This window comes from Heloderma suspectum, chromosome 3 (genome assembly GCF_057233095.1).
Source record: "Heloderma suspectum isolate Gila_16-S chromosome 3, 16-S_ref, whole genome shotgun sequence".
NCBI lineage: Eukaryota > Metazoa > Chordata > Lepidosauria > Squamata > Helodermatidae > Heloderma > Heloderma suspectum.
This window is the reverse complement of record NC_139460.1, coordinates 119,576,608-119,648,696: the sequence shown is the minus strand read 5'-3', so window position 1 is coordinate 119,648,696 and position 72,089 is coordinate 119,576,608. Positions and strand designations below refer to the sequence as shown.

General features: G+C 43.5%; 1 protein-coding gene across 1 annotated transcript; it reads right to left on the bottom strand.

Annotated features, from left to right (window-relative positions):
- Positions 1-26,392: 26,392 nt before the first annotated feature.
- CRLF2 (cytokine receptor like factor 2) lies at positions 26,393-52,740 on the bottom strand. Its single transcript, XM_084845520.1, has 11 exons — positions 52,530-52,740; positions 47,071-47,197; positions 42,781-42,947; positions 40,984-41,120; positions 38,429-38,579; positions 35,777-35,894; positions 34,003-34,087; positions 32,849-32,940; positions 29,394-29,439; positions 27,634-27,698; positions 26,393-26,492 (listed from the first exon to the last, which is right to left on the bottom strand). The coding sequence occupies exons 1-11, from the start codon at positions 52,738-52,740 to the stop codon at positions 26,393-26,395; spliced, it is 1,299 nt and encodes a 432-aa protein (XP_084701646.1).
- Between the last annotated feature and the right edge of the window lie 19,349 nt (positions 52,741-72,089).

The window sequence follows — 72,089 nt, the reverse complement described above, 5'->3', positions numbered from 1 at the left end:
GCTGCAGGGCGGCCGCCATTCACAAGTCAGTGCGGATGGCAGCAGGTAAGTGCTCCATTTCATGCGCCTTTCATGGGTTGGGGGGGCAGGGGCTTCGTTCTGCCATGAATTTCGGGGAGCGGAATGCACTGGCATTCGGCCTCACTGAGATTCGTGGCAGAATTCTCTGACATCCCTTACATAGACTGAATTTAAATTAAATAGAAACAATAAAAAAGGATGAAGGTGTGATGGTCTGAATCGTACACATCAGCCTCTGCTTGGAGTCATTTCTGACGATACGCTAGTGTTGACTTACATACTCCATGTTATATGTGAGTGGTCTACTCATGTGAACAGTTTAGAGACAAAGAAGCTAGATCATGTGAGATTGCCCTTCTCTTGCTTTTCTCTCCAAATTTTCTCTGCAGCTTGTAGGAATAAGAAAGGTAAAACTCTCTCTTTTTTTCCTGCAGGGACCAATCAAGAGGATTGCCGAATGCAGGGGTGGGGAACGTGTTTCAGCCCGAGGAATGAATTCAATTTCAAGAAGCTCTCAGTGGCCCAATTCCAGTTGGGGAGGAGCCAACAACAAAAAGGTGGGGCCAAAATATGTATTTATTCATTACATTCCTCTCCCACCTTATCCCCTCCTTAAGGACCCCTAGGTGACATACATAATTCTCCTCATCTCCATTTTAGTCTCACAATAACAACCTTGTGAGGTAGGTTGGGCTGAGAGTCTGTGACTGGCCCAAAGTCACCCAGTGACCTTCTGTGGCCGAGTGGGGACTAGAACCTGGATCTCCCGACACTCTAATCACTATACCACACTGGCTCAAATACAAAATACTAAACACAAATACAAAAACATCAGCTTATTTTAGCTTAAAGCTCTTAACTGCCAGTAACTAAGCCAGTAATTTAGGAGAGATATTTCAACCTTTTAGAACTGGGGTGGGGGGACAACTGTGCAAAAGCTGGAAACCACTTGGTGGTGAGGGAAAGCGGGTTGGGCAGAAAAGGGGGTGTGGCCCTCTGTGGAACCCTGGAGGTCCAGATTTGGCCCAGGGACATGAGGTTCCCCACCCTTGGCCACATAGAACCTTTAGCCAGTGAAGTCCTCTCTAATATGAATGAGACTTTCCAAAAGCAAGTAAAAGCATCACAGCAAGAAGCTCACTTCTATTATATGAATGTTTTCCTTTGGCCCTAGTCCCTCTTTTCATTAAAGTTTTAAAACGATTCTCTCTTGTCTATTGCTCGCACAGCAATTGCTTCTTACTTATGGTTCCTCTCAATTTCCACATGTGCTTGACTGAAGGTTCTGTCGATAGCTTTCCTTCCCTTTGCATGGTCCTAATTTTTAGGAGTGGAATTCTTGTTCCTTTCTCCATTTAAACTGAGATAATACTTTATAAGGGTTTTTTGGGGGGGGGTGCTGAGGGATATTCTTACACACAGGAATGCATGCATGTGCACACAAAACTGGGGGATAATTTATGCTGGGGGAAATCTGTTTTTTAAACAATAGTTTCTAGACATGAAGGGAGTAATCCAAAGTTCCCAGGGAGGGTGGCTGAGAGGTTGCTGGATGTTGCAAACTTCACTCTGCACAGTAGCGGAGAGGGAGGCCCACTGCGGGAGGCCTCCTCATTGTGGTAGAGGAAAGTTTTTTTTTCCTAGTGTACCATTCATTGGATTCCCATCTAGGCATGTTGGCCACTACCCCATGTTCTCTCCAGTGCTTAAACATCTAGCACATGGAGAAGGCAGAGCCTGCTGTTATGATCATGATCTCCCTCTCTATGTATACATCACACGACACAAGGCTGTATTCTTGTGTGACGTGTACATGCCGGTAACCTGGGAGGAGAATCCAGTTTAAAGAGAAATGAGCTACTAATTCCCCTCTCAGAAGGAGAGGATAAGATCATCACTGTGTACCATGGCTAATGTACTGCTGTCATTTTCTTAGGCCAAACAATTCATTAGAAAAGAGTAACAAAGTCCTTAAGAAGTTCCCAACTGGATCCAAGCAAAGGCCCAGCTAGTCCAGCATCCTGTTTCCCACAGTGGCCAGCCACACAATAGCCCCCTCCAACTGTTGATCCTGAGTGACTGGTACTCAGGGGCCCTGCTGCCTCTAATCCTAGAGGTAGTATAAGGGAAGTAGCTGAACTCCTTCAAAGATGAACCCAATGGGAGTTAGATGGACAGGCTACCTGGCTAGTGCTGTTTAGATGCTTCTATACCTAGAGTGTGGAGGAAGAAACGGGGCTGGACCCCCTGTTCCTGCCCCTGATCTCCATGCATTTTGCAGAACCGCTAAAAGGCTGTATGTCTGTAGGCTTTACATGCCAGTGGAAATTACAATGGGTTCTTGCTGTTGTGGAAAGCCTATGCACATAGAGCTGTACACACGTAGGCAACCTCTTCTAATTCTCCATTGAATGTGCAATGGTTGGAAACAGGGTGTGTGCCAACATCCCACTTGTCCTTGCATGCCTTAGGTTAGGGGTCCCCAACTCTTTTGGGCTGGTGAGTGCATTTGTAACTTTGAAGGTGTGTCATGGGTACTCTCACAAAATGGCTACTGTGGTTTGCCTATTCATAAAATGGCTGCCATGGTGAGCACAGCCAGTCACAAAACACTCATGTCCCAGAAGACAAACTGGAAAGTAACTTGCCCATGAACCCAAGTACAAAACAGAGGTGAGGTCTGAGCTCCCCAACACAAAACCATTCTTTTGAATCTAAATGAAGTGTCACTGAAGAGCAGCACTTCACTTTGCAGCATTCCAGCCTCCCCCTCATTTTTTTTAACTTACAAATTATCTTAATAAAATAAAAATCAGGAGAGGCACAGAGCCTGGCAACACCAAGGGAGGTGTCTGTGGGCACATTGGTCCCCATGGGCTCCATGTTGAAGACACAGCTTAGGTGTATACATTAAGGAGGAGGATTTGAACAGCCCTCCTATGTGGACCTTATTATTAGCTCTCTTTTGAGGAAACTCACTGCATTGTCATGGGGCAGAATATGCTGACTGTTATCCTATGATTCATGTGTGACACCTATTTAGAGCTCTGTCTTAATGTTTAGAATAGACGTTGTATTTGTACTATGACTGTTAATATGTTACCTATTGCCTTCTCCTTAAGAAACAAGCTGTAGAAAACAGGTAGAACTCTGGGAAAGGGAAGGGGAAAGCAGATTCCATTTTGAATGAGTTCATTTGGGTGATTGTGACTAGAAGCCTGTATCGATCTTTGTAGGCTCCATAAGGTCTTGACCAATAAATGTTTACTTATTTGTCTATCAAATCGCTCTGATGAAACCCATGCATTAGACTTGTTAAAGACGGTGAGACTTACCTATGCAGAACCACTGGAGGTATGCACCCCTAATTGGTAACTGAGAGAGATTTTTCCTTTATTAGATCCTGGACCGCTGAATAGTGTCTTGACCAAGAAGCAATGGCATTCATTAGCTGTTGCCACAAGGCTAAATGTTTCCCAATACAACTGCCCTTTCCCAAATGAGTTAGAAGGATTCAAATAGAAATGAGGCACCAACTGGGTTTGGGGTGAAAGTTTTGCATTTTTGTTCCCAGTAGTATGATTTAAATTTGTGTCTGGAGTTGGAACATTGATTACTGTATTGTGTGTGTGTGTGTGTGTGTGTGTTTGTGTGTGTGTGTGAGAGAGAGAGAGAGAGAGAGAGAGTTTTTTACACTGGGATTACTATATCTTTCCCCTGGATCAAGTGCAAAATTTAAAGACTAAAATGTTGGAGGTAGTGTGAGTACAGGGCCAGTTTAAGGGCAATGCATGTCCTGTGTAGGAATATGGGCTGGGCATCCCATAATCCTTCTTCCATTGAGACACATCCACAATATGCAGCCTGCTCCTTAGGGATGTCAGAGAATTTCGCAACGAACGGAAACTGGATCAAATTATGACAAATCCGTCCTGCGAAATCCTCCTCAGAACAGGGCGGCCCAGTCTACCCTGACCGGAGCTCCCCCAGACCAGATTTTCTTTTTGTCTCCCAAACGGCGGATTTTATGAAAAAAAACCACGAAAAGAAATCCACGAATCAGAAATCAAAGACGAACGCGAACAGCTTACCTGATAATATAAATAGGCATTTTCCCTGGGACCACGAGGCTTTCTTTCACTGGAGCTGAGTCACGAAGTGCGCGGAAGTCAGGTGAGGTGAGGTGAGGTGACCTGAAGTTACGTGGGGAATCCCCGCGAGCCACGACAGGTTTTACCCTTTTTAAATAGGCATTTCCCTGAGACCTCAAGGCTTTTTTCTCTGCTGGGCAAAGTGCATGGAGGTCAGGTGACGTCAGGTGAGGTGAGGTGAGGTGAGGTGACTGAAAATTATATGGGGGATTCCTGCCATCTGAAAAACTGGAAGCCTTTATGGAAATTTTTCATAAACCGGGAACTTCTCCGTAAAACGGAGCCATCGGACCCTGAATTACGGACTCAGGCAGCATGCATGCGGAATAGGATTTTCCGCTGGTATTTACAGAATTATTAATGGAAGTTCCAGGGAGCCAAAAAAATGGAGGGTTCTGGGGGGTGGAACAGACTGCTTACCCCCCCCCACGAACACCCCAAAACAGACCCAGGTAGGGAATTCGTACACCCCTACTACTCCTATCACAAAAATAAGGGCCCCTGCTGGATAGATAATTGATATTTTCAGGCTGCAGTCTTATCTAGGGATGGGGGAGCAATTCATTCTTCCTAATTTCATACTTTTGAACCATTATGAACCATTATGTAAAACCAAAGCTCAGTTATCCTTTGAAATTCGCACTAGTACGAATTTTGCAATGGAGTTCTCCAATTAAAAAAAATGTGTACAGACATGTGTGTCAGGGGAAATAACATTAAAAATACATTATGTTGGGGAAATTGCTTGCAAAAGATATGTATGTATGAGGAGTGTATGAGGAGAAATGCACATATACATTTTTTTTAATGCTAACTTTTTAAAAAATTCTCTAAGTTAGAGATGAACTCACCTCCATCCAGGTTCTCTGGATGCCTGCCCAGCCCCTGCCCCTGCTCACCAGTCCCCGGACCATGCTCAAGCCCCTGCCATGCTCAGTGAGCAGCTCACACTCACCCCAGTGGCCTGATCAAGCTCTGCGGTCACAATTTAAAAAATAAAATAAAATGGCAATAGCAAAAATGAGCATGTTTCTGTATGCGCAAATATTATAGTCACATATTCTCATGTGTGAAATGCACATTTTTGTGAAGGATTACATTTGTGTGCGTGCAAAAATGCACATTTGAAAAAATGTGCATTTACGTGCATATGCGAATATACGCATTCACAAAAATGTGCATTTTTGTGTGTGCACAAGTATGCACATTTATGTGATCACCATTTTATTTCTCAAAAAATGGTGATGACGAAGCTCAACAAGGCCACTGGAGTGAGTGCAGGCCATTCACCAAGCGTGGGCAGGGGGCAAGCAGAGGCAGGGGCTCAGTAAGCGGGGCTTGGGGGTGTGGGCAGGGGCCGTTCTGCCAGATTCCTGGACTGAATTGGGCGCCCACACCATCCCTAGTTAGAGATGAACCAAACTTAAGTCTGGAGAATTCTCAAAGTTCAAGACAAACCAAATTTAAGACTGGAAAAATGAGAAACTATGAGGAACCAAAATTGACAGGTTTGTCCATCCTTAGTCTTAACCTGTACTTCGAAGGGTGTCAGATGTGGTACCCGTGGGCATCAAAGTGTCCACAGAAACATCTTTTGGCACCCACCAGGCTCCCTGCTTCTTTTCAGTTTTATTTGATTCTTAAGATTTTTAATTAATTATTTTTAACTGGGAGGTTGGCGTGCTGCACACCAAAGGGCTGCCCTCCAGCACCATCTTTTGGGGGGACCAAAAGAGGGGTTTTGTGTGTTAGAGCTCAGACCACACCTCTGCTTTGTACCTAGATTCTTGGGCACACCATTTTATGAATGGGCAAACCTCCCATGGCAGCAATTTTATGAAACAGCCCATGACACCCTCTCAAATTCCTAAATTTGGCCACCAAAGTTTGGGGACCCCGGCCAGACCTAGACACAAGTCTCCTTGAAATCCATGGGACTTACCTCCAAATAAACATACTTAGAATTGGGGTGGTAATATACTCAAGGACATGGTAATTTCTTTGTGTGAAGTGATGTGGGAAGAGAGACGATTTGTTCATGACGTTGCTTTGTTTTTACATTGTGCACAGATCTTCCCAAAGAGTGGGTCTGCATTTGCAAATACTCATTCCACTTTCTTAATCCCTTGGACAGCCTCTCTTGACATTACCAGGAAATAGGGATGTCAGAGAATTTCGCCACGAATCTCGGGGAGGCCGAATGCCAGCGCATTCGGCCCCCCGAAATCGGTGGCAAAACGGTCTGCCCCCCCCCGCCCCCCCGGGACAGGACTTACCTTGGGCGAATCTCCCTGGCGGCTGCAGCTCTGGCGGTGGTTCAGCGGCCGTTCGGCGGCGGCGGTGACCGGTCTTCCGACCGGCTGCCACCACGGCCATTTCCAAGTTTAAAACAAACAAAAAAAACATGATAGGCTACGTAGGGGTGGACGAAAGTCACATACCTGTCCTTGAAGGACGTTCGCGGTGGGGGGGAGGTGCTCCGCTGGTCCCCCCGCGAAGTTCAGGCCAGGGGGGGAGGCTTCCCGCCTCGTCCCGGCCGAAATTCAGGCTGGGGGGGAGGCTTCCCGCCTCGCCCGGCCGAAATTCAGGCCGGGGAGGAGGCTTCCTGCCTCGCCCAGCCGCGAACGCGAAAGTTTTTTTGTTTTTTTTTTAATGCCCCCTGATAGGCTACATGACGATTCACGTAGCCTATCACGGCTAGATCTGCAAAGTCAGCCATGATAGGCTACGTCAATCATCACGTAGCCTATCACGGGTGACTTTAAAAAAAAAAAGCGTGTACGCTAATGGCGGCCCCCATAGGGAGCCGCCATTCGCGTTCCTTATTTAGTCGCTGTAGTCTACTTAAATGTTTATGTAGACTACGGCGAAAATAAGGGCAACGCAAATAAGGGCAACGTAAATGTTAATGTGGCCTATCACGGCTGAGTTAAAACAAAAAAACAAAAACGCGCATACGCAAATGGCAGCGCCATTTGCGTATGCCATTTGCGTATGCCATGGGTGCCGCCATTTGCGTTCCTTATTTTGGCACGTCTAGTCTATGTAAACATTTACGTAGACTACGGCAAAAATAAGGGGAACGCAAATAGCGTAGCGTCTACACTATTTGCGTTCCCCTTATTTTCGCTGTAGTCTACATAAATGTTTACGTAGACTAGACATGCCAAAATAAGGAATGCAAATGGCGGCGCCCATGGGCGCCGCCATTTGCGTACGCGCAGTTTGTTTTTTTTTAACTCAGCCGTGATAGGCTACGTAAACATTTACGTAGCCTATCACGGCTGACTGTAGGGACACAAACGGCGGCAGCTACGGCCGCCGCCATTTGCAGTCCCAGCCAGCCAGGATTCGCGGTGGGAGGGATGGGGCGCCTCCCCCTGGCCAGAATTTTGGGGGGGAGGGACGGGGCGCCTCCCTCCCGGCCAGAATTTGGGGGGGAGGGACGGGATGCCTCCCCCCGGCCAGAATTTTGGGGGGAGGGACGGAGCGCCTCCCCCCCACTGCGAATCAAATTTCATAAAAGGTAAGTGACTTTCGTACATCCCTACCAGGAAAGAGCTATTTCACCACCATCACCGCCACTACACCACTACTATTTCACCAGTAGCTCCACCACCTCTTACTAGAGTGACAAAGGTCGTGCTCCTCCTGTTAGGTACTAAACCAATATTTAAGTGTTCAGAATGAGACAGGGCAACTACTCCACCAACTTCCAACCAAGGACATTGCGCTTATGTTTTGAGCCGATCCAAGGCAAAGTAGCATGGGCTGATCACACAGTATCGGTGCACAGCTGCTATCACATGGCCTGGCAGAAGCATACAGAACTGCTACGTGTCAAAGACAGGGATGAGTGAGAATTTGGTTTCAGTTTGGTTTTAATAAAAATTTACCAAAATCCACAAAGTTCTCCATATTTGGCACAAATACAAATATACAAACGGGGCATAGGTGGAGAAAGACATCATAGCATTTCAATGAACAGCAAATCGATGGTCCCACATCAGTTCCCCAGGAGAACAGGCCCAAAAGGTGCTTTCCAGAGCTCAAAGCTAGTTCTTTCTTTCCCAGTGTGTCTCTGACTTACCATCCCACAATCCGCTATTGCTAAGCCTCCAGCATCACTTCCACCTTCTAATTCCCCACCCCTCTCAGCTTTTCTAAGAGTACACCTTCCATGCTTTTGCATGCAGACAGTCACAGGTTCGATCCCTGATACCTCCAGTTGGAGTAGCCATAGCACGCACAGATCAAAAGGATAGGGGGGAAACTCGGAAGGGACAATATGGAGAAATAGGGAATGGAAGGAGTAAGATGAACAAGCTTGCTGTTCCTTCTTTTTCTCTTCCACTATTAATTGCACTAGTTATAAGGCTGTAGATAAAGATATCTACATGTAGCTCAATGGGGATTAATCATATAAACTCTTTTTTGTGTAAGGGTTTGATCTTACCAGCTGCATAGCACTCTAGCCCATATCCTGCAAAAAAAGTTAAAATATGTGTTTAATTTTAATTGATGAGTCACATGAAAGCTGCCACATCTGATGTGCTTGGTAGAGCTGATGTGCTTAGACTGTTCATTGCTTTGTAGATGGTACAACTGCCAATCAGTTCATAGCCAGGACAGTAGGGCATGAATTGGGTCCAAATGGACACAAATCAAACATTACATAGGTACATTCAGAAATCAGTGGCTAATCCTCTGATTAGAGGTCAAAGAGTTGGCTCCAGACAATGGGTTGGAGCCACATTTAGGTCCATGCAACTGGGCTGGCAGAAGTGGACTTCGCTGCCCCCCTCCTTCCCTCAAACGTCCTGAAAATGCTACACAGAAATTTGGGGGACCTTCCTGACTGGGGTGAGGTGTTGTGCAGCAGAGAGGGGATTCCTAAAAATCAGGCAGTGGCACTCAAAGAGGTTTTCTACACAAGGATATTAATCAGCTGTTGATCGGCTGTATCTACCTTTGATTTTGTTGCAGAATTGAGATCCAAGCACTACACAAAAAGCATTCCCTTTCCTGCTTTTCCACTATATAACATCTAGGAAGTGCTGTGGTACAGCAGAATAGCATGAATACACAAGTGAGAAAAGCTTTCACTTGCACACAAAAAATGACGCATTTTCTCTGCTCTAAAAAATCTCACTGAAAGTGCTCATTAGACACAGAAGTGAAACTAGAGGGTCACGGTGTTGTCTAAAGAACCCATAAACAACCATGAGTAGGGAATGATGAGCTCACAACAAATGGCTCATGTAGAAAAGCTCAAAGGTAGTTGCACTCAGTTCTCACTGAAATCAATGGGCTGTAACTAATGATGGTTAACTTGCCCCATTGATTTCAGTGTGGGAGCTATGTGCAGCTAGCTTAGTCTGAATATTACCCAGTGCATTTAAAACAGAAAATATTCAAATTGCAAAGGGAGCAGGTGGATTCAGAACTGGAATCCACTAATTTAACTGTGTTTCCCTAGGGATGTACGAAAGTCACTTACATTTTCACAGGTGTGATTCGCAGTGGGGGGAAGGCGTTCCGTCCCTCCCCCCGGAATCCTCCCTGGCTGGCTCTGCTCCGTGGCGGCTCTGCGGAGCCGCAGGCAAGGGCTGTCCACAGCCAGAGTTCTGGCCGCAGCCAGGTTGCTGTGGCCGCCATTTGCATCCTGCCAGGCTGCCGTGATAGGCTACGTAAGTACTTACGTAGCCTATCACGGCAAAGAGCAGGAATGCAAACGGCGGCCACTACACCGTTTGCGCTGCTACTCTTTTCATGATAGGCTACGTAAGTATTTACATAGCCTATCATGGTAAAGGCAGCCAGGCAAATGGCGTAGTGGCCGCCATACTTACATAAATACTTACATAGCCTATCACGGAAAGAGCAGCAGCGCAAACGGCGTAGCGGCTTATGGTGTAGCCGTAAGATAGGATACTTACGTAACCTATCATGGCAGCCTGGCAGGACGCAAATGGCGGCCGCTACGGTGGCCGCCATTTGCGGCCACAGCAGCCAGCCAAAATACCAGCCGCCACCGCCGCCACCCCAGGTAAGTTTCATTCCGGGGGGATTCTGTGGGGTGGCGGAGGGTGGGAGGCCATTCTGCCACTGGCATTCGGCCTCACTGAAATCCGTGGCAGAATTCTCTGCCATCCCTATGTTTCCCAAGGTCTGAACAAAGGCAAGTGATTCTTTCCTAACAAGTAACTGCCTTCTGTTTGGTTATATGTACTGTGGTCACTGTTTTGTATTTGCATTCAATGCTTTGGCGATCAAAATCTTATTTGTAGTCCTCACTTTAGTTTGCTTCTTATTAACTTAGTTTATCATCGTGTGTGTGTGTGTGTCTATAGTGTATTGTTGTTGTTCAGTCGTTAAGTCTTGTCCGACTCTTCGTGACCGCATGGACCATAGCATGCCAGGCCTTCCTGTCCTCCGCTCTCTCCCAGAGTGTGCTCAAGTCCATATTCATTGCATCGGTGATGCTATCTAGCCATCTCATCCTCTGCCGTCCCCTTCTCCTTTTGCCTTCAGTCTTTCCCAGCACCAGGGTCTTTTCCAGAGAGTTTTCTCTTCGCATTAGGTGGCCAAAATATTGGAGCTTCAGCTTCAGTATCTGTCCTTCTAATGAGCACTCAGGGTTGATTTTCTTTAGGATTGACTGATTTGACCTCCTTGCAGTCCAGGGGACTCGTAAGAGTCTTCTCCAGCATCACAGTTCGAAGGCATCAATTCTTCGGTGCTCAGCCTTCCTTATAGTCCAGCTCTCACAGCCATACGTTGCTACTGGGAAAACCACAGCTTTGATTATACAAACCTTTGTCGGCAAGGTGATGTCTCTGCTTCTTACGATGCTGTCTAGGTTTGCCATAGCTTTCCTCCCAAGGAGCAAGTGTCTTTTAATTTCATGGCTACAGTCACCGTCTGCTGTGATCTTGGAGCCCAAGAAAATAAATGTGTCACTGCTTCCATTTCTTCCCCTTCTATATGCCAGGAAGTGATGGGGCCAGATGCCATGATCTTACTTTTTGTAATGTTGAGTTTCAAACCAGCTTTTGCACTCTCCACTTTCACCCTCAACAAGAGGCTCTTTAGATCCTCTTCGCTTTCTGCCATTAGGGTGGTATCGTCTGCATATCTGAGGTTGTTGATAATTCTCCCGGCAATCTTAATTCTGACCTGTGATTCATCCAACCCGGCGTTTCTCATGATGTGCTCTGCATATAAGTTAAATAAGCAGGGTGACAATATGCAGCCTTGTCGTACTCCTTTCCCAATGTTGAACCAATCGGTTGTTCCATGTCCGGTTCTTACTGTTGCTTCTTGACCCTCGTACAGGTTTCTCAGGAGACAGGTAAAGTGGTCTGGTACTCCCATCTCTTTAAGAATTTGCCACAGTTTGTTGTGATCCACACAATCAAAGGCTTTAGCATAGTCAATGAAGCAGAAATAGATGTTGTTCTAGAATTCTCTTGCTTTCTCCATGATCCAGCGAATGTTGGCGATTTGATCTCTAGTTCCTCTGCCTCTTCGAAACCCAGCTTGTACTTCCGGTAGTTCTCGGTTCACATGCTGCTGAAGCCTAGCTTGTAGGATTTTGAGCATAACTTTGCTGGCATGTGAAATGAGCGCAATTGTACAGTAGTTTGAACACTCTTTGGCATTGCCCTTCTTTGGAATTGGAATGTAAACTGACCTTTTCTAGTCTTGTGGCCACTGTTGAGTGTTCCAAATGTGTTGGCATATTGAGTGCAGCACTTTAACAGCATCATCTTTAACAGCATCATCTCCGCTAGCTTTGTTGTTAGTATAGGGATGTACGAAACTCACTTACCTTTGCTCCGTCCCTCCCTGCAGAATCCTCAATGTGGGGGGAGGTGATCCGGTCCTCCCCCCCGGAATCCTCGACAGCTGGCTCCGCTCCACGGCCAGGCTGTGGAGCAGCCGGCCAGGGCTGTCCGCAGCCGGATTTCTGGCCACGGACGGCCTGGTGCGGACACAAATGGCGGCTGCTGTAGTGTCCAGCTAGACAGCCGTGATAGGCTACATAAGAATTTATGTAGCCTATCACGGCTAACGTAAAATAAAAAAAAACACGCAGCGTACGCAAATGGCGGCGGCTACGGAGGCTGCCAATTTCATTCCTTATTTTTCTCCGTTTTAGTCTACGTAAATATTTACATAGACTATTACAGCGAAAATAAAGGGGAATGCAAATAGCGTAGTGGGCGCTATTTGTGTTCCTTTTTGATTCACCATTTTAGCCTATGTAAATATTTTTGCCATTTTGCTTTCTTGCATTTCTTTTTCTTTGGAATGGGTTTAGTTCCTGCCTCCTGAACTATGTTATGGACCTCCGTCCATAGTTCCTCAGGCACTCTGTCTATCAGGTCTAATCCCTTAAATCTATTCCTCACCTCCACTGTATATTCATAAGGGATATGATTTAGGTCATACCTGAATGGTTTAGTGGTTTTCCCTACGTTCTTCAATTTAAGCCAAAATGTTGCAAGAAGCAGTTCATGATCTGAGCCACAGTCAGCTCCAGGTCTTGTTTTTACTGACTGTATAGAGCTTCTCCATCTTTGGCTGCAAAGGACATAATCAATCTGATTTCGATATTGACCATCTGGTGATGTCCATGTGTAGAGTTGCCTCTTGTGCTGTTGGAAAAGCATGTTTGCTATGATCAGCGTGTTCTCTTGGCAGAACTCTCTTAGCCTTTGTCCTGCTTCGTTTTGTACACCAAGGCCATGTTTGCCTGATATCCTGGTGATTTCTTGACTTCCTACTTTAGCATTCCAATCCCCTATGATGAAGAGGACATCTTTTTTTGGTGTTAGTTCAAGAAGGTGGTGTTGGTCTTCATAGAATCGATCAACCTCAGCTTCTTCGGCCTCAGTGGTTGGGGCATAGACTTGAATTACTGTGATGTTGAATGGTTTGCCTTGGATTCGTACTGAGATCATTCTGTCATTTTTGAGATTGTACCCCAGTACTGCTTTTCCCACCCTTTTATTGACTATGAGTGCTACTCCATTTCTTCTAAGGGATTCTTGCTCACAGTAGTAGATATGATAGTCACCTGAATTAAATTCACCCATGCTTGTCCATTTTAGTTCGCTGATTCCCAAGATGTCGATGTTCAATCTTGCCATCTCATGCTTGACCATCTCCAGCTTACCTTGATTAATTGATCTTACATTCCAGGTTCCTAAACAATATTGTTCTTTACAGCATCAGACTTTCTTTTCACCACCAGACACATCCACAGCTGAATGTCCTTTTGGCTTTGGCCCAGCCACTTCACTCTTTCTGGCTCTACTTGGAAATTCTCTCTGCTCTTCCCCAGTAGTATATTGGACACCTTCCGACCTGAGGGGCTCATCTTCTGGTGTCATATCTTTTTGCCTTGTGATATGTTCCATGGGGTTTTCTTGGCAAGAATACTGGAGTAGGTTGCCATTTCCTTCTCCAGTGACCACATTTTGTCAGAACTCTCCACCATGACCTGTCCATCTTGGGTGGCCCTGCATGGCATAGCTTATGGCTTCACTGAGTTAGGCAAGCCCCTTCACCACAAAAAGGCAGTGATTCATGAAGGGGATATAGTGTATATCCCCTCCTAATATGTGTTGGGCATAGACCTACCACCTTGAAGTCTGCTTCACACTTCCATTGAAGTAAGTGAGTGATGGCCAATTTCTCAAATATTGGGGGACTGTGTGCATTAGCAGTAAACTGTTGGGGGGGTTCACTCTTAGAGGTGAGGTCCGTTTTTCAGCTCAGCAAGGCTGGAGTCAATCCATTTAAGGTCCCGGGGCTTGGGTGGCCAACAGGGTTGGAGACTAACCATCCAGGTTCAAGAAGATTATTTCTATAGGAGGAACAAGTGAAGAGGGCAAAGTGTTGCCTGGAGGAGCAGCCCAGAACTTCCTCTCAGTGACTGGGGAAAAAAATAATCTTTGGGGCCAAATGTGCCCCAGGGGCCATTAGTTGTCCAACTGTGGAGGAATTGCCTCTAATGGCATATGCCATAATAAAACAAAAACCATCTAGAGTGCAACGGCTATTTTTTAAGGATGTACGAAACACTTACCTGGCTCCATTCCGGGGCATCCGCAGTGGGGGGGGAGGTGCTCCGTCCCTCCCCCTGGAATCCTCCCTGGCCGGCTCTGCTCCACAGCGACTCTGCGGAGCCACCGGCCAGGGCCAGCCACAGCCAGCCCCCCGCCACCGCCACCGCCACCGCCACATCCACCGCCACTGGAGCCTCCGGAGCCACTGAAGCCGCCGCATCCGCCGCCAGGTACGATCCGTCCCGGGGGGATTACGCGGGGTGGCGGGGGGGAGGCCATTCTGCCACAGATTCTGGGGGGCAGATTCTTAAGATTCTTAAGAATCTATCACAGATTCTTAAGAATCCAGCCTCATTGGAGTCCATGGCGGAATTATCTGACATCCCTACTATTTTTGTTCTCTTTCTAGTGGGAACTAAAATCAGATGGGTGTTTCAATCACTGCTTTCTTTCTTTTCTTTTTCCCCTTGTTTGTGTGAAGAAACTGATGCAAAAAGAAAAGAGGAAGAGCTTTGCTGCCATCTTCTGGCTATTTGCAAGAAGTGCAGCCTGCATATTGTGGGCTGGGGGAGTGAATTCATGAATGAATCTGTCTAGCATTCTTTAAAGGTTTCAACATCTACAAAGTTGTGGGTAGCCAGAGCCAAAACTAGTTAGGCTGCAGCTCAAGATTATATGGACTCAGGGGCCAGGACACTTGTTATTGGGTGCTTTCTAGGGATGACAAATTTCAGAAGGGTAGGTAGCCATGTTAAGGGGATCACAACTCAGTGACAGAGCATCTGTTTTGCATGCAGACAATCGCAGGTTCGATCCCTGCTACTTCCAGTTATAAAAGGATCAGTGAGCAGGAGATATGAAAGACCTCTATTGGAGAGTTACAGCCAGTCAGGGTAGGCTAGCCTTCACTAACCAGGCACCCTCCAACAGTTTTGGACTACAAGTCCCATCAGCCCTAGCCAGTATGGCCAATTGTCAGGGATGATAGCTGTTATAGTCCAAAGCATCTGAACTATGCCAGGTTGGGGAAGGCTGCAGTAGACAGTACTGAGCCAGCTGGAGAAATAGTCTGACCTGGCAGCTTTCTATGCTCCACTGGAGTTCCTATGTTAGTCTGTTGCAGTAAAACCATAAAAAGTCATGCAGCATCTAGAAGGCTAATTAGGGATGTGCAAACTCACCCCTGTCCGGGTTCTCCGGACTCCTGCCCAGCCCCTGCCCCCACTCACCAGTCCCCAGATTATGCTCGAGCCCCTCCCACTCTCAGCGAGCAGCCTGCACTCACCCCAGTGGCCTCATAGAGCTCCGCAGTCACCATGTCTAAAAAAAAAAAATGGCGATCACAAAAATGTGCATTTTTTTTGTATGCATGAAGATGCACATTTTTGTGAATGCACATATTCTCATGTGTGGAATGCACATTTTTGTGAAGGCACACATTAGTGTGTGTATGTAAATGTGTATTTTTTGTAAAATACACACTTCATGCATATGCAAATATGCACATTTGCAAAATGCGCATTTTTGCATATGCAGATATGTGCATTCACAAAAATGCACATTTTCATGTGTGTGCAAATTTGCACATTTTTGCGATCACCATCTTATTTCTCTGAAAATGGTGACCACGAATCTTGACAAGGCTGCTGGGGTGAGTGCAGGCCATTCACCGAGCGCAGACAGGGGGCGAGCAGGGGCAGGGGCTCAGTGAGCGGGGCTCGGGGTGTGGGCAGGACCAGGTCTGCTGGATTCCCAGACTGAATCAGGCACCCACACCATCCCTAAGGCTAATCCATAATCTTTTTTAGTTTAGAGGTCACGTTGCCAAATCCATAAAATGGTAACATCTGTGTCGTTAGGTCTATCTGTAGGTATCATGAGTACAGAGGGAGGAGGGGGGAGGAGGACCAATTTTACAAAGTGATACCAAAACGCCAAGCAAGGCCTGAGATCATGCTGAGCACAAATGAAAAAATATTTTTTGATGGAAAAATCCCATCAAATGAGTAAAAGAGCCAACGCACAAGGACTGCTGCAAGGGTTTGTTCCTGGATATGCATCTCTGCTGGGTGGTCCGCTGTTGCTGGTTAGTAGTCGCCTCGGGTTGGGGGAGGTCTCTGTAAGCAAGGACAGCTTGCAATCAGCTTGCAAACAATCATTTCAGACCTCGGGAAAGAGTGATCTGTCCCTTCTCCAGCAGCACACTGCGTGGGGCGGAAGAGGGATGCATACAGGAGGTGTGTCAGAACAAGAGGAAAGGAGTGGCCCCACCCACTTTTGGCTATGGCCCCACCCTCCACTGGCTTTAGCCCCACCCCCTGTCAGCATATGTCCCCCAACAGATTACCCCGGAGGGAATGCTGCTCTTGACAGAAAGGAGTCTACCGATTTCCTTTGGACATCCTTGTGTCACTTCAATCAACCTAGAGCCAGAACTGTGGCTGGCAACTGTTAGAAAGAAATGTGTGGATTCTGTGTGTGTGGATAGGGGTGTGGATTAATAGTTTGACATCTGTTTCACATTCCATGACATAATGAGGATTTGAGCAAAGATACATTGAGAAGCACTGGAGATCTGAATAAGGCTTTTTACTTTTTTGTGATAAAAAAGAAAGGGGGTTGTCCTTAATTCAGCCGCATTTGGAAGAACAATCCCGAGCTAAAAAGCCTGATCTAAAAGCCATGTCTGTACACATACAGCCCCACAGCAGATTACACTAATAGCTGTCTCATTGTGGGGAGGGAGATAGAGCCACTTTTCTGGAGTGACACACTTAGATTGCAATCCTATGCAGGTTTCGACAGAAAAAGGTCCTATAATTCTCAGCATTTTGGAAGCTGTAGGACTTTTGTCTGTCTAAATATGCATAGGATTGCACCTTTATTTAATTTTTGAGGTATTTCATCAGTGTATTTTGTGAAAGATATCTTGTGGTGTTGCTTTAAGAAATACACAGACTATTCTCTAGTTTTTCTTCTGTCATCAGTATATATTGTTTATTGTGATAATTGTAAAAATTCAATTAAAATTAAAAATTAAAAAAACCCAAATCAGACTCATTTAAGTTGATTCCAATGAAAAGCATGAAAGCCACACCCCAGTTCTCCCTCTCTCTCTCTCTCTGTCTCTCTCTCTCACACACACACACACACACGCACGAATATTGTATATTTTTAAAAAATGATTTTTTTAACTTCCTCAAACTATCTTTATTTAAAGCAATGATTATGTGTCTCATTTATTCAGAAGAATCACATTGCAGGTAATTTCAGTTTCCACTTTTTCATTAGTGCTATTGTAAACAAAGATTTGTCCTCTGTGTGCTATTGTGCAAAAAAATTAGAAGCCAGTGGCATTTCCTTTAAAAGCAAATGAAAACCCAGAAATGATGTTAAGTCCAATTCAGCAACCTGGCCTCAAAAGCGATCTAGGACAGCAGGAGATGGACAATTCTGGAAAAAATGTACAGGAAGCATTAGAACATTCCCCGATTCTTACTCATTAAACTGTACACTGACTCTGGTTACATTGGGTTGTATCCAATGCCAGTCTAACTGAAGTCCCATTCATTTCAATGGGTTTACTTTAAGTAGGACTAACATTGGATACAACCTACTGTGTCTCACAGCTCCAGTTCATACTGTTCTGATTTCTAAACTGGTTTTAATTAAACTATTTACTATTGAGATGTGTTTAATTACACCTCCCCCCCCCACCAAAAAAATCTGGAAAATTCTTGAGAAGATGATGGATAGAATTCTAATAGCCTATCTCTTCAGAGGAAACTTGGAAGACTTACCTTGTCAAAGAAGGAGAATAGGAGCAGTTCCGGCCTGTCAGGTAAGGCCACATTGTATCATAGCTTAGTAAACAGAAACCATTGCCAATCTCCTTCACATGGCCCAAAACAGGAAATAGAACTGTGCCAGAATCTATCCTCCAATTTCCTGGAAATTTCATCCCTGACCTAGTTAATTACTTAATTAATTTCCTGCCTTTCCACTAAAACTAGTGCTCAAAGAGGCATCCACTGTTCTGCCTTATACTCAGGGTGCTTTAGAATTTATTTTGAATGTCTTTTGATGGTGTTTTCAAGCTTACCTGATTGTTGCAATTTGGCCAAGGGTACCGTGTGTGTTTTTCTTTCTATTACACATCTCTCCAACACTCTGCAGCCTCCCCAGCTGCCCACCCTATCTGATCTGAAAAAGCCTCATGGGAGGAGTTGCCTCATATTGTCTTCCACTGGTCTTTAATTGGAATGTGGGTGGCGGGGGAGACTGCAGACTGTCACAGAGAGAATTGTACGGTGAAAGGCAGGACAATCACCTTCACTACTTGGCCATCCTTTAACGAAGATAAGTGCAAGAACCCTGTATTCCACCCACAAGGATTTTGAATTATTTCCCTGAAAGCAGTTTCTTTTCTAGCAGGCTGATGGAGAATAGTCAAAGAAAACATGGAAGAAATTTTCAGCACAGTACTAGCAGGAAAAGGAATTGCTAGTGGAGACCTGGCATCAGCCGGAGGTTATTGACTGACAAGTAGGGCATATGCAGGCAATGTGCAATGACTAAAGGCCCATCTTTGTCTCAGTGGTCCGCAGCCCCTCACAGAATATGTCTGAAAATGGCCTGTCATAAATTTACATCCTGAGTGACTGTTAAATAATTTGCAGGCCTCCTGCTAGGAAGTACTGTTTTTCTTTAAAAGTGTGAAGGCTATTATATCCACCACTGGGAATTTAACACATTGTTTTTCTTCTCTCATAGACTGTTAAACATGAAGCTCTTTCATTTCCCCCTTTCTTCTGAAGGCAGCAGATCCATCTGATACTGCCTGACAGATCAGCATTTCTGCAGAAGAGTGCGGTTTGATTTGTGGTTTCGTCGAAGGCAATTCAAAAGAAACCCATGAAACTTTGTTTCAGTGTCAGAAGGAAAGGCTGATCCTTTTCTTTTTTTGCAGAAATAACTAAGATAAAGGCTGGGAAAGTCAAACAGTTTGATTCTAAATAACGGTCTAATTCCAGGAGACACTGCGTAAGCACAATAGCTGAGGTGCATCAGTCCCACTGTTGGCATCATGGCAGAAGCCATGATTGTTCTTGTGTGAATGGCTGCTATGCCATGAGAGGGCATTTATATGGCTCTGCCACTAAAAGGTGGACACAAAGAAGCTTCTGAATTCCTTGTGAGGCATCCTACAGACAATGGATTTCACAGATTTCCATAGAATTTAAGCTTCACTTACTCTGCATTATGCTCACTGCATAGCCCATTCTTTTTTATGTTTACTTAGTGGAAAGTTCAAGTCAGAAGAAAGTTCCACTCATTTCTAACTGTGGAACCAAGTAGATGTTCTAGTTATCCTCATCTAATTACAGTGTGTGAGTGTGTGAGAGCTTTACAGGGAATGCAGTGTGTAAGGAGGGGAGGCTTATCTCTTCCCTCGCAAGTGTGACGGGAGCCAAAATTCTCTCTCTCTCTCTCTCAAACAGACACACACACACACACACACCCAGAATGCTTAGGAAAAAGGTCCCCATTGACATTTCAGATTGCAATCCTATGCACACTTGTTTGTAATAAAGTCGAAGTGGGTAAAGATCGGGCTTTTACAGTGCAATCCTATGCACATTTAAAAGAGAAAAAAGCCCTACAACTCCCAGCATTCCCCAGGCAGGGCACTGTAGCACTTTTTCTATCTAAATATGCATAGGATTGTGCCCTAAGTTAATTTAAATCGAATCATAAAATCAGACAGTGCTAAGGAAGGTCCAAAGTGAGGCTGTAACTGACCACTGAGAACACTAGACCAGGGGGCCCCAACCTTTTGGACCTGTGGGGACATTTGGGGATTTGATAAACTGCTGTGGGCACCACCATAAAATGGCTCCCATGGAAGATGTGGCTAGACACACAATGCCATAGGGGCCTGGCTAATCAAAAGGGAGCTAAAGAGGGGCAGAGGAAAGAAATAGTGAGGCTAGGAGGAAGGGGGAAATGCCAAGGTAGTGGGGTAGAGGGGAAAGAAAGAGCAAGGCTAGAAGCTAGAAAGAGAGAGAAAGAAGAGTGCCCTAACATTTTCCAATGTTTTTCATTTTTTGTGAAGGGGGTAGGGAGGGGAGAGGTTTGTGGGTGCCACTGGAGGTCCCATGGGCACCATGGCACCCACAGGTGCTGCACTGGGGGGCCCTGCACTAGACATTTGCAAATAATTATTTTATGAGATTTCTAGCCTATTCTTTTTAGTCAAAGGTGGAGAGAAGTTACCATCACAGAAATCTCATAATTATTTTAAAATGTCTAGTGTTCTCAGCGGTCAGTTACAGCCTCACTTTGGACCTTCCTTAGCACTATCTGACTTTATGATTTGATCTAAATGAACTTAGGGCACAATCCTATGCATAGTTAGACAGAAAGAAATCCATGGCTGGCTGGGGAGTGCTGGGAGTTGTAGTGTTTTTTTCTGCTTACACATGCATAGGATTGCACCTTTAGGCTCCTAAGCAAACATGACAAATAGAGTAGTCCGGTCTAGCCATGCTACTTACCAGTTGCAAATCTGTTGAAACACATTACTGCTGCATTTCAGGCAGGCCCACTGCCCTGACATGGCCGCTGTTGGCCTCGTGGAGACATAGCACGTGGAGGCCAAAATCCCTTTAAAATACCAGGTGTCAATTACTATATGCATATGGACATTAGCCCAGATGTGTGCCTTATAGGGTGAAGTAGATAATTGGTTCCACCCTCTCAGCCATCATTTTGCATCTGGTTCCAGTTAGTGAACCTCAGGGCTCTAGCAAAAAAATAACACCCCAAAGTAGATCTAACAGGCCTGAAGTCTGCCCACCCTTGCTCTACTATATTGTTCATTTAAATTCTATGCCACCTTCCAGGGTAAAAACAAACAAACAAAAATCCTCTCAAGGCAGCTAAAAATAATAGTAAAACATCAGTGGCACAAAACTATAAACAGCATTTGCAACTAAAGCAAAGTGAGGCATTTTGGATTTGGGTTTGGGCTTGGGCTTGTTCTCGCTAAAAGTCCTTTTAACAAGAAGATGAAGAAGAAGACAAAGAAGAAAGCAACTCCTCTCTCAGCAGGCAGCCACAGTGGAAAGCCCCGTGGGAGGACGTCCTGGTAAAGTCCTCTAGGGGGCTTTCCAGAAAGTTCAAGCAGCCGGGGAGGCCGCAAGGACAGAATGAAATACAAATGTGTCACAAGAAGAGCTTCACCACCACCGCCACCACCTGCAGCCACCTCCTTACAGGAAGATAAGCACTAAAGCCTGAACACTGAGAAATTCCTTCAAAATTCTCATTCCTCCCCACAATTTCCCAGTGCAATTTCGTTTCGTTCCTCCCTGCAATGAATGGTTGAAAATTAATAGGTCAAAAAATTCTGCACAGTGCTGGCTTCAGCGGTGCAGGACAGGCTGTGTGGCACATATCGCTGTCCTCCAGCAGAGGAGAATGGCCTGGAGGCTTGGGAGAAATGGCCGCAGGGATCACCACTGCGGCCCCACACCAAATCACCCACAAACACACCAGCATCCGCCTGCACTGGGCGCCTCGCTCTGCCTAATGGTAGGGCTGACCCACCCTGCCACTTGGGGAGGTGAGCAGCGAAGCATCCTCTGCTGGCTGCCCTCCATCTCCGGCCTTGCCTGCCTACTCACCTACTCACTGACACTGCTCAGGGGACAGTGTCAGTGGGCTCCCCACAGAGGCTGGGGTCTCAGCAGCTGCCCAAGGATGCCAGAGCTGCCCTGGTGGGAGGGGCTGTAGGTCAGTGACAAGTGTGATTTGCAGAAAGTCCCAGTGTCCAACCCCAGTATCTTCAGTTAAATGGACCTCAAGTAGTTGTGCTTGAGGCCTCGGAGAGTAGAAACGATTGGATGAGATTGAGCAGTGGTTTGACTCAGGCTGGCAGTTTGATATATCCAGCCATCATTCCAGCAGGCTGTACAGAGGGGGATGAGAGGGGGATGGGGCCATTCCACCAGCCCTGCTGAAAGACGATGTGTGTTTTCCCTCCTCCCTACCCAGCCCTTTTTCCTTGAGTGCCATGTCTTTGAGGATTGTAAGTCAGGGACTGTCTTGTTTCAGTGAGTGCATTTAAGCCACTCCGGGAGCTTTTGTTGGCTATTGGCTGAGGAGCAGGATCAAAGTACTTTAAACAAAGAAATAGGTTGCAGTGAAGAAACAGTATTTAGGTGCCCATAGCCCGTTTTCATATTATGGTGATTTATAGCAACAAAATGTCACATGGAACTGTGTAACCATACATTTGTGGATCTAAAGCTATATGACTAGTGCAATGACAAAAATTGTGTTAGGGAAGAGTTCAATGTAGTACATGGAGAGCACCCTAACAGTGAAATCTGCTAATGATGTTCTCATTTCCAGTGTGCTAGTGCATTGTACTCAAATGCCAATTTGTAACCTGCTCCACGCAAGTGTGTCCCCAGACATATTTTGCTGGTGACACAGTGATGTGCAAGAGCTGCTTGGACAAAACAGACACACAGAGACGCAGCACGTGGAGCAATTTACAACCCTCTGAACTGTCCATCAGTGCTACAGTTTCTAGCTATTTTCCTTATCTCCTTAGTCACGTGGAATAATATAATGATTCCATCTAGGAATAATTAGGTTGGTGCTATTTACAGCAACCAATCCTTCCTTGGAATATCTGAGTTCTTAAGAGAGACACTGAGCTGCGCTTAATAAACATGAATAGCCCTGGAGCCCTATTTCTACAAAACAGACCTCTCATTTAGCTTGTATTTTTAAAAAAAAAAAATTACATCATTCATCATAGATATTCATTGCCGCTTGTTGCTGTGATTTTCAGTTGCATTTACTGTGCTGCTTTACTTCATTATGCAGTTTCATGTGTTGCACAAAACCAGTTTTGTTGTGTTTATTGTTTGTTAAGTAGACGTTTTTCAGTCCAGCGCAATTGGCAGTCCTTCTATGCTAGTCTCTCAGGTAAGCGGGGAGGAATCACTCAGCCTCCAGATTGTGGAAGCACCACAGACACAGCTTGTTACAGCACTGTTAAGCAGGCCTTGTTTATTTCTTTCTGGGTGAAACGTCATGTAAAACAGAAGTCCCTGTACTGCAAAAACAACCCCTGACATACTAACATGCAGCATGACCTGGACCTAACTTGCTTCATCTAGAAGCTCAGTAAATATTATGCGGTCCACGTAAAAGAAGAAAGAAAAGTCCTATTTGCATACTAGCATGCCCATATTGCATTTCAGCCAGTGCTGGTCTTCATCAAGACGTATAGCCTTGAATCCATTTTGACAAATGCTGGAGCTGGCTGGAATGCTTACAGACCTCATTATGTGGCTGCTAATGCCTAGAACAAAGATATTGCTTTTGAGCTTTAACCAGGAGACTGTAAGCTCAATAGTTAAGCAAGTAAACTACCAAGTGTGATATTTATTAAAGAGGCACAGGAATGCCTCCTTAGTTAAGGTAAGTCCCCCCTCCACAAGAAAGGTTCTGCCATTATACATTTTCAAATAAATTCTCAAAATTCTACTGCTTATAAAAATGACGCCTGTTGAGCTCACCTTGAACCTTGGTATCCATGATCTACTTGATGAAGTCTACCATTGTATAAAGTTTCAAAACAATCCAGTACAAATTGCCACAGGTACAAGTTAAAAATTTGACACATTTAAAAAGATTTGACACATTTACCCTTTTTTTCTCCAGTCTGCAGCACAGCATATCATATATTTCCTTCAAATTTTGGTGGAAAGTACTGATGCACTTGATTCAGGCTTGTCGAGGAGGTGTGCCTTTCATTGCTTTGGTAAAGTTCTGAGCAAAGCTTCAAAGGTTATTATGTTTTTTCTGCCCCATTGAAGCCTATAGCAGTGACTGCTGGCAAAGTTGTCAGGCATGCCCAGTTTCATTCTGAAGCTAGAATGCTGCCAGTAATCCAGTGCTTTCAAAGGAATTCTGTGTTATAGAGAGAATCTAGTGGATTCTATGTGCAATGCCTATTCCTCTAGTTATGAAATGTGACCTCACCAGAGATGGGTGAACTTGTGACCCACCAGATGTTTTGGCCTACAGTTCCCATCATCTCTCACCATTGAGTATGCTGACTAGGGCTGATGAGAATTGTAGACCAAAACATTTGAAGTTACCCACCCCTGAGCTACATCTTACTACACAGATCATGATCCGGGGGTAGGGGGTGGGGGACTTTCACATGAATGGGACTTTTATTTCCTAAGCCTAACTATGTCTGGGAGGGTGTGGTTTGGGGGTTCGGCAGTGCCAAGGGAAGGGAAAGTTAACCACAGCCAGTTAGAAGCAGTACTTTGAGCTTCAGATGGTCCTTCAAATCCTTGATTGAAAGCAGGGGTGGGGAATCTTGTGGTCATAGAATCATAGAATAGTAGGGTTGGAATAAGACTATTGAATATCATGTTGTGTGCTGCAGCTGCCATTGTGCCTCTCCAAACTACTAATTTTTTGGATTAGATTGAGTATTCATCACACGGGGGCAGAAATCACATGGGGATGGGGGCAGAAATCTGCAACAACCCTGGTGCTTCCCACATCCGGTTTCATTGCAGGATTGCGTCATGTTCCTTTATATGGATGTCCCCATCTTGCCATGTTATGTGTTTTACCTTTTCATGGCGGTGGGAAGCCGATCAGAAAGACTGCTCCTTTTCCGCTATGATTCGTTACACATGCTGGGGCCATAGCTAAAATTCGTCCCTGCTTCCTGCCCCACTCCCTCCCATCAGACATTACTGGTGGTTGGCTCATGAGTGACATGCGGAGAGTCCCCTCCTTCCCCTCCCCCACTGGTTTTCCAGCGAGTTGCTGGATTCCTTTCATGGGCTCAGGATCTCTGCCATTTACTCCCCACCCCACCCCACCCCCACCCCACACACACACTCATGCCTTCACAGCCTCCTTGCAAGCAAGGAGCCCATGAAGGCTTGAGTGGAGGCAGGAGTCACCCTCCAACCATGCACCCTCCCCTCCTTGCAAGGAAGGGAGAGAGTGCAGTTGGCAGATGATTCCTGCCCTCATGCCTGTCAAAACTGCTCAGAGGTCTCCTTCTGTGCAAGGAAGGAGACCATGCGGGTTTGACAGCTGGTGCCTCCTGCCTGTTCTTCCCTCCTTGCCAAGAGGATCCACTCTCAGGATCTCCCCAGTGCGACACACCCTGCAACCCAGCCTCAATGCCTTCGTCATCCTCACCGTGCCCCCAACAACCGAAAACAAATGCCCACAGCCACCCAGACACACCAGTTTCTTCACACTATCTCAGAAGCTAAGTAGGGTCAGCCCTGGTTAGTACTTGGATGGGAGACTGCCTGGGAATCAGGCTTCCTGCATTGAGCAGGGGGTTGGACTCGATGGTCTTGTAGACCCCTTCCAACCCTATGATTCTATGATTCTACTGGAGAATTCCACAGGGAGGTCATGGCACTCCTGTTCCATGGGCTGGAAAAAATACCACTTTTTTTTTTTGCTTTTGGGGAAAACATGGGATAGGCAGGGGTAAATGGCAGGAGATGCCCTGGAAGTTAGCAACATCATCAAAAAGGCCTGCGAACTTCCACAAGTGAGCAGTCTCAATAGAATGATAAAAGCTCCGTGTGGAGAATCCCTATGTATTTCTAGATTTTTCGGTGTAACCTGTGGTCCTAAACACAATTACATGGGAGTAACTCCCAGTGTGTTAAGTGAAATTGCTTCTAAATAATAGGCTTAGAACCACAACCCGAGTCTGAAATTTTGAATAGTGCTGTAAAAGTTGCATAGAAAAAACCCAATCAAATAAAATAATAAGCATCCGCATATCTCATTGCCTACCAGAATTGGGCATTGGTGTGGGGGGAGAATGGGCCTCACATAACACAAGCAAATAACAACAACACATATTACCTAACAGTTTTTAAGAGATTGTATGTTTCCATTACTTTTATTTCTATAATCTTTTTAAAAACGTAGTAAGCAACTATTACATTGCCTTATATTGCAAGATCAAAAGGGTCTGCATTTAATATTTTGTAGGGGCAATTGTTCATGTGGTTTGAGATTATGTCTTTGGAACATCAAAGTCTGTTTCCTCCAGTGTCACCCTTGGGCAGATCCTGTGATCACATGGAAACTATTGCTAAGATTTAGGCTGGCTTTTATGTGTAGGAAATATCTCCTTGCTAGAATGGGCTGCTGCCTGGGGAAAAGAAGGAAGTGAGGGAAGAGGTTAACATACACCTCGATATGAACAGAAATTTAAGGATGGATCTTACTTTGAATTTATATTATGGGCAACTAAAGCTGAAATGAATTTGCTCCTTTAAATTTTCTTCAAATCTCCTCTGTAAATTTTGATGTTGAACATTCACCAGCTACTTAATATTTGGCAAACATTCACTAAAGATTTTTTATTAGCAAAATTTGGTGTCAAATGATATTGGGCTGGATCCAGATTTAGTCATACTTGTTAGTCTCAACCAACCATGAGTCACTTAAGTCTCACTGATACAACAAAACACATATACACCCAAGAAAAAGATTTTCAGGAGAAAAATAGGCTCCATTGGAAAATTTTCGGAGTGGAAATTTGACTGTTCCCTAGGAAGATAGAAACATCCCCTTCTGGACAAAAGAGGGTGAAAAAGGGCAAGCAAGATGGTGCCAAAGTCCATATATTGATATTGTTTTGGTTGGCATTCATTCTTGTCATAGAACCCCACCCACACATGAACATCCATTGTGATACAGTGCATAAGACATTTGAGGGATTTCTAGACAAAACAACACGGAACAGGTTTTTTGCTGTTCATTTTTCCAAAATACCCACAGGCATTTGGCCATATTATTAGAGTTACAGGAATACAGTAAAACATCTGCTATTACTATTATGGATTTTGCCTCTGTACTTCTGTGTGTGTGGTCTGATAAGTCATAGACATATCTAAATGCGATATTACAGTTTTGCTCTTGATGCAGAGGTTTTGTTACAATGCTTCTGCCTACAGAGATCTGTTTAAAGCCCAAATTGTGAACATATGGAAAAGCAGGCATGACACATAATCCAATGCTAGAAACTTAGAAAGAACATCGGTACAATTCTTACTCTTTTGCTTATGATAGGATGGATATCCATTGACTCAGTCAAATCCCTAGAGACCTCCATACAAGCCTTTATTTGAGGTCACCTCTATCTTGTGCCTCATTATAAACCAGGGGTGGGTAACCCTGTGGCCCTCCAAATGGCTTGACATACAACTCCCATTATCCCTCACCATTGACTATGCTGGCTAGGGGTTATGGGAGTTGTAGGCCAAAACATCTGGAGGGCCACAAGCTACCTTCTCCTGTTGTAAGCTGTACACTCAGTTGGCCTCTTGGTGATGTCAGCCACCATGTGCCACATCTGAATGGTTATGGCACATAGAGCATTGTTCTCTATGGCTGCTGCCCAGCTGTGAAATTCTCTTCCCTCAAAGAACTGACAGCCCAAACCTGTGTGTTTCCTGGAAGTAAAGGATCTAAACATTGGCTTTCCCCCATGTGAGCCTGCCTGTTGTCTGGGGATCATCCAGTAAGGCCCTTCTCCCATTCTATATAGTTTAGGTAGATGATAACCAGAGAGGGTTTTTTCTACAGTGGTACCTCAGGATAGCAAAGCTATTTCTCCCTCACTGTATATTATGTGCAGATGCACACTATTGCCAATTTACCATGGAATAGGGCATTGCAAGAGCAAAGGTTGCAGTGTGATTATGACATGCTTTGACTGATGAAACAGAAAGGCATGAGGCGGCCAAGTTACCTCATCTCACTCACAGGTTCACATGGCCGTTTAATAAGCTATTGCAAAACTGGCTCATAAGTTTTTCTTCCCCGCTTCATGCTTCTTTTCTGAGTTTACTCAATTTGTATACCTCAGGGTGATTTTTTTTCCCCCAGATGGATAGCCCTCTTATTCTGTTGCAACAAAAACAACAAGGAATCTTGTGGTTGTGGCACCTTAAAGGCTAAGAAATTTATTCTGGCATAAGCTTCCATTGGAACTTGAGCATGCTCCAGGAGAGAGCACAGGACAGGAAGGCCTGGCATGCTATGGTCTATGGGGTCACGAAGAGTCGGACACAACTGAACGACTGAACAACAACAAAGCTTCCATTGACTACAGTCTACCTCAGCAGATGCATGCAGTGTTGATCCTGAGTTGCAGGCATATCGCTGGGTGAGGGTTGTTGTTGTTTTTAATTAACATCAGCAATTCAAGAAAGGCAACTGAGAAAGAAAGGCAACAAAAAATATGATGGTTCATCCAGCAGGCTTCATAGGGTGCAGGCTCTTGTGCTGTTCTTAACATTCTCTCGTCTTTTATGGCATCATCACCTCCACATGGGGCCTGAGTGGGCAACTTTTTTATCATTCATTAAAGTAGTTTCCCCCTTAACAAAAGAACGTAAGAAGGGCCATGCTTGATCAGACCAAGGAGCACCTAATTTCACATGCAAAATAACCAATTTGGAGTAGGTCTTTTGGAGTATGGATTAGAAGGGAGAGATTTTTTGAGGCATCAAAATATGCAAATATTTCACAAAATATGTAAATAAATAAAATATGAGAAATATGAGAAATATGAGAAATATCAAACACCTTTGTTTGATAGCTGTACTGTGTAACTGCTATTCATATATATGTACTCATGTCTGTGTCTGATCAATTAACCACAATTAAAGCTGCAACTGTCTCATTTTTCTACAGAAGAAATGCTTTCTCATTCTCTATGGATCAATATAGCATAACATCAAACTTCTTGAAGCTGATATCAAAGCATGCCTATCACTTTGTACAGTTACATTTCCAAAATGGCCTTAAACGTGCTAAGAACACCCCCATTCTGGTAGCAATTTTGGCTTGGAAAAGGTTATTTATGGGATTTCTTCATCACTCAGAAAGGATTTTGTCAGCAAAACTGGCCATATGAGCTCAGGGGAAGGAGACTGCAGGCAACCCAGCCATAAACTCTCTGAGGCTAGTTTCTTGCATTCATTTGTGATGTGATAAATTCATCATAAGGTGATATGACATACAGAGAAGGTAAGGGACTTACCTTTCTCAATTTAACTTTGGCATACTCGAGGTGCACTGTCTCAACACTGAATCAGGTCAGGGAGAGTGACCACATCAGGCTTTGTCTTGCTTCTTTTCCTCTTTCAGTTTTGCACAGCCACCTTTTATTAAGCACCAGGTTAAATTCAGCTGTCATGAAGCTGCCACTGAAAGTCAGACCTTTGGTTTGTCTTGCTTACTGTTTTCTGCACTGACTGGCAATAAGTTTCAGGGTCTCAGACAGGAGTCTTTCCCAGCTCTACCTGGAGATGAGACCCTCTTATTAACAGCTGTGTTGGTTGACACACTTGTGTGCACTTGCATGTTCAAATCAAGTATGGATATGGGATCACAGTGAACATCCTAGGATGAGAGCTACTGTATCTCTTACAATTAGCAATACTTCTAGGGGGTTGGACAATTGGGGATACCAGAACATCCAAACTGCACCTGGTTGGAGAATCTTGCGCAGAACACTAAATGTTGTACAGATACTTAAGAGCTCTTAATGGTGAAAATGTAGAACAGTTGGTTCTACAGTTTGTAATCAATTGTCTGCATACATGCAGCATGTTTGGAGGGAATATGGGAATTATTTTTATATACAAAATGTTATTGACCCTTTGGTTGAGTTTGCCAACCCTGAGTAATGGCTTGTATATTTTAAATACGGGACTAATGCAAAAATGAGCATGGATTTCTCACTGGCCTTTCTTTTTGCTCATTAAATCCCAAGAATTTATGCAATGACTTTCTGTCTCCCACGTGCTTTTATTCTGTTACTGTGGACAGGTCTATATTAGGGACCAATTAGATCTCACAGTCAAGGCAGAATTTCCAATGCATTTGAGGCAATGGGGTGAGGAGGGATGGGGGAGGGAACAGCTTCTCAACATTCAGCCCAGTCCAGCAGAAAAGAGGAGGATCAGACCTAATTTGTTTTGACAGGATTTTGCAAGAGAAGAGCACAGAGGGAGACTAGTTAGCCCACTTCAAAGCTTGTCCTCAGACTTGATTCAGTTATACTTATCCAAGCCTAAAATGTACGTATGTGTGTATGCACACCCTGTGTAAAATTTAACCTCTTCAGTGTCACAGTGCAGTGTGTAGATATGTACCAATGTGAAGAGAGCATCACTGCCTTTTCCTCTCTTGTGGTATTCTATAATGGATACAGCTTGTTTCTCTTGTTTAAAGGGTTATAGTTAAGCAAAGAATAGAATATGGGAGTTTCTTCATTTTGAAATGTATGGCAGCTTCTGAGCCAGTCTAAAAGAGAGCAGGCAGGGCTATGTATTGTCTCCTGAGAAAGCATCCTTGATTGCTATTTCTCTTTAGCATTGGCAATTCCATGCATGAGTCATAATTCAAAATCCTCTAGAACATGTTCGCTGAATGATCACTTCCATATTTTCTACCACTACTGCAATGCTTACTGCCGTTTAAAGCACATTATTTAACATTCAGAGTCTTCTAGGCACAGAATGCAGAAGTGGCACATGCAACATGCTGAGGAGAGGACAGAAATGAATGTGTGGCCAAAACCAGGTGGCTGCAGTTGGGGAACTGATCTGTCGTTGCTTCAGTCAGTGGTTGTGCCACAAATGATGATGGTGAAGTTCTGCCACCTTCAGACAAACTGTGTCTTCTCAGTTTCTAATGTAAGAACATTGCAAAAATCAACATATTTTGAGAAAACATGGACTGGCTGAACATATCCTGTGCTCCAGTTCTTACATTCAGCTGGAAGTGGGGTTGAAATACCAGGAAGGGACTACAAAAGCCCCTCCTCGCCATTGTGTAGATACTATGAGTGTGCACTGGGCTTTCCATCTGAGCACGTGATTACAGGGAAGCCTGGGCTGTGAGGTTCTCCCCCTGGCCCCCGCTGCCTTTTTTTGAAGGAGATCACTGTGCAAACTGGGCCTCCATGTGGAAGGCCTGGATCACACAGGAGATTATCTAGGTGGTAGAGGAGGGGGGCTGCTCCACCATCATGTTATTTCATTGCTGTCCCTGGCTGAATGTACGAACCATGGCTCTGTCTCTCAAACAGCTCATTGCAAGCTCAGGATCCAACTCGCAACAGCTACTACCATCTAATTTTTAATGCCGGGCGGGAACCAGGCTTGTATGCACCTTCAGCATAGCGCTGCTATGGGACCGCTGGCACAGGCCTGGACCGCTGCCACCATCAGAGCTCCACCTGGTATTGCCATCACTTGCTGCCACCACTCAACATCCCCCCCCAGCACTGTTACAGCTGCCAGTCACTCATCCTGTCACCCCTTACAAGCTTACCCAGTGACAGCAGTGCATTCTGATGGGAACCAAGGGGATGCTCTGCTCCAATCAGTGCCAGGCATCACATTTTGGGCTGTAAGATGGAGATGACTGGTGCCCACTGAAATTGAGCAGCAGCTTGGCTCAGATCCAAATCTGCTGCTGCCACCCACTGCAGCACCAATGAAGAGCCCAAATGACAGCTGCAAGGTTGGGTGGGGGCCTGACAGTGGCAGAGGTAATGGTGGGTAGACTTGAGCCCTGGTGTGCTCTTCCAGGGCACCTGGAAATTGCCCAAGTGCTGACACCAGGACCTGATATAATGCCAATAATGCACATAGTTTCACAATGCAGCTTTACTATATGCGTCAAATCCTTTCACTAAACCTGACAGCATCAACTTTATGGCTAATCTAGTTCTCATAAGAAGGACCATGCTGGATCAGACCAAAGGCCTATCTAGTCCAGTGTTCTGTTCCCATGGTGGCCAGCAAGAACACTGTAGGAAGCCCACAAGCAGGACATGAGTGCAATAGCACCCTCCCACTCGTGTGCCTCAGCAACTGGAACACAGGGGCATACTGCCTCTGATACTGGAGGTAACATATATGTAGCTATCAGTACTAGTAGCCATTGATAGCCTTCTCCTCCATGAATCTGTCTAATCCCCTTTTAAAGCTGTCAAAGGATGTAGCCATCACTACATCTTGTGGTAGAAAATTCTATAGTTTAACTATGCACCGTGTGAAGAAGTGCTTTCTTTTATCTTTTAATTTTTACTTCCCTCCATTCGGCTTCACTGGATGACTCTAGGTTCTGGTATTATGAGAGAGAAAAATTATTCATATTCATTTTCTCCAGGCCATGTATAATTCTATATATCCTGATCATGTACTTTTTTTACTTCCTTTTTTCTAAGCTGAAAAGCCCCAAGCATTGTAACCTTTCCTAAGTTGCTCCAGCCCCTGATCATGTGGGTTGCCATTTTCTGCACTTTTTAGACTGTTGGAACACCAACACTGCCTTTACTGGCATATCTACCTTCAGCTCATAAGCTTAGACCTCCAAAGAAGCAGCTAGCAGGCATTAAGGTCTCCCTCGCCCAACTCCAACCCCGCCTCAATTCATGCTTGGCATTCAAGATACATTACCTCTGACTTCTACTTTGCCTACTTGGAGATTTTTTCCTCTTCAATTATACATTCTTCTTCTACACTTTCTAGCTTTGTTTGAACCAACACATTCTCAGTTTTGCTAATCCACTCCTTAAAAAAAAATTGAAATGTAGATACAATTATTTTTAAACAGTAGCTCTTTTTACTAGGCATGTTCAGCTAGTGCAGCCTTCCCTAACTTTGGGTCCCCAGATGTTGCTGGACTGCAGCTCCCATCATCCCTGATCACTGGCCATGTTGTCTGCAAACCCAAGGCTGGGCAAGGCTGAGCTTGTGTTGAACCAGTTTAAGGCTCATGAGTGTAAGTTACAGCGTTACAGTGGTTCTGATCCTACCTGAAGGGTTAGTTCCACAGGATAGCATCAGGGAACTTTTGTTCAGCCCCATATCTATTAAGCTGGGGGTGCTGTAGGGTTCCATTTTGTCCCCATGCTGTCTAACACTGCTATGAAGCCACTGGCTAAGATCAACAGGTGTTTGGAGTTGGGTGCCATCAGCACCTGATGGTACCCAGCTCTATTTCTCCCTGGCATCAAAGTCAGGCGGGGCTGTGAAGATGCTGGACCAGTGTCTAAATGCTGTAATGGGCTGGATGAGGGCCAATAATTGTAGCTGAATCCTGACAAGGCAGAGGCTCTGTGAATTGGTGGTTCCCAGGTCTGGGAATTGGTAAGTGACCTGCCCTGGATAGGGTTGCACTCCCCCTGAAGGAGCAGGTACATCACTTGGGAATACTAGATTCATCTTTGTCACTGGTGGCTCAGGTAGCCTCAGTGGCTTATAGTGCCTAAGGCCACCTAGTGAGTTCATGGCAGGATCTGAGACAAGATCTGAATGGGGGACTTTCTAATTCATAGCTCAGTTTCTCAGTCACAACAATGGAAATGAATTATCCCTGCATAACACAGTAGATACCAAAACATAACACAGCTGATGGTGTGTGTTTTTTCCCAGCCATCCATGGTTCTAGATTTGCCTTCATCTCAAAATCAACATAATCTCATGTGTGTTATAAATCAGAGTAACTGTGTTGCTCAGCACATAAGAAAGCGTGTATTTTTCAGAGGAACCCATCTATCAAAATAGTTTTGAAAAAGGAAGAAAATCAAACCCTTATGGAAAGAAATTTCAAGAAAATATTTGATACTTTACCTGGAAGTTCCCATTGTGATCACTGAACAATTCAGAATATATATTTTGGGGGTCTGGTATAACAGGCATAAGGGTTTTCCTGATTCTGTAAAAAGATCATTTAAAAGATTAGGATAAAGATCTATGATAAAAAAGAAAGAAAGAAACCTGAGGATTAGGGATTAAAGTCAGAGGCTAGTCACTTTAAAAGGATCTCAGATAAGCAGCCATTCAACTTCCCTTACACATAAGGTCAGGGTGAGGAACAGACTTGACCAATACGTTCAGCACTGTATTCACCCTTATCATGACTTGAGCAACCAGCTTTGAAACTGAGGAATTTCTGTCCACATATATGAATCCCTTTCACAAATTAACCATATGGCCATACTTTTCTGCAGTAATATTTTTTATATATATTTGTGAAATACTCATCATTAAAAGAAGCAGGATCTGTAGAACAGCAGAGCTTCTCCAAAGCACAGGCACACTATACCCCATTGGAGTCCTTGTCAGTGAAGGCTGGGCAGGTAAGGTATGAAACGACTTCAGATGCAGTGCTTTAATTTTATCCCATGTGGGTGAATGGAAGCCACAGGCCCTGATTAGCTAGAAGGCTTTATATAAATGTCCTGTTTGGGGGAACACCTAGACTGTGAACAGTCTGTCTGTGGCCTGTTTGCCATTGTCGTAAGGCAGGCACGGGGAACTTGCCAACAAGTCCCATCAGCCTTAGCCAGAACAGCCAAAGGTGAGGGCTAAAGCGGATTGTAGGTCAAAATATCTGGAGGGTCACAAGTTGTCCACCATTGCCATAGGGCTTCCTCTGAACCTTCACCAGCAACCTGGCCCTGGCTGATGCCACTTTCTCTGCCTTGTTCTTTCTGCCCTGAGTGGAAAATACTTCCTTTCTGATAATTGACAGCTTCTCACCCTATCACAACACTATATTTGTTCAAATCTTGATGATGTCATGGATTGTCCCAATGGGATCCAGATTCCAGCATGCACTTGGGAGTATTCTCAGCATTTCAAAACTGGAGGCCTATATCTGAGGATATTCCATCCCACCACAAACTGGCTGTAATCTGGGACTTGGTTTGGAGCCCATGTATGTCTTTTATGTGCTCCCATGTAAGGCAATGTCCATCATTTACTCCTATGGAGAAAAGTAAACTGTTGTACCTGAGGACCTGTCCTCTGCTAAGGATGTGTGAGAATTTTGTTTGGTCTGCATTTTTAAGCAAACAGACCTAGTTTGCACTTTGCGGATTAATGTGTGGACTGGAATGCAGTTATGCTTTGGACTATACACTTCTCCAAATTTTGTGATGCAGTTCTTGGCTTTAAAATGTGTATCAAAATATGGATTTTAGTGAAACAATATGTACAAGTAAAATGAGGATTTTAATACAGTTTGGATTTTAAAAAATGCACAGAAGGCTTATCTAAATGTGCTTGTGCTTTTAGAATGATGTTGTAAACCACTTCGGGATTTTTTAAATGGGAAATGGTATAAAAATATTTTAAAAACATACATATATACATACATACAAGATTGAAAACTGGCATTGACCAAAAACAGACTGATCTGACCATCCCTACCCTCCAACCCTTAGACTACCACTGGGCAGCAAAATCTCCACTAATGAGGATCCAACAGGAGAGATGCAATGCACCTTTGTCAGAGTGGACATTGCGCTCCATTACATTCCCACAATATCCTGTCAATTATAATAATGGGCATTTTGGTTGTAGTTGACAACAGGCTGTAAAAAAACAACCCAGCACTTACCTTTTCAACCTGCAAATAAACAGCAGAAGAACAAATATTATCAGGAGGCCAGCCATCACCAAAGTTAAAAGGATTACAGTATTTGACACAGGTGTGGAGTCATCAGTAGCACAGGAATCTTAGAGGAATCACAAAAAGCAAAGGTTGTTTTCTAGTGTACTGAAAAGCAGAAACATCAGATTCTTTAAAGCATATTGTTTGCCAGCTTTTTCATTTGAAAAGCAATTATACAGATATATGGAATAGCTGTATTAAAATATATCTCTTTAGACCACACTTCTTTGAAGCTTCACACTAAGATAGAATTTTGTATTGCTCAGTGATAGGAGTTATATCCTCGTGCTAGGGAGAAAGAACCATTCATTTTGCTTTCACACACACTGGTATGATGTTTTCTTGCTTGTCGGATAAAAAAATAAATCACTTACACTCCATTTATAACTAAGCACAATTCCAACAGAGCTCACCTATACCGTAATAGGAAAACTAGGTCTTGCATATGTTTTGAAAGCAAACCATCACAGAAAGGCCTGACAGTGGTTCATTGAAAGAAATAAAGTATGGCAAAATGTTGTCTAGAGACAACATTTTGCCATAAGAAAATAACACTGACTAAGTAAATTGTTTACTTCTCTGCGCTTTTTCTAGCTCTAGACTGGTTCACAGGGATGCCATGGAAAACAGGCTCTCTGTGCTGTATAATCCCCCTCACTGCTATAACGTTTGGAAGAGCCCTGATATGGCTTGGGGTTATGATGCGAGAACTCTCCTCAACTCAATTCACAACTCAACTTGGCAAAAAGCAAACAAGTCCCCCCCCCCCAAGTGGGAAAATAGGGAATTTTCACCACCCCAAGCTCTGTTGTGATTTTGAAAACCTCATGATGCTCCTTATTATGTCCTTGGATGTGCAATGGGATCCAAACACCTTCCCTTTCCAACTCACCTACAATCCCCGAAACCCTGCCACACTGCCCCCTTCACTTCGCCCAGATGTATCTGGCAATGACAGAGTAGCAACTGTGGCAGGACATGAGCCATGTTTCTCTCCAGTCCTCTGTGCAAGCCTTCCCACCCTCCTGGCATTTAGAACACTGTAACTGCAGATTTCCAGGTATCCTGGAGAATGACATTTCCCAAACTCCCGAGTGCCTGGAACCCTGCCATTGCAATGTTTTAGGTGTTAGGGAGATTGCAGAGGCAGGAACCTGAAGCAAGCCAGAACTGAACTCAGAAAGGCCCGAGTTCAGTTCATATTGGAGTGAAGCTTTTCAAACAACAGGAGTTCATATTCCAAACTCCCCAATTTCCAAATTCACTCTCTCATCACAAGTTTGCTGCCATCACATTATGAGTCCCTAAACTACTGCTCCTTATTCCTCGCAGCCAGAGAGAAGGCATGGAGTCTTGTAAGATAACGCTTCAAATGATACTGTATTTTCTAAGGTTATGGCAGGGAAGGAATTGTACATGATGGAAAACCATTCTTGGCAGCATCTCCATAGCAAATATAAAGTGTGCTCCAGTCTTTAATCCTCTCCCTCATGTCTCCATCCACACTGCAGAGGGCAGGAATTCTGCTCTCCATTTGAGGGTATTTCCCCCAACGGAGGTGTGGGTTGTCCTAGTTTCAAGCAGAGGGACATGGAGATCTTTACTGTATTGTAGGCTTAGGGTGAGGAAGCAAGTGTGTAATTCAACTCATTCCGAGATGTGAGGGCTTTTCACACGAGGCTTTTAACCCACACCTTACGAAGGCTTCTGCTTCTGGATTCTTTGTGGGATTAAGGTCAGCTCCTTTACACATTTTTTCCCAAAATTTTTCTTTCTCTGCCTTTCTATATGTTCCATTACACAACCACTAAGTTGTGGTGGTTATAGTGGAATTGCAGAAAGTGTTTCATTCTGCCATTCCGAGATATACTAGACTTTCCTTGTCCCCCCCTCAAAAAAAAAATTGGTTACAAAGCATGTGAGAGGCCTTTTGGATGATGACGTTGCGTTAAGCACCTGCAAACTACCGTGAGTGAGAATCATGAGTGTGCAATAAATGCCTCGTGTAGAAAGGCTCTATGTTAGCTCAGAGTCCCAATCCTAATGCAAGCCCACAATTCAATGGTGGGGAGTTTCCAGAAACCAGCCTCTTATCTGTGGCCCCAGGAGCAACATCCCATAATTAATCATTTCCCAATGATCCTCCACTTCTCCTCCTCCACAAACTGCTGCCAAAACCAGGGTTAGGAGGTTCTTCCTACCTCCAACAGGAGGTGCTGACCATTTTCTTCCTTTCCTGCCCCAGTCACCTGTTCTAAATTCTGCCCCCTTTTTTGTTTCTGAGAGCAATGGTACACCAACTCTCTGGACCTCTTTTGCACTGCTTGACTCTTCTACATGCTGGCACAAGGAGCTTTATCCTGTCCTCCAAATTTCAAATAGCTAGAGGAGGAATCCCAAGTACGAGCTCCTTCTCTGTGTCAGTATAGAACATAAACCAGGGACTCTATGCCAGCCACTTCTATGTCCTGTGCAGCAAATAGCACACTGTGAGAACAAAATAAATGATTAGCAGGAGAGGTAAGCAGTACTGCATGTTAACATTATCTAGGAATAGAAGGTGTCATCAAAAGGATTTATCATAACAATGTTTTTTACCTACGGAACTGCCATTTTTCCACAATGATTCTGCTCCCCATTCACTGGAGTAACCAACACCGCAAGTGAATTCCAGCCTGAATCGAAATGAGTAGCATGTCACGCTATCAAACCCTTGGGTTTTAATCTCGCAGCATTTCGCTTTCCTGGACTGAATGGCAAGAGTGTTGGTCATTAATACTTCTGTCCAATATATATTTTTCCTCTTCTAAGCTATCCTAATAGGATACAGTAGTAACCAAGATTATACACCAAAGGCTTTTAAAATATCCATGTCTTCAGTGCATATTTATAGTTTGTCTCTATTGTCAGTATTGAAAAACAAGTTGTGTTTTTCACTTTTTATCTCATTTATAACTTAATTACTTGCTCTGCAATTCAAAACATTATATTCTGACTACTCAAAAGTTTTCTGAAAGCAATCGAGACTTCTCACATTTCTATTTTTGAATAAAACATTTTTCATCTTATCTCTCTTAGTATTTTGTATTTTCTTTTCTGCTTCTGTCCCATCTCATATCCCAATGCATAACCTGTTACTGTCCTATCCCAAATACAGTTTGTGGAAGTAAGTTCCATGCAGGTGAATGGGACTCATTTCCACACTTGTCCTCTAACACACATAATAGGTAAGCATTTATTTTGTTAAGAATGAAGTCTGCTTCTCACACAACTTATTTTTCTTATACAGATATTTTCTTAATCTAAACATCATGTATGAAATTACCCTGAAAAGAGAAGGATGTGAGAGGCAGTTTAGTGTACTGTGATCTCCAATTAAAATCTGCATAGATGCTTCAAAAGTCAGCGACTGAAGTTATAAAAGTGGAAACAACCACGCAGAACCAATTAGAAAGAAAACTTCATAGTCTTGTCATTAAATAATTGGGAAAAGCTGATTCCAGTTACCATTGCCACTGGAGCATCCAAGGCCAAGGAGGAATTCAGCTACATCTCAAGGCAGTCCACCTGAGCCCAGGTGAGAACAAACTCCATCAATGACAGACAAATGCCCTTCCACTACCTGGCAACAAAGATTTCTTCCATTTTGTCAGAATTAAATCTCAGTTGGGTTCTCTGCATCTGTCTCCAACCTGTCTCTATCCATGGCCAAACAGTGGGACAAAGTGGCAGAACTGAGTGTCCTCTGTATATTGTTGACACTGCACACCCAAACGCCTCACAACCTTGCTGAGTAACTTCCATATATACACTGAACAAGAGAACCAATATATTGACCTGGTTCAGGTGTAACTATCTTGGTCCAGTAAACCATGGTTTAGGTGATGCTTACATATCCTGACAACTCCTCTCATTGGCAGAATGGCAGGAGACCCAATTTGTGTGAGGGGCAGGGCACAGGTGAAGCACTTACTTTGAATGAACAGCCCAGTGTGTCATTTAAGCAGTTCGTACCCGTGTGCTGGCCCCTTCATAGGTACTGTGAGCATGCCAAGAGGCTATCACCCACAGGGAAGCCTTGCTGATGTGCTAATGGTGCTTGCAAAGGGGCTGGTGCATAGGTAAAAATAATAATTAAAAATGCCACTGTCAAGAACTCCATTTTCTTTGTGTGCTCTAACTGTGTGTCTAACTCCATTTGGCCAGGCTGAAGCGGCAAGTAGTGTTGCAACCACATCTGTGTCTGTTATCTTGATATGCCTCTGGCCCTCAAGGCCACCGTAAAGACTCATTTAATTGAATTGCATGATCTCAGCTGTACTCCCGTGGGAACTTTCATCCCCCCCTGCAGGGTTTGGGAACACTGTTTCAGCCAGCCTGTGACTGGCCAACTAAGATCTTCCTTGAGTTGTCAGGGCTATGAGAATAAAAAGAGGGGGCTTCGTACTGCCCATTTGTCTTCATCTTCATGCTTCAATGTGCTTTCAGGCTTGTGATTCTCTGGATCCCAGATTGGGCCAGTTTGGGTGCCAGACTTCCATTTCTATGCCCTAGGGGTGTCCAGTAAGGTCTGAGTGTTCCCTGGCTCAGGCTGAGGTGGATGTAAGGGGTGATGGCAGCCTACTTTAGTAATTGTTTTGTTCCTGCCTACACTGCAGGGAGTTTGGGCAACCCCCTTGCCCCCTTCACAGACATACATGGCAGGGTGAAACCCTGCACTGCCTGCATCTCGTCTCTTGCCTCAATCAGCTCCCAGACTGAAACCAGTCTAAGCAGGACAAAGGTGAAGCCAACAATACATGGGCACAACACAACAGATATCAAATTGAGACAAAAATGAGGTTGTCTGCAAAATAAGCTGTATATTCATTGCAGCATGACCCCAATGGAGGCAGGCACAGCTGGGTCTCAAGCCATTTGCCATGTAGAACCCCTCAGCTGGACAACATTATGCAAGGCAAAGCTTTCTCTGTTGCTGCTGTCATCACAAGAAGAATTCACCAGGAGGTTCATCCAGTGTACATGAATGTGAAATCTGATGGAAAATCCGTCACAAGAAAAACCCAATTATTTATAAAAGAAAAAAACCCTTTCCAAGTTTTCATCTCCACTTTTCTCTGCTTAACAGAAAATTGCACCTAGCTCCTACCCACCTGCCAAACTTGACCAAATTTGCTTTTGTATTGAAGTTCCAAGTTCATACAAAGTTGATGTCCATGTGGGTTGTACTTTATGGTTACTTTATCATCTGCCCATTGAAAGGTTACATTTTCAGGTGGGTTGGGCTTGACTGGTGAAGATAAAATCAAATAGAAAATTTTTCTAGTTACAAGTGAGTTTGTTATAACTATTCAGAATGCTCCTTTCATTGTAGCAGTGCACATGCTTGATAGTTTGACCCTCCAAGAAGGCACACTTCTCTTGCACCATGCAGCACTCCATACCCCTGAATCATCGTAACATTATATATAAATTGTAGCAGCTGGAGAGACACAACACACATCCATAATATAACACCATGTGACTGAATGCTAAAGGAGGTATGTGAAGCTATTCAGCCCAATCCAGAGTCTTGTGCCTGGAGCTCCTGCCCTCACAGGCTGCCCCATCCATTTCAATAGAAGGAGCAGATCTGTGCAACCAAACAGGCATGGTGCTTCCTCCACTGAGGCCTTCTTCCCATTAGAAATCACTAGAGGAAGACAACGCGTTGAATGTGAATGTTTTGCTTCAAAATGTAATGTTTGAATGCTTTAGACTTGTTGGCATCTCGCTTGTTTGTATTTTGGCAAGCTTTAAATACAAAATCACGTAAGGCTTTCTAATGGGGGTGGGAAGGCCTCAGTTGAAGAAGCTGTCAGCAGCCAAATACAAATTGCTATTACATGTTACTTACCATGTGCTATAATATTAAAAATAGTGTAAGAAGTTAGGTATTAAATACTATCAAATCTTAAATAAGATTGCATGATAAGCCTCAAAGACTGTCAACTATGACGTACCAGTGGTTTCATACTACTTCCTGGGTAATTCTGGACTCTTTGGAAGCATGTCAGGGGTGCCACCACCACCACAAGAAGATGAGCAATGGAAGATAAGCTTCTCAGAAGGACATGTTGTCCCCTGCTGCTGATTTTCCTCAGCCATAAGCAGCCACAGGCAAATGTTGGGTATATATGCACACTGTCAGTTCACAATGGATAATAGCAAGGCCCAAAGGTATTCCACATGAACTGAGGTGCCTCTTAGAACCTCAGTGGGGAGCCTCAGGCCTGGGCCAAATCCAGCCCTCCTGGGGTCTCAGTCTGGCCCTCCAAGGCTCACTAAAAAGCCACACATTTTTCCCTGGCGACATCTACTTTCCTTTGGCCATCTATCATTTGGCAGTGTTTCAGGTTTTGCACTCTCCCATTCTAAATGGCTGAAATTCCTCTCCTAAGGCCTAGTTACTGGCAGTAAGAGCTTTAAACTCAACTATGCTGAAATGTTATATATATATATATATTGGCTCCACCCCTTTTGCCTTCAGCCCCACCCACCACTGGAGTGCAGCCCCAAGAGCGTCTCCAAAATTGAATCTGGCCCTCAGGCTTAAAGAGGTTCTCCACTCCTGTCTGAGAACATTCACTAGAATCCTTTGCATCATGGAGGGCTTCCTTGACACAAGTCTATGTGGAAAGGTGGAAAGCTGGAAACCAACTGGAAATACTATTGTCAAATACGAAAGACCATAGCATATAAATGTTTGAATATTGATGTTAACTATCACGGGGCATCAGCTGCAGAAGGCAAATATTCAGGTGCCCTGGGTATTTCTGGATAACTATCAACATTGAAACTCATGAGAGTTTTTTGGAATCAAAATTGTTCATGATTTACTTCTTTCTTTTTGGTAATAGCAGCCAACACTGACATGTGAAAAAGTAGGCTAATAATATATACTGACTTACAGAACTTCGAGGTATATTCTTTATTACCGGAGTAAAGCTCTTTTGTCCCATTTGTATCCCGGATAGAAATCTGAAACGCTTCATGTTTAATCTGAAAAAGACATGCAGTGTTGTATCCTTGGTCAAGGATATATTGGGGGCACTGCTTCCACTCTTGTCCATTAATTCTGCAATTGAAATAGCGATACTAATTAATGTGACAAAATTGCCTTCTATTAAAAGCAGGGGGCTGGATCCAAATTGAGTCTTACTTAAAACAGACCCACTGAAAACAACAAGACTTAAGTTGACCATGAATGATGCAAGTCCCATTGATTGCAATGGGTCTACTGTAAGTATAAAGGACTCTAGTTCCAACCCTGGGTGCTTGGAAATGCTTTAATGGGGATAATCCATTTCCATCCCTGTACACATAAAAGGGAATTCCTATCCTGGCAGATCCTGTGCATGCCCTTTGAGACCTACAGCAATGCATCCTTTTTACAACTAAAGTATATTATATCCCTGTCTATATTATTTTATAGCAAAATACTGAAGACTGCTCATTTTCCCCAGGTTCAAGAACCAATTTGGAGTCTTCATCTGTCAAAGATCTTTTCTTCCTTATTTTTTTCCTGAACTCTATTAGGATAATCCATTTTATATTACTAGGGTCATTCCTTTGTTTTCCAATTCCATTCTGGATGCTCTCTGAAAGTATCAAATTCTCCCCTGGCCCCCAAAATACACCTTTTCTAACAAGAGAAAGGTTTTCTTATTTTGCAAGACTTTAGTAAACTAACTGAAGATCTGTAAAAATCCTTGGGGATTTTATATATGCAAAAACGGGGAGGGGGGGAGAACCTTAGAGTTGCTGCTTCACTGTTCTGACTCAGTTGAGCTATTAGTAAAATGTTACAAGTTTTTAATTTAGTGTATATGGTGCTTTATACTGACTGTGCTCAAAGCAGTTCACAACGAACATTAACTTATCAAAATGCAACATCAAATTGGGAATAAAAGAATTTGTTAAAAAAAATTCAGATAAGATAAAAATCAACAATCCAATAAGGACAACATAAATGCAGCAGTGCAATGAAATGACTTAGTACATAAATACAAAGCAAAATCAGCATTATCAAGGTAAAACAAGCCAAAAAAAAGCCAAGCCAAGTGTGTTACTACTTAATGGCACTCTTGCTTTGGATCAAGGAATCTGTGCATTTCAGTTTCTCTCAGTTTCTCATTTTTCCATCTTAAGTTCAGTTCTTCTTGAACTTTTAGAATTTCTCCAGTCTTAAGTTGAGTTCATAGCAAACTTTTTTAAAAAAATTAAAGTTCACATGAAAATTCATAAGCATTTTTGCACACATTTCTCCTAATGCATGCATTTTGTATGCATTTTGCCTAATATACACATTTGTGCAAGCAACTGTCCTAATATAATGAATTCTTGAATGTTATTTTTCCTAATATACAGATTTTTGTATGCATTTTTTTTATTGCAGAACTCCTTCACAAAATTTGGAGAAGTGTGACTTTTGAAGCATGAGTTCGCACAGTGGTGCAAAATAAGTACATTTGCATTAAAATGAGAACTAGACAAATTTCTCCCCCATCCCTACTCTTGCTGCATGTCAAGGTGCCATAACATCCCGGCTTAAATACCAGGATCTTCTCATCAGTTGAGAAGGTTCACTGGCACAGCTGTCTGCCTCATTTCTCCTCCAAAGGAGGCTGACAGCTGCAAGAGGGAAATGCTGGGAAAGGCAATGACATTAAACCCTCTTTCCCAGTCTCCCAGATGTTCTGGCTGCTACTGAACTGTTCATTGCTTACTGTTCATTTACTATGCCATTCCTCGCAGTTAGGGTGTGTCTGTGTGGGTTTGTTTCAGAGGTTAGATCTGCATCTGATGCTCGATTGACCCACACTGTGTGATGGTTCTGGCAAAGATTTGAGTACAGTAGATAAAGTCCACACAAAAGCAGGAGTGAAATCAGTGCCGATTTCTGCTACCACACAACATTTTTACACTTAGGGGGCAAATTCACATTGCTTTGTTTCTACAGTAAGACATACGCTTAGGGAGCAATCCTATGGCTGCTAGATAATGGCTAGACAGCCATAGGATAGCTGGTTTTCCGGGAGCTGACCTTAGCGCCCATGCCCCAAGGTCGGTTCCTGGAGAACTGACCTTCCCCCACTTCTGCGCTGCCTTGGAGGCAGCGCAGAACAGCCCCATGCTCCGCGCTCATTAGAGGGGCACAGAGCAGCCAAAACGGGGCATGCTGGGGGGCATGCCAGGGCGAGGAGGGTGGAAATGCCTGTACGACACATCCAATATGTTGTACAGCAGCCTCCTCCCCCTCTCTGCCCTCCCGCAGCTAGACAGCTGCAATCGGCTGTCTAGCCATGAATGCAGGGCAGCTGACGCATGAAGGGGAAGATCCCCTTCGTGCTTCTCCTCCCCTGCATTGGATAGGCGGTCGCCTTCGAGTTCGGAGGCGACTGCCTATCTGAATAGGATTGTGCCCTTATTGTAATAAAGGGGGGGGGGACATGAACACCTAGAATGCGTCTCCAGATATGGGGGCAGCAGCTCACATTTCCAGGTTACAACGAACAAAAAGCAATGGTTAGCAGCTATTCCATAGGTGTTCTGGCTTATAAGGAATTGTGTGGCAAAAAGCTAAATTAAATGTGCAGACTATGCATAAATAGTCTCCAATAGTCTTTCAATACAAATGGCCCAAAGCAAGGAGCAGAGTAATTCCTGCCCACATTTATTACCAGCACAGTAACATGAACACTGTGCTGCTGCAAAAGAATCAAGGTAACAATAGGCAGTCCAATAAAACATTCATTTAAGACTGAAAGTATGCTTAGGGTTCACAAATGATTAAAATGATTTGAATGTATTCAAGGCATTTCTTTACTTCTTTAATGGCATAACATATTAACTGCACAGATTCTCCATACTTCTCCTGGGATGTAGGCTGGTATTCTTTCTTATTTTTATAGAGGTCTTGGTTCCTTTTTGATTACCACATTCCAAGGCAGGGTTAAAACTACCGTGCTGGTCATTGCGGGTATGAATTGTTCAGTGACTTGCTTTTTGGCATTTACATTTTTCTTAAATTTACCCAGTCAGCTCTGCACTTTTCATTGCACAAAGCCCCCTTTCATTTCTCCAATGGAAAACTCTTCTACTATAGACCCTTCTCTCGCAGGAAGCCTTCCTAACAGTTCCATCCATACATATCTGTACATAGCTCCAAATATCAGAATTTACTAGGATTTACTTTCCAGATGTTATTACCATGCTTACAATAAGCATCCAGGGAAAGAAGGATTATGGGACAGACAATATTGTAAAAGCCAAGTTCCTGAACATGCAGAGAAGAGAGAGAAGAAAGTCCAGGAAGGGGGTGGAGTCCAGTGGACATCCTCCTGTTCAGCCCCTTGGACACCAGTCTGCAGACCACAAGCTTACCTGACTCAGCATGTGCCAAGTCGAGTCAGCTCGGGAATCCCCGCTTACCCATGAGCCACCATTTATTGGAAAACCGCAGGTAAGCTTTTTATGTAATTGGCCATTTTGCACAAAATGGCAGCTGTAAATAGCACCATTTATGCAAAATTGCAGGCGTACACTGACAATTTTGTATGAATGGTGCTATTTAGGCCGCCATTTTGTGCAAATGGCCATTCATATAAAAAGCTTACCCATGGTTTCCAAAAAATGGAGCCTTGCGGGTAAGTGGGACACCACACAGTGCTTGCAGCAGACTGTCCAGTGGCTCGCACCACATGCCAGGGGGCCAGCAGGAGTCCGGAAAGTGGCACGCGAGGCAACAGTGGGTGAGTTTGGTCATCCCTAGCTCAAATTGGAGAGGGAGTATGAAATCCTTAATGAAAACCACAAGCCCCTTTTGACTAAAAGAGAATGATGGTGAAGGAAGGAGAGCACACCAAGCCCACATTTGTTTGGAATACTATTCTTCTCCCATTTCAAGGAATCATCAGCATTCAAACTTAGAACCTCGAGAGCCAGTGTAGCGTAATGGTTAGAGTGTTGGGCTGGCACTAGGGAGATGTGAGTTCTAGTCCCCACTTGGTCATGAAGCTCACTGGGTGACTTTGGGCCAGTCTCTGACTCTTAGCCTAACCTACCTCACAGGGTTGTTGTGAGAATAACATGGAGAGGAGGACCATGTAAGCCACCTTGGGTTTTGTGCAAGAGGGAAAACAACAAGATATAAATGTAATCACAAAAACCTTAGAGCAAGTCTAATTACCAGTACTTACGTATAAAACATTGTCACATTCTTGTCAGGAAAATTTTCTCTAACATCCCAGAAGATCTCCATCCTCTCATCATTGAAATTTTTAATTGTGTAGTTTTTAGAACATTCAGAGTAGTAATCTGTTGCATCTGAATGATTGCAATGAAAAAGAAAACACTGCAGCTGCAAAATAAAAGTTTATCAATCTGATCCCATTTAGATCTGTGACATACATACCTCACGACTAAAATGCTAATGTCTTTTTAGAATCCCCAATTCAGTGCGTAAAAGCAAACATGAAAAACAAAGGTGTGGATCCCAGGGGCTGCAGAGGGTTAGCCATGGATGCAGCAGAATTCTGAAGGCTGCCTTTCCAGCTGCATGCCTGTGTCGTACAGCTAGCCTCTGCCAAAACTCAGGGGAACTTTGGGCAAGGATGTCAATACAGTATAAGGATCTGTGTTTGAATAACCAAGGAACCCCTAGTACACATACAGGAAAATGCATACTTGCATGCATTTAAGATCCCATTGTATTTAAGTACCATCCAACACAAAGGATTGGATTACACATTCACATTCATCATTTGATGACAGCAGAGTGGAATAGTGACATGCATTTGAAGGACTCATCACAAATCAGGTATCACCATTAGAATTTTCATAACACCTCAAATCACTTCAAGCATAATGGTCCTAATGATCCTAATATAAGCTAACTCGGGGAAGTTGACTGAAGGAAAGGTCTCCACCCCCTTCCCTCCTGCAGCCACTTGTACCCGTCCCCCAAAAAGCTTCTTTGGTGGGTCACTCACAGGGCCTCCTGAGTAATGTGGGAAGGGGTACAAAAATGTTCTTCTGTGAACTTCCTTAAGTTAACTTATCTTAGGATCAAAGTCAAATCTGAGGTGATTCTCACCTCCTCCAGTAGTTCCCCTCTCTTCATCCCACATTGTTCAGGAGGGCCCCCGAGGGCCCCAAGAAGTTGGAGGGGGAATTGGTGTTTGTACGGGAAAGGATGGGAAACTTTCCTTCCATGAACTTCATTAAGTTCTTTAATCTTAGGAGTCAAGCCAAAGTTTTTTTCAATGGTGCCAGTTCACATATTCAACTGTCATCATTCATTGTTGAGTGATCAAGGATGGAAAGGTTCACACGGAGCCTTCCACACATTCAATGAAGATGCAGAAGGGGCTTCAGGGCTTCAAAGGAAGCACCCTGATTGGGCAGGGAGCCTTGCTGAGTTCAGGAGCCCTCCACATGTACATCCGTACATTGGAGAACTTCTCTCAAAGTCCACTGGACATTTGTCAGGGGAGGCAGTTTTCCAGCAGTGAGCAGGCTAGCCGATATAACACCATGGTCCTGTCCTCACATTCTTACAATGTGTGGAGGGGTTTGTGTACCCCTTATGTGATGAGGAATCAGTGTGCGCATGCATATGTGAACAAGCCCAATGTTAGAAAGAGTTTCTGCCTTGGCGAATCTGAAGTTTAAATGGCCACCATGCTAGAAAGAGCACTCTGCCAGTTGTCCTGGAACTGGAGAGCAGAAGGGAGGCACATTTTGGCCTCTGCCACTGGCCATGTGACCAAGGACCACTAAGAGGTTTAATCCCCTGCCTCCCAGGAAGAACATCACGGCAAGGACAAGACCAGCCTGGCCTCTTCCATCAGCCAGAGGGGATTTCTTGTGATAAGAGATTCTTATGATCTCTTATTGACTGTAAACTACTTGAACCTCCTGTTTAAATTCATTTACCTCACACAAGTCTTAGATAGGGAGTGATAACAACTTTGTATCTGCTTCCCTGCCCCCTTCCTCTGCTGAATCAGCTGGTTCAGCACTCTCTTTCTAAAACTCAGGCACTGGATCTGTCAGTGCTGCTACATTGTCACCAGTTTGTCAAAATAATATACCATTTTGAGAGAATAGTATGACAACCTTTGGATTTCTTGTAAGCCACAGACCTCCTGTTTCCATGTCATCTGAAGTGTAAAGGAACTCTCATGTGGTCTGGTCATGCACATGCTCAATGGCATCTGATTCTCAACATATTAGCCAGGGCCAGCATCAAGGGTAAGCATGTTTAGGTACTTGCTGATGATCCGCATCCCAGCAGAGGCCCACTGACAAGAGCCCCCTGGAGGTGCTCCTTCTCATTGCAACCTGCTTGTTCACATGCCTCTCACCCTGGCACAGACAACAGTGGTGGTGAGAACGAGGAGCAGTAGATTCCACTGCCGGTTTACTCCCTGGCTCTCTGCCTATCCAGCAAGCAAGGTGTAGCAATGATAAGAAAGAGGTTGAGGAGCAGTAGCAAGTGGTGACAATGGCAATGGCTGGGTTTGCATGATCATGGTCCCGCGATGGTACAAACCCACAGTTGGTTCTTTCTCCATAGGGTTCCTTCCCCGCCCCTGTGCGTACCGGTTGTGTGACTGCATTTTACAGAATTAACCATGATGCAGCATGGGTTGCCATGTTATCTGCACTTGGCACGCAGTGCAGCAGGTGTAGCTTCAAACCCACCCCATAATCCCTACTGCAAGTCATGGGTTGTAGGGTGGGACGAAGCCATTGTCACCCTGTCTCTAAAGCCTATCACTGCATCTCTACCCTTTTGACCTCTGGTGACAATATATATCTTCTCTTCTGCTCCCATAATATCTCTTCCAAGTATGACTGGTTCATCCTGGTCTGAGTTCAATCCCATGCTAGGGATGCTGGAAACTTCCACCGCAGACTCAAATGAGGCCGGATTCCAAAGAATCTGACCTCCAGAGTCCGTGGTGAACAAGCAGCTGCACTTACCCCCAAGTCTGGAGGAGTTCCTGCAGTGCGGCTCTCCAGCTCCCTATAAGACGCAATACACTAATGGCAGCCGCCATTTGCTTATCTCAGGAAATTTACAGCCATAAATGGCATATTGTATGCCATTTGTGGCTATAAAGCACTGACTTTGACCTAAATACCACCATAAACAGTTGCAATTTAGGTCAAAGTCGGCGCTTTATGGCTGCAAATGGTGTACAATACACCATTTATGGCTGTATTTTTCCCACGATAGGCTAATGGCAACTGCCATTAGTGTATTGTGTCTTATAGGGAGCTGGAGAGCTGCTCTGCCAATTCCAGTGGATGTGGCTGGGCTCCGGAGGATTCCGCCAGGCCCTGAGTAGCCCGAATTTCCCCTCCATGCCCCCACCTGGACCAGACAGTGGGGGGTTCGTGCATCACTATCCTACACTGTATAACTATATCCCTTCCTTTCCCCTCCATGAGATCTTCACCTCGGCCAGAGGAATCTCATTTGGACCCCGTCTGACTCCTTTTATTTTTACTGACCCTTGAGGAATTATATTTGCTGAGGTGATTAAATCCTCTGTGATCAGTGTGATTTCAGCATCAGTATCCAAAATTCCCAAATATCTTTTCCCCTCCACCAGAACTTATTCTCAGTCCAGAATCAAAGTCCAGAGCCTTCTCAAATCTGACTTGACAGAAATGTATATTCTTCTGTGGAGTCTCTCAATGCTTTTCAACAGTCTTTACCACACTGACTGAAGATGGTGTATATAAGATGTCTGTAAGGGCAGACATCCCTCCTCCCTGCCAGAAAGAATACTCAACTCCAACCGTCAGTTGTCTTGGACTGTAGAACTGAAGGGATTGTGTATGTGTGAATTTTTAATTTTTATGTTACCTGTTTCTTGTGAGCTGTCTTTTGCGGGGCATAAACCTTTAAAATACATAAAGAATAAATACATAAGACAAAATGAAAATCATAAAGAAAGAATCATAAAGAAAGAGTCATGAGCAATCCCACTTTGCAGATGAATTTTCCTTCCAGGAAATTTGTTACATTTCCCAGTATACAATATATAAATAGCCAAATGATCCTTTCTTTCCATCAGAATTCTTGCCTTAACAGCAGCAGCAGCAGCAAAACACTGATCTAACATTAAATTACACGTCCTGGGGTACTTCAGGAAAACCAAAGATACAATTCCCTCCAGTTTTACCTGTATCTTCTAGTTATAAACAACTGATTAGATCCCGACTTAGTCATACTTAGAGTAGACCCACTGAAATCAAATGGAACTAGTTATGACAAATTGAAGTCGCACTGATTTCAGTGGGTCTGCTTTAAGTATGATGAAGTCTGGATCCAACCCAATATTGTTTAGAGTTTAATGAACAAAAACAACAACCAAGCAAGTGGATAAGAATGCATTTAAATGTAACCTACCTTAGTAAAATATTTGTTACATGTTACAGATGTGCTATTTTAATAAAATCTTCACCCTGTTATTACTCAGTTCTGTCCAGAAAGTTTGTTTATTTGTTGGTTTATTACATTTCTATACCATACCCATTAGCCAAAACTCTCTGCGCAGTTTACAAGACTAAGCTTAAAACAATACAAAACAATGACATAGTACAGCATAATTTAAAAACAAAAGGTTTAAAACAGAAGAAAACCAAAGTAATAACCAAGCAGCAGTGCAAACATCTAAATACTTAACTAATGCAGAAAGTTGTCACATACTATATTAAGAAGCTTGAATCTTGCTTCCTCTGTCTTCTGCTTAAAATTGTTACATTTACCTCTAATATTTAATAGTACAAAAATCTTGCTCAATTTGTGTTGTGTTTTATTTTACAAACAGTCTCAACTCATAGTTGTAATAGTGGCCTGAAAACATTGTTATGTTGGAGACTGATTCAACTCTAATTTTCATTCAAGTCTTTGTACTTTTTTCTAAGCAAGAAATAAAATGATTGCAGGGTTGTAAATCATGTCATTTGTGTTAAAAACATATTATCTTCAAAGTTCAACTTACATTGTGCCCGTGACAGAGGTGCCAACAGGTTGCTCCAGAGAAGTACGGCAGCATAGTTGTGAACACCCCATCCCATACCTGGAAATATAGTCTGTGATTAAATTTTCATCAATGTAAGCCACAGCAATACTTTTTCTAGAACTAATTTTTATACTGGATATCTCTGTATCAAAAAAGCAAATCTAGAGGAAATGACTATAGGAAACCTTTGCAATAGTGAGAGCATGATAAGAGTTGTGTACATCAGGTTTCCGTTTTATGTGACTATAGGCCCCAAATGTGACTCCTCCTAAAAACCAGAGTCAGTACAATATATTTGCCAACTCCGGCATGGAATGTCTTGCATTTCCCAATGCCCCTGCTGGCAAAAGGCAACTGTGAGCTACTGCGGGTACCATCCCACAGTTTTGTACCCCTCCTTCTGCTGCCCTTGCAGTTTTCTGTAGCTAGCGTCAGTGCCGGCTCCAGGTTTGTCAGGGTACTTGGGCAAGACCCCTTCCTTGGTCCCCTTCCTTCAGCAAGTGTACCTTCTCATTGACTGGGTTTGCATGATCACGGGAGCAAAAGAATCCATCGTTGGTTCTTTCCCTGCCCCTGTGTGTGCCGGTTGTTGCAACTGTGTTTTACATAATTACCCACAACGCAGTGCAGTTTGCTAAGGCATCCAAACCCAGTGCGCAACATGGCGTGGCTGGCTTCGTCCCACCCTACAACCCATGACTCACAGTGGGGATTGTGGGGTGGGTTTGAAGCTACACCTGCTGCACTGCATGCCAGATGCAGACGACATGGCAACCTGCGCTGCATCACGGTTAATTCTGTAAAATGCAGCCGCACAACCGGCATGCACAGAGGTGGGGAAAGAACCCTATGGAGAAAGAACCAACTGTGGGTTTGGACCATCCCAGGACTGCGATCATGCAAACCCAGCCATTGCCATTGTCACCACTTGCTACTGCTCCTCATCCCCTTTCTTATCATCACTACACCTTGCTTGCTTGACAGGCAGAGAGCCAGGGAGTAAACAGGCAGTGGTATCTACTGCTCCTCCTTCTCACCACCACTGTTGTCTGTGCCAGGGTGAGAGGCATGCGAACAAGCAGGCTGCAGTGAGAAGGAGCACCTCCAGGGGGCTCTTGTCAGTGGGCCTCTGCTGGGATGCGGATCATCGGCAAGTGCCTGAACATTCTTACCCTTGGTGCTGGCCCTGGCTAATATGTTGAGAATCAGATGCCATTGAGCATGTGCATGACCTCATGAGAGTTCCTTTACACTTCAAATGATATGGAAACAAGAGGTCTGTGGCTTACAAGAAATCCAAAGGTTGTCATACTTTTCTCTCAAAATGGTATATTATTTTCCCTTGTGAGATACAAGACCTTTTCTAAATTGATTTTTCCCTTCTGCTGTGTGACTTCAATAACATTGAACAGGTAGTAGTGAAGATTATGTAGCATGACCCAAACATCACCATAAATTCACTGTCAGGAGCTGCAGTCTAATGTGAGCCAGGACAGGAGCTGGGAGACCCACTACCAGTAAGATACTGGTTTAGATGGACCAAAGTCATGGCTCAGTATAAGGTGGGGAGGGTCTTGTGGAAGTCTATAAAAGGAGGCAGCAAAGGTTCACTTTTTTGCCTCCGTGTTCTTTCTCCTTGCAGAGTGAGTTTGAGATTCATCTATTCGTCTTTGTGCAAAAACGTTTCCCACTTAGGGCCAAAAGATTTGATGATAAATGTGCCATTTGCATTTAGCATGCAAGCTTTTAAAAATGTGAATTGTATCAGCTGACAGGGGGCTGATATAACTAATCTGCCTAAAGGGGGAATTTAACCCATTGCATATTCCTTGAGGAAAATCAGGGGGAATCTACATGGCAACGGTTTCTGAAGTGTTTTGTGGTTATATCTGAATTTTCATGAAATTGCTTTGATCCATCAGCAGCACACAAAGCAAGAAAAGTGGGGTATACACTACCTAAAAAACCCTTTCACGGGTCACACAGCACTTGAGACTGCCGTACTTTGGGGTTGGGTGGGCGGAGTCCAGCAAATAAAACTGAACATCATCAGCTGTGTAGGTGCTGCTCAGCCAATGAGAGAAGCTTGTTCCCCACCCATGTCTGTGCTCCCTTGCTCAGGAAAGTTTAATGGAAGCACTGAATTAAGCTCCTGTAGTTTACCACACACCTCTCCCCTCTCATCCACTGTTGGGGTATTGTTAAAGGTTAAAAGAGCGCTACTGCGATATTTTGAATGGCTAAAATGACAGATTGTGAATCGGTAAAGCAGGGTACTGTGATAATGTGAATGGGAAAACAGTGCTACTGCAATATTATTGTGAATGTTAAAACAGTGCTACTGCAATATTGTGAATAGGAAAATAGTAGTACCGTGATATTATGAATGGTTAAAACAGCACAGCTACGGATTGTGAATGGGTAAACCAGGCTACTGTGATACTGTGAATGAGAAAACAGTGCTTCTGTGATATTATGAATGGTTAAAACAGTGCTACTGGAAAGTAGTAGGAAAAGGAAGCCTGTGTCCAAAAGTGCTCTACTGAGAAGGGGAAAAAAGAGGAAATAGGACAGAAGGGGCTGTCCCACCCCTTGACCATCACTGCTAGGGCACAGCCAGGTCACAGAAACACCCCTAGGCCTGCCCAGGATTTAATATGGGGGGACACAGCACACTGCAATGGAACTGCGGAGGGAGCCATGTTTAAGGAAAACAATGAACTAAAATGACTTTGTGAAAATGTGCCATTTCCAGCATATAGCTTCAGGGTTGCTGCGGATTGGTAACAACATCATCCGTCATGACTGACTCCGATGCGCTTTCGCTCCACACTAAATTAGCCATGTAGATTGGGCCTAGGACTGTGTCCGACCCTTGCTTTGTGTGTGTATGTGTAGGGGGAAATCTCTCATTGGTTCCACTGGGGGATTTCTTCCCTAAGACAGGAAAAAAGAGTAGCAACTGAAGATGGAGCAAGATCTGGAACTAAACATTATAATTGTAAATCTGATAATTAATACCATAAGAACATATGGGGAACTAGAAGGGGCAACAGATGAAGAGTAGAAAGAAGGATCCCAATACAGAATCCTGGGGGACACAAACACATTGAGGACATTAAATTAAGATGGAATCATCATTTTTTAAAAAAATGGGACTTAGAACAAAATGTTCCAGTGTATCTTCACTCCCTAACAGGAATGCTCTTGTTCAGGGTTCCATACAGCCAGCTATGCCCTCCTTGGGGATACTATAAGCTGCAAGGGTTCAAGTGGGTTCAAGCAGGCTAATTCACTCCCCAAGGGTTTTCTTTCCCAAATGATACTCAAGTTCCCAAATGATACTCAATAATTTCTGGAGGCCTGTGGGCATGAACACTCCTCACTGGTCTACCTCCTTTTTGAGTTTAAGTAAAATCTTTTGTACTTCTGCATACTTCAGGATTCATCTGAGCATGCTCATACTTCTGTCTTAGTTCCCAGTGACTACAATCCTGTTGATACTCTACCACCAGAGTTGGTGGCCGGGTATCCTTATTAGAAGGAATTATGATAGGAACTGTTGGAGAGATAAGAAGAAAACAATGCAGGAACAAGATTCCAGAAATGAAGTTTATAGAAAATGTGCAAAAGAGTAGCATGGCCAATGTTATCAAAAGCAGAGGAAAGATCCAGCAACAAGAGAAATGGAAGCAAGTGATGTTTGCACAGAAGAAGAAACTCAGGAGCACACGTTTCAGTAGAATGAAGACGATGAAAAGCCGATCAATTTGGATCACAAAGCAGGATAGAAAAAGGACTTTCTAAGCACCATGCAAACTTAAACTGCTCCATAAGGCTCGAGACAGAATGCAGCAGGAAGACTAGATCACAGCTAGAGAGAGAAGAAAGATCAAGAGAGGACATTTTCAAAAGAAGAATAACCATACCTGGAAAAACTCCAGACATCAAAGAAATATGAAGAATCTGGAGAGGGAAGAACAATAAGCAAAATTAATTTCAGGGAAGAAGAATGAATTGAGTCTAAACAACAGGTAGATTTGGAAGAAAGTAAGATAGAAAACAAATACAAACAAGAGATGGAAGGAAGAAAAGAGGAAAGGGAACAGGAAAGGGAAAGGGAAAGGAAGAAAAATAAGATGGAAAAAGAAGCTGGAATGGAAGAGACTGAACTGAAATTAGAATCAGAAGAGACATTAGAACATATTAAAAGAGAACACTGAGACTTAGGACAGATCTACACTGGGCCCCTTATCCTTATGGAGGCATCACTAGTATGGTGCTATATTTAACTTGCAATTGTTATTCATAGGGTACATTGTAGAAAATAACACACAGTATCTGATTTTTTTTTTTATGCAACTGCATGCCATACTCGGAACCATATGGCATCAATTGTGTGTGAAGTGGATGGAGTGAGCTCGGTCACGTGTAAGGGTTCTTTTCCCTAAAGTAGCACAATGCAATGCCACAACTACCTGCAGAGGACTTAAGCAACAGTGTGGAATGGAAAACCTACAGAGGCACACAGGAGTGTAGGAGCAGTGCAACAGAGCAGGCAGAAAACCAGCCCCGCCACTGCCAACCCATCCACCAGCCCAAGGACAACTACTGTGCTTGACAGAGAATATTCAACCCCACCCTCCACCCCACCCCCGGTTACCAATCATGTGCAAACAAAGCTCCTAGTCCTTACAGGTGCATTAATGTATGGATAAAATAGCTCTCTTCTTTGCAGCTGTGGTGGTGTGCAACAGCAACAGGTCAAAAAGAAATAAAGAAAGAGAGAGAGAGAGAGAGAGAGAGAGAGAGGAAGGAAGGGGGGGAGGAAGGGGGGAAGGGAAATAGTTCACCGCCAAGGCCAACACAGCACAAAATGGAGGACACAGCACTTCCTCCCCACAGAATGCCCCAGAGTCACTCCCTTCATCCACCCACTGTTGGCCACACCCAGTAGGAAAAGTTACAATACCCCAAAGGTAGAACACACTTGAATATATACTGGAAGACCACAAGAAGATTTTTTAAAACAGGATAAAATCAGTCTAAAGAAATATGGAATACATTGGCAGAAATAGCATAAGAATATAGGGCTGAGGAATGCATTGCACATCATGCGAGTGATTCAGGCATTACAAACAAAATGAACTGCTTGTTTGGATCATCCCCACACACACACCTTAGAACAGAGGGAAGGTTGGATATTTTAATCAGACAAACATTGGACAAAAACCTGAAGGGTCAAAGAAGGAGGTAAAGAAGTTACCGCCCAGAGAGCTTTGGAACCGCCCAGAGAGCTTCGGCTATTGGGCGGTATAGAAATAAATAAATAAAATAAATCAATAAAATAAATAAATAAATAGAAGTTACTGAAGGATGAGTGCTGAAAAAAAGATGTTTGTGGCAAGTGAGTCTATATAGCAGGGTTTGGCAACCTATGGCCCACCAGCTGTTTGTCCTACAACTCCCAACATCCCTACCTACACAGCATAGCCAATATCAGGGATCATGGGAGTTGTAGCCAAAACCATTTGGAGAAACACAAGTTGTCCACCCATGGTCTTAAGTGATCAAATTGGAAAAAAAACCTGTTTAGGTGAACTTATTTAGAATCAGACTAAAGAGAATAGGGAAGACCCACAGATCAGTTAGATATGAGCTCACTAATATTCCTCATGAATATGCAGTGGAGGTGAAGAATAGATTTAAGGGACTAGATTTAGTAGATAGAGTCCCGGAAGAACTATGGACAGAAGTTTGCATTGTTCAGGAGGCGGCAACAAAAAACGTCCCAAAGAAAAAGAAAACCAAGAAGGCAAGATGGCTGTCTGCTGAGACACTGGAAGCAGCCCAAGAAAGAAGGAAAGCAAAAGGCAACAGTGATAGGGGGAGATATGCCCAATTAAATGCCAAATTCCAGAGGTTAGCCAGAAGAGATAAGGAATTATTTTTAAACAAGCAATGCGCGGAAGCGGAAGAAGATAATAGAATAGGAAGGACAAGAGACCACTTCCAGAAAATTAGAAACATCGGAGGTAAATTCCAGGCAAAAATGGGTATGATCAAAAACAAAGATGGCAAGGACCTAACAGAAGCAGAATCCCAGCTGAACTGTTTAAAATCGTGCAAGATGATGCTGTCAAGGTGATGCATGCCATATGCCAGCAAATTTGGAAAACACAAGAATGGCCAACAGATTGGAAAAAATCAACCTACATCCCCATACCAAAAAAGGGAAGCACCAAAGAATGTTCAAACTATCGAATAGTGGCACTTATTTCACATGTCAGTAAGGTAATGCTCAAGATCTTGCAAGGTAGACTCCAGCAATCCATGGAACGAGAATTGCTAGATGTACAAGCTGGGTTTAGAAAAGGCAGAGGAACTAGAGACCAAATTGCCAATATCCTCTGGATATTGGAGAAAGCCAGGGAGTTTCAGAAAAACATCTATTTCTGTTTTATTGACTATTCTAAAGCCTTTGACTGTGTGGATCATAACAAATTGTGGCAAGTTCTTGGTGGTATGGGGATACCAAGTCATCTTGTCTGCCTCCTGAGGAATCTGTATAACGATCAAGTAGCAACGGTAAGAAAAGACCATGGAACAACAGACTGGTTTAAGATTGGGAAAGGAGTACGGCAGGGTTGTATACTCTCACCCTACCTATTCAACCTGTCTGCAGAACACAACATGCGATGTGCTGGGCTTGATGAAGCCAAGGCTGGAGTTAAAATCGCTGGAAGAAACATTAACAATCTCCGATATGCAGATGATACCACTTTGATGGCTGAAAGCAAGGAGGGGCTGAAGAACCTGATGACGAAGGTGAAAGAAGAAAGTGCAAAAACTGGGTTGCAGTTAAACTTCAAAAAAACCAAGATTATGGCAACCAGCTTGATTGATAACTGGCAAACAGAGGGAGAAAATGTGGAGGCAGTGACAGACTTTGTCTTTCTAGGTGCAAAAATTACTGCAGACGCTGACTGTAGCCAGGAAATCAGAAGACGTTTACTTCTTGGGAGGACAGCAATGACAAATCTTGATAAAATAATTAAGAGCAGAGACATCACACTGACAACAAAGGTCTGCATAGTTCAAGCAATGGTATTCCCCGTAGTAACCTATGGCTGCGAGAGCTGGACCATAAGGAAGGTTGAGCGAAGGAAGATAGATGCTTTTGAACTGTGGTGCTGGAGGAAAATTCTGAGAGTGCCTTGGACTGCAAGAAGATCAAACCAGTCCATCCTCCAGGAAATCAAGCCAGACTGCTCACTTGAGGGAATGATATTAAAGGCAAAACTGAAGTACTTTGGCCACATAATGAGAAGACAGGATACCCTGGAGAAGATGCTGATGCTAGGGAAAGTGGAAGGCAAAAGGAAGAGGGGCCAACCAAGGGCAAGGTGGATGGATGATATTCTGGAGGTGACAGACTCGACCTTGGAGGAGCTGGGGGTGGCAACGGCCCACAGGAAGCTCTGGCATGGGCTGGTCCATGAAGTCACGAAGAGTTGGAAGTGACTGACCGAATAAACAACAACAAAAATGACAGAAGATAGAACAAACACTGAAAATGTATTTAAGAATGAGATCTTTGCCATGAACAGTCTATAGACCAAGTACAAGAATACAAATACTGGAGAAAGGAGGTAAGCCAAGGCTGTACTGAGGGAAAGTGTTGTAAACAAACTGAGGAGCCAAAAAAAGCTAGGAGAATTAATACCCGTGGGAGCATGATCAGGAAGAGCCAAGAGGAGTTAAGATAATAATCTGTTTAGATGTGAAGCAGTATATAAATGTTTTAAGTACATGAAATATATACATAATAAATAATAGCAAAGACAATCAAAAGGCTGAAGATTGCTAAAAGGTTTAAAGGAAAAATAGTTAAGAAGAACAGTAAATGTAAATTAAGAATCAGAAAGTGGAAAGGGGGTAAATATAAAGAACTATATGACTAAGACCAGGCTGTCTGGAAGACCACATTCTCCCATATAAGCCTGCCTGAGTAGAAGATCTTTGGGCGGATACTCTCCTGTCAGGCCCACTGTCAACAGAGGCACATTTGGTGGGGATGGACACGGCCTTCTCAGTGGCCACTCCCAGACTCTGACTGGAACTTCCTGCCAAGGGAGGCTGTGTTGGCTCCCTTTTTGTTGTCCTTTTGCCAGCAGCGAATACACTTTTATTCAAGCTGGTCTGCTGATACAGGGAGTTTTAACTGGTTGGGTGCTATCTGGTTTTTTTTAATTATTATTCTGCTTTTAATTGATTTGTTTTTATGTTACGTTTTAATTTAGATTCTGTTTTTAATCTGTATTTCATTATTGTTAGCCACCTTATGTGCCATTTTTGGCAGAAAGGCAGGATATATATTTAATTAATTAATAAAATATTTAACACTGCCAATCGACATAGTAAATGTTGCAGAATATATTTGAGAGTTGCAGCTATTCTGGTTATAATAACTAGATCTATTATAAATATAAATGCTTTATCAAACATTCTCTAGCTAAAAGCAAATATTCTTAAGAAGCTATTCCTAACACATCTACTCAGCATCCAGTAGTTGCAAAAGAACCTTTAGCAATCTGTAATTGTGTTGGTGAGTGAGTATATGCTCTCAGTGCCAGCTCCAGGTTCTTGAGGGCCCTTGGGCAAGACACCCCCAATGCGCCCTCTCCTTCAGTGAGTCTGCTTTCTAAACACCATCGTTACTAGCTGACATTACTTATCCTCTTTCCCATCTTTGCTAGCACTTGCTTGCTTGACAGGTAGAGAGCTGGTGAGCAAGTAGGCAGTGGCATCTACTGCTTCTCCTTCTCACCACCACTGTTGTCTGGGCCAGAGTGAGAAGAAGGTGAAAAAGCAGGTTGCAGTGACGAGGCACAACTCCAGGGGACTCTTGTCAGTGGGCCTCTGCTGGGATGTGGGCCCTCAGCAAGTGCCCAGTGATGCCTACCCTTGATGCTGGCCATGTATGCTCTGGAAGTGAACCTTGCTGTGACATTAGGGATGTTTTTCAATTATAAAATGCTGGAAAGTATTTATGCCTATAGTGCAACGTGCTGTTGACTTCATTTATTCTGTCCCATCTACTCTGAAATCTTAGAGTAGGTTGATTAATTATCCAGCATGTTCACACAATGGATTGATTAATGAATCCATTATATAACTGATCATTTAATAAATGTGCATACTCCCAAAATTTAAATATGTGCATTTTTTGAAGGAAGTATGAAATAACATACAATTTCACCAACATTAGCTACCTTTTTTTTTAAAATGGAAAGGTTATTTTTAATATTTTCTTTTTTACTTCCTATTATACTAGCACAACATGCCCCCACCCCCCAGCAATTAAAGCTGGCTCCCATAAACCAATCAACTGAACCTTAGTTGCAGAACCTACAAATTAAACTGATTACATATTGAAGCCCTAATATCCTCACAGCAACTTTGGCCTGTGATTTCTTCAAGGTCACCACCTAGCAAGTTCCAAGGCTGGTTCAAACTTGTTCCACATAGTTAAGAAATCAGAGAAGCTAGAGGAAACATCAGTGATCTCTGATAAGTTAATGGGTGCACTCTAATCATGTAGAAAATCTCCAAAAGGGTAAAGTTGTCTGTATTGGTAGGTTTGCAAGCTCAACAGAAAAGAGACAGGCTGTTCTTTCAACAGTAAAAAACACTGTTCTTTTCAAATAAAGATCAAACTTCTGATATCTGAAAATTAGCAAGTCATCTATATGAATCTGTTCTACAGTACTCTTGGTCAAAAAGATGAGTATAGTAAAGAACTGCACGTAAAGATAGTTCTGACTAACATTTTTGAATTTTGCTACGATGTCATTTAACACAAAGTATTGGCAGAACAAGATTGTTTACTGAGATTCTTCCCTTCCTTCTTCCATTGACCCCTATTACACTTCTTGAGCATATCTCCATTATGGGGTTAGCATCAACACTGCACGTATTTGCCATTCTGAAATGGCACCCAATTATGAGAATTTGGTATGGAGGGCACAGATCTTGCATTACAGTAATTCATAGACAGTACTGCAAATTTTACAATATTGCAAAAATGTAGGATGGTCACAGTAACATCCCCAAAAGAGGAAAACAGCAAGGTTCAGTGGATAAAGTGTTGGGTTTAGATGTTGAAGGAGTCCTGATTTTTAATGAGATGCACTCCCAGGTAAGTGTGTATAGGATTGCAGCCTTGAGTACTTAGGGCTTCAATCTATGATACATGCATTCTGAGGCAATTAAATTTTCATTTCTCTGTTCATTGGAAGCTATAAAGATGTTTTATTATACGGAGGGATATCATTTGTTAGAATCAGCATTAAAAGTTATTGTCCCTAAAATTGTATTATGCTTGTTATATGGTACAGCAATCTGTGATAGCTCTAGTAAATTTAATCTGATATAATCCAAAATAAATTTCTATGTGTACTACTTACAGACCCCAGACAGTATAGCAGGCACATTACATAGAACTGAAGTTTGTCTTCCCTCTTGAAAAGCATACGTTCATAAATCTGTGATTCTATACTGGAAATAACTCTTGCTATACCAGAGCAAAATTTAGCAAAACTGTGTTTTTTAGACCTACCCGGCTGGGCACTATTCTTTAACTGTTTGATATTGAGTTATTCAATTTCCCTTTTAAGGTCATCTCAGGTTGCCTCTGATCATAAGACCCACAATGTAGTTTTTGCTGTATATGCCAAAATGTAATCACCTATTTCTAATGGCCATTGGCTATAAACAATACAGTTTTGCCAACTGACTGACTGTATAGCCTCTCATCTCAATTCACATATATTCCCTCCCTGAAACCTGTAGAGATATGAAACTGTTTGCCACTGTTTCCACAGTTCAATGGAAAAATTGACAGAGAAGGTACAACTTCAGTAAGCTTCACTGAACTCCTGTCTCTTTTCATCTTTTCCATGGGGGCTTCCATTCCTCTTCATCTCTGCATCTGCTCCTGCAGTGCCATCCATAATGTCAGTCCCTGCAAGTCCCTTTTCATCACTTCTGAGTCACTCCCAGTAGTGAATAAGTGACAATAGGGTTAATTAAGAGGCTTTTCAGATCAGTGCCTCTTTTTGATCTAAGGGATCTTGTAATATTTCTGGATAGGATTAAAAAAAAAATGACAGAAAAGAAGGAACCTGTGGACGCCTATAAAATCCATGGAAGTTAAGTCAGTGTTGTAGATCTCATGAAGATTTATCTCTTTGGGGGGGAAAAATGTCACTGTAGCATAGTTAATCTTAGCGTGTTGACCTACACAGTGCAAGAAATTAAAAAATCAACCGAACATTTAAAATCATACAGGCTTTGGCCACATCTGGGTAATGGGCCAGTATTGTTGATGGATATCAATAACAGCATGAACTAAGCCCATATCGTGTGGCCTTGAGGGCAACTACATTTTCTAAAGAGCTATTCAACAGTCATGGTTAAGCCTTTGCATGAGATATTAGCATGGTTCCGATATTATGAGAAAACATGGTTTCCTACTAAATAAACAAACCAGAGTACCCTCAGGTTCACATGCTCCCTTTCTCCTTCTCTTTTGCATGCCAGAGGGGGAAATTGAAAGCATCTCTTTCTGGTTTTGTAGTAACCATAGTCTCCCATAACATCTGAACACAGGGAACTGTGGTTACTTTAAACTCTAGTTAATGAACAATCCAGGATCTTAAACCATGGTTTTCTCCTGACTTCTACACATTAACCATTGTTTAAATAAACTGCAGTTCCCCAAGTTTGGACATCACTGGGGTTTGCTTAAACTGGAAGTGAACATTTCTGATCTCCTCCTCCTGGGAGCAGAAGAGAGGGGAGAAAGTGCAAGCCAAAGGCTGCTGCTGCTTGTTCACATATTGGGAAACCATGAGCCATTGTGAACCTCCATGAGTGGCACTTTGCAGACACCATGGCATTTGCTGCTCCGCTCCATGGCATTTGAGCTGTGGAGTCCTTCAAGAGGTCATCCAGGGATTTGGAGTGAGGTATCATCAACATGCTGATTAAACACAACTCTATTTCTCTTTGTCATCACATTCAGGAGAGGCTGTGGAGGTGTAGAACCATTGTTTGGATTCATCAGTAAGGAGCTGGATGAGGGTGAGTAAATGATGCTGAATCCTGACAAGATAGAGGCACTGTTGGTAGCTGGTTCCCCAGTCAGGGAAGGTGGTGCTCAACCTATTCTGGATAGGGCTGCATTCCCCCTACAGGAGCAGGTGCACAGCTTGGGGGTCCTCTTGGATCCAAGATTGTCTCTTGAGGCCCAAGTGGCCTCAGTGGCTCAAAGCCCCTTTTACCAGCTTTGTCTGGTTTGTCAGCTATGGCGTTTCCAGGATAAGGATAGTCTGGCTGCAGTGATCCATGCTCTGGAAATCTCCAGTTTGGATTTCTGAAATGCATTATATGTGTGCTGTCCTTGAAAATGGTATGGAAGCTTCAACTAGTACAGAATCCAGCTGCTAGAATTCTGGCTGGTTTGTCTAAGTGGAGCCATACTACATCAGTTCAGAAGAAGTTACATTGGCTGCCTATTCTCTACTTTGCACAATTCAAAGTGCTTACTTTTAAATCCCTAAAAGGCTTGGGGTCCAAAATGTGAACATGTGCCTCCTCCCATATTACCCTGCCTATGCATTAAGATAATCAGAGGAGGCCCTGCTCTTTACTCCTTCTATAAGGCTGCAATCATATACACATATACCTGAAATCAATGGGGCTGAGTTCTCTGTAAGGGCGCAATCCTATCAGGATATGTGGCCACCTCCAGACTTGGAGGCAGCTGCCTATCCAATGCAGGGCAGGAGGGGATCTTCCCCTCCACTCTTCAGCCACCCTGCAATCACAGCTAGACAGCCGATTTTAGCTGCCTAGCCACGGGAAGTCAGAGCGGGGTGGGGCAGATGCCAGACAACACATAGGAAGCATCAGAAAGGGACTTCCACCCACCCTGCCCCGGCCTGCCCCGAGGAACGCCCCATTTTCACTGCTCTGTGCTGCTCTTATGGTACGGGGTGGCGGTCGGTTCTCAGGGAACTGACCTATCCTATGGCCGTCTAGCCACTGACTAGCAGCCATAGGATTGCGCCCTAAGAGAGGTAAATTTGTCAACTACAAAAAAGAGAGCCTTCTCTGGGGTGGTGCCCCAACTTTGGAATGCTTTCCCATAGGAAGTACACTGGTGTCAATGTATTCTTTGCAGTGCTCACTTAAAATCCTTTTATTTGCATATGCATTCTAAAATTAATTTTCAAAATTTTACATTTTTCAGTTCAAACTAATAACTTTTCAGCTAGCTGAAATAGTTTTATGCCTCTAGATTCTATTGTTTGATGTTTAGATTTCAGGTTATTTCTACCATATTGGTTTTAGGTCATTTTATATACACCACCCTGAACCCTTTTGGGGATGAAGGCGCGATTCATAAATGTTTAAAATAAAATAAATGAATGAATGTATTATGGCATAAACGTTAATAGACTAGGATGCATTTTATCAGTTGCATGCGGTGATGGCTCATGGTATAACAGTCGTACATGTGTGTTTGTGTGTGTGTGTGTTGCTCCCATAGCTTCAATGGTTTGGTCATGCTTGGCTTCCAGTGCATTGCATTCTACCATTCTCAGGACAGCACATGCATCCAAAGCAGCCGGAAACCTATTGCCTTAAAGGTTCCTGTTAGCAACTGCATTGCCATCATTGCTGCTATATTGCTTTCTCCCTTTGCTCACCCTTCAGTGGTGATGGCAAAGGTTGTGTCACAGGATAACTGGGAGTAGGAACAAAGGTTTCCCTACCCACTGCTTGCCCCAGAGTGGCAGCTGGAGCATTGCTCTTGAAAGCGAATGTGGGGAAGAAGGGACCAAGCACCTCAGTTCCCTTGCAGACTACCAGTCAGCTACAGAAGAACAGGCTACACAAGAGGGTATACCTCCTTTCTCCTGCCAATCAGTGATGCAGCTGTCAAATTGACAAGACATCTCACTAGTCACTAACTTGTAAATGTATGTTGCAACCATACATTTTATAACCATATCTATCTTTTATGACCATAGGGGGAAAATGTTGGCTGAAATCAATCCATTTGCTAAAGCAGAATGACTTCCATATGTAGCAGTTCTTTATTTGTTTTCTAATAGGAAAATGTTGACAAGGGATGATCAGTACAAAAAAAAAATCTACCTATTCAAAAATGATGTATGCTCCTCTTAGATCTTGTACACACGAGGCATTTATTGTGCACTCATGATTCCTTACTCACAGTTGTTTACGGGTTCTTTAGATGAAGTCATGATCCTCCAGGTTCACGTCTGTTTTTTAAGGGTACTTTCCCAGGGTTTTTTTTTAGAGTGGGAAAAATAGGGTATTATTTCTGATGGCAAAAGAGAAGGTATTTTCCTACCTGTGTATTTGTGCTATTCTGCTATAGCACAGCACCACCTAGATGTTATGTAGTGGAAAAGCAGGAAAGAAAAAGCTCTTTGTGTAGCTCTTTGTCCCCCAAGTATCTGGGGAGAGGGACCCTTGGTGCGAGAAGATAATGTTTGTCTTCTTTTTTTCAACCCCCACAGAAAGCTAAAACAAAACTGTTATATTTGTAATTATAGATTACCCCTTAAGCATAGGTAACATATTCCAAAACCTTTCATTTGTCAAGCATTAAAACCTGAATTGTTTATAATTCTTTGTTGGAAATGTCTGTGGGCTTCCAAAGATAAGGAAAGCAACGTATCTTAACTTCTGCTTTAAATCAAAGGAAACAATGATTCACCATGACACTCTACCCTTTATTCAGAGTTCATGTAATTCAGAGTAATTTAACAATGCCGTTAATCAGCTGTTTTTATCAATTCATCTTGGTTGATATGGGACTTGGAAACATTGTGTCCTCTTCTTTCTAGTGTATTATTAAAGTATTAAAATGTATGAAGAGGAGGGGAACAGAATGTGGGCTGTTTGTCTTTCTGTATAGACTTATTAATAGTAAATGCAATTTATTTTATTTTTAATTAGACAAATCCATGGGCACAGCATCTTAAATAGTTATGAGTTGTAGTTCAGTCTCATTTTCAGGCCTTTGTAGTAATCAGGCTGTATATATACACTAAGTTTCAGCTTTCTAGCTAATGTTAAAGTACCTTAACCATTTTGGAGTACATTTTATGTCCCTCACTTTGGGGAAGCAGTATACAAATGCCACATTATTAGGCATTTCTAGTACTTGGATTATATTGGATTGTGGTTTTTTCAAGGTTAATCTTTCTGAGTAGCGTGGAAGTTTCTTAACATTTTGTGGTATGCTTTTATGTTCCCACATTTGAGGGAGTGATACATAATTTCCCTGTTTTCAGAGGTTTTGATTATCAGGGTCCTATCTTGAACCACACCTGTGCCAAGTTTAGGTCATGGGGAAGCACCCTAACAATTTTGATGATACTCCCATGAGTGAGTCACTTAGGTGCCATGTGTGTGTGCGTGCACTTTATATAATGAGGGTAGTTAGGCACTTCTGTTACTTGGTCACAGGTAATGAACCAGGCAATAGGAATTTGTTTCCTCTTATAGTAATAACCAGAGGTAATGGCATGGCAAATGGCAAAACCTAGATCTAGAGAGTCAGTGTAGTATACTGGCTAGAGTGTTGGACTGGGACTCAGGAGATCTAGGTTCTAGTCCCCACTTGGCCAGTGAGTCACTCAGCTCACTGGGTAAGTTTGGGCCAGTCACTGACTCTCAGCTTAACCTACCTCACAGGGTTGTTGTGATGATAAAATGGAGGGGAGAAGGGCCATGTAAGCTGCTTTGAGTTCCTTGCAAGAGGAAAAAGGGTGGGATATAAATGTAATAAGAAAGACAGACAGACAGAACCATTTCATTCATTTATAGCACTGCTGTTTTATATCAGCCACACATGTGTGTCCTTTATCCCATCAATTTTGATTACTTGTACCGGGGATGAATCAGAACCAATTCACGTGGCCAGCAGACGGCATTTTCTTCTGCCACTGGTGCTGCTCTTTTTGTTCAGAGTGCAGTAAGGAAAGAACAATGTGTTATGTGTCAACTTCCTATTTTCCAAGGCCAGCTGCTGGCCAAATCAGGGTTGAATGTGGGAGGATACAATATGCATAAGAGACAAAGTGTGGGCAGGAGTAGGGCACTTCCTGTCCCCAACAATTCCCCATCCACAACAACCCCATATGATCTTTCCCCTAAGCAAGGGATCAAGACTTATGTTTCTACAGAAAACACAGATCCAGAACACAGATTGGGGAAAATGCTGGTAGTGGAGATTTATAGTCTGTACCCAGTGGGTGGGGAAAGGGTTAGGTATGATCCTCCCACGTGCTGCTTCTCCTTTGCAAATCACGCTGTCCTGTCCCAGATTGGCTCAGAAAAAGAAGCAACTGGGCTTGGAAGACATGAGGTTGAGGCAGAATTTGTAGTTCTGCTGTAGGCCATGGCTAGAGACATGAGGACAAAGTATTGCATCTATTCCATCCGCAATGAACAGAAGCAAGTAGTAAGCTCTTATACCTGTGGGTGACGTATATCATTGTCCTACATTGGGGGAAGTACATTGAGTGGTGGCATGAGGTAAGACCCTAACTTTTGAACGCCCTTCCCCAAGAGGTATGCCTGGTGCCAACTTTACTATTATTTCAGCACCAGGGGCCTGTTTCCATGAGTGATTTACTCCGAATGGCTACGTGTGGAGGTCGTTAGGGATACGTGACATTATGGCCATCCAGCAGCCACACCGGGGTTTATCACGGAAAAGCCAGATTTCCTGAGACTGCTTGCCTTGTAGTCAGATTCTTTTTCTTAATTCAGTTTGTCTGCGCTTCTTTTGTGGTGTACACCAACCCTCTGCATTTACTCCAGTATGTTAGCCCTGCCCAGAGGAGTGCTTTTCACCATGACCCCGGGTGTTTCCCCAATTTTTCAAAGGGTGTTTCCCCAATTCTCCTCCCCCCGCCTGTGTTTCCCTGATATTTCTGCCAATTCCCCACTAGCAACCAGAGTTCTTTTTTTAAAAAGTAAAGGATTCAACCAAAAAAGTGCTTTAGCGTGACATCACAAACCCGAAGGAAGCACTCCACGTTCACCAGCTGCAGTGCCTGTGGACTGTGAGCTGTACATTTAAAGTTGTTACTCCATCAGCGGCTAAGGCTTATACTACTGAAAGCGTTGTGGGGTGGTGTATACATCTCTAAGTTCCCAGCCAGATCGCAGTTCCAGAGGTTACCACAGAATCCTCAGTTGCATATTTAGAAAGCATCACTATCATGAGATAGCGAAAAAGCCCCAGTCTCCAGCACACTTCTACCCCCTCTCCCACTATCTCATTAGAACACTATTGCACATTTCTCCAGGAATACGCATACCCCCTATGTCAGTATCTCGCTTTCACTATATAACTCTATCTCAAAATAACACTACCACGCATTTGCACTATCATGCGATAGTGCATTAGTTCAGGGGTTCCTGCTAACTCCCATTGTGGTGAATGAAGCTTTTTTACACAATTGCAGTATCACACATTTTTGCTATCATGCAATAGCACATTTATTCAGGGGTGCCTGCTAATGTGGAAGACTGGTCTTTAGAGGGAAAGGAAAAAAATGGGCAGAATCGGGTATAGGGTGGGGAAGTCTACACAGAAGTAACTCCGTTGCAGCCAATGAGGCTTGTTCCAAATTTACTGAGATTGCCATTAAGCCAAAAAAACTAAGTAGACCCAGGGTACATCATGTATTAATTAGGTGAAAGGCATAGTAACTCCTCTAATGGCTGTGAAGCACTATTTCCAAAGCTGCATATCTCTGATGTTTGGCTCAAGGCTTCTCGGGAGTAATTCAATCCTTTTCACCATCACCTAACTGGAGCTTCAGGGGGCAGGAGAAAGGGAAGTAGAGACTGGAGAGGGGAGCTTCTCTTATTGGTTGAGCAGCCCCTGCAAGTCTGATGACATTCATTTCCAATCCCCCAGAAGTAAGTATGTTTCTGTAAGTGATTTATAATGGTGTGGTGCACTCCTTCATGGAGCCCTGCTTGGAGCCATGCCAATTCCATGAAAAATCCATTATTCCGTTTGCTTCATCCTTCCATTGTCATGGAAACACAGCCCAGGCTAAGACCTATCTGTTCACCTGGGCATTTACGACTGGTTGGCTCTGCTGTAGATTAATTACTTTATTGTTTATCAAGGTTATATATAATGATTATTCTGTTGTTGGATATTTTAATGTTGTTGTTGCCTGCACTGCAGTCTTTTTTTAATGAAAGATGGGATAAATGGAAATAATAAATAAGTAAGCAAAAATAGAAACCTGCCTTGTTCAAGGGAAGCACTCATATGTATGTATGTATGTATGTAACTTGAGGAAGCTCAGACTAGCTTAAATGTGGAGACAGGGACTCTCAGCCAACTTCCCATCCAGGCTGAGACCTGCTTAGCTTTAACAATTCATTCTCAGAGCACCTGCAGGAAAGGAAGCAGAAGTACCTGTGTGGTGGTGCATCCTGCTACTGCCAGCCACTGCCATCCAGCTGCAGGTGAAGAGACAGAGGGAAGAAGATCTGGTCATGGAACGCTTAAAGGACACACCAGTTATAGATACAGCCATAGCACCTTCTAGCATCTAGTGAGGGCACTGCCTAAGCCACCTGGTGGCATTCCTTTCTGGTTTCAAAATGCCCCCATAGGAATGATGCTACATCATGATGAGAGTCTATGTATGTATGCAGGTACATACATATGTACATACGTATGTTTGTAAAACATTTCTTGGCCACCTTTCACAGCAGAAGCCCTCCCAAGGTGGCTTACAGCAATAAAATGAGATTTTTAGCCCCAACTACTGTGCCTACTTGACTGTGGTTATATAAAGGTTCATGGCGCTTATTGCCTAGGGTCTATGACAGCCTTCCCCAACCTGACACTCTCCAGATGGGAGTCATTTCCAAGGGTATGGCTGGAAAAGAAAATGGCTACCCTTATTGGCTTAGAGGACACACCAGTCAGGAAAGCATATAACGGCACTATCCATACAGGAGCTACCAGAGGGGATGGGTACTATTTCCCCTTAGAATGCCCCTGTGATCCATGCTACATGATGTCACTCACAGGACTATTATAGAGGAAAAAATGGCAGTGGTAAATTGGCTACAGCCAGAAGGTCAGTTGTCTCCTTCTCACAAAAATCCCCCCAAATTTGCCAAAATGCCTACTCATTTTGCCACCTATGAATGAGGTGATGAAATTGGGAGGAGGGATTTCAGCTCATCCTTATACAAACTTACATTGGATTCATAAACATTTAACTGTCATGGTTTCCCTATAAAATCCTGGGGATTATAGTTTGGTGAGGATGCAGAGAATTATCTGTAAGACTGGGTTCTTTCTGGGTTCAGTGGCAACTGCAAAAATAAATAAAAAATCGCACTCATCACTCATCCAGGTCTGCAATTTTCCTCAGAAGAGACATTGCTATTGGTGTCAGTGGGAGCTTCCTTTTAAGGCAAACTGCAGCCATGGTTGTGTGCGAGTTTTGACAGGACCTCTGCAAGGGAAAGAAGAATTAACACTCACTTTGTGCCTTGGTCCTGATTCACATTGTCCCCCCTACCCCCCCCCCCCGTGGTAACAATTTATGTGTAAAACTAAACTACACTTGGATTAAATGCTAAAATACATTAAAGTAATGTGTAGTTTGGCCTTCAGTCTTCTATAAAATCTCATTGTTACATTCTCAGAGTAATTTGGGATATGTTAAGGAAATAATACATTCCCACTTGTCTTTCTGTAGCTATATTTTTGCAAAAGAGCAAAAATATACATTACTGTCTCAGATTTAAAACAACAACAACCCCAACCTCAAATTTCCTTTAAGAAGAGTGAATAAGCAGGTTCAAATGAGCCAAAGATCCATCAGGCCCAAAGACATTTAAAGTCAATTCAAACTTTAAAAGAATCACTCTAGTATTTTAAAACAATATTTATTGTTTACCAGACTCTTTGGACATTTCAGTTTTACCTAAAAATGAAAGAAGGAAGCTGTAAAATACCACAAGAATAGCTTTGGTTTTCAAAATACATGTGCTTTAACATGCACACATTAAGG

Excerpts from the sequence above, each read along its gene's own strand:
- CRLF2 (XM_084845520.1), bottom strand. The coding sequence starts at position 52,740 with ATGCCGGTTGTGCGGCTGCATTTTACAGAATTAACCGTGATGCAGCGC. Across the intron at positions 42,948-47,070 it reads AATGTGACAATGTTTTATAC|AATTAATGGACAAGAGTGGA; the intron begins GTAAGTACTGGT and ends TTTCAATTGCAG. Across the intron at positions 35,895-38,428 it reads GAAAAATGGCAGTTCCGTAG|ATTCCTGTGCTACTGATGAC; the intron begins GTAAAAAACATT and ends GATTCCTCTAAG.